This window comes from Trichosurus vulpecula, chromosome 2, assembly GCF_011100635.1.
Source record: "Trichosurus vulpecula isolate mTriVul1 chromosome 2, mTriVul1.pri, whole genome shotgun sequence".
NCBI classification, from domain to species: domain Eukaryota; kingdom Metazoa; phylum Chordata; class Mammalia; order Diprotodontia; family Phalangeridae; genus Trichosurus; species Trichosurus vulpecula.
The window spans coordinates 47,956,032-48,028,120 of NC_050574.1; the positions used below are offsets into that span (position 1 = coordinate 47,956,032).

Sequence of the window (72,089 nt, forward strand, 5' to 3'; positions counted from 1 at the left end):
AAAGCTAAATTTTCTATTCAGCTCTGGTCTTTTTGCTGAGAAAGCTTGAAAGTCCTCTATTTTATTGAAAATCCATATTTTGCCTTGGAGCATGATACTTAGCTTTGCTGGGTAGGTGATTCTTGTTTTTAATCCTAGCTCCACTGACCTCCGGAATATCATATTCCAAGCCCTTCAATCCCTTAATGTAGAAGCTGCTAGATCTTGGGTTATTCTGATTGAGTTTCCACAATACTCAAATTGTTTCTTTCTGTCTACTTGCAGTATTTTCTCCTTGATCTGGGAGCTCTGGGATTTGGTGACAATATTCCTAGGAGTTTACTTTTTGGATATATTTGAGGAGGTGATCGGTGGATTCTTTCAATTTCTATTTTACCCTCTGGCTCTAGAATATCAGGGCAGTTCTCCTTGATAATTTCTTGAAAGATTATATCTAGGCTCTTTTTTTGATCATGGCTTTCAGGTAGTCCAATAATTTTTAAATTATCTCTCCTGGACCTATTTTCCAGGTCAGTGGTTTTTCCAATGAGATATTGCACATTTTCTTCCACTTTTTCATTCCTTTGGTTCTGTTTTATAATATCTTGATTTCTCATCAAGTCACTAGCTTCCACTTGCTCCAGTCTAATTTTTAAGGTAGTATTTTCTTCAGTGGTCTTTTGGACCTCCTTTTCCATTTGGCTAATTCTGCCTTTCAAGGCATTCTTCTCACTGGTTTTTTGGAGCTCTTTTGCCATTTGAGTTAGTCTATTTTTTAAGGTGGTGTTTTCTTCAGTATTTTTTCCGTGTTTTTTTTTTGGGTCTCCTTTAGCAAGTCATTGACTTGTTTTTCATGGTTTTCTCGCATCACTCTCATTTCTCTTCCCAATTTTTCCTGTACTTCTCTAACTTTCTTTTCCAAATCCTTTTTGAGCTCTTCCATGGCCTGAGACCAGTTCATGTTTTCTTGGAGGCTTTTGATGTAGGCTCTTTGACTTTGTTGACCTCTTCTGGCTGTATGTTTTGGTCTTCTTTGTCACCAAAGAAAGATTCCAAAGTCTGAGACTGAATCTGAGCGGGTTTTTGCTGCCTGGCCATGTTCCCAGCCAACTTACTTGACCCTTGAGTTTTTCGTCAGGGTATGACCGCTTGTAGAGTAAAGAGTACTTTGTTCCAAGCTTGAGGGGATGCGCTGTTGTTTTCAGAGCTATTTCTATACAGCCAGCTCTGCCACACCAGCACTCCTCCTTCCCCAAGAACCTGCCAACCTAGACCTGACTCAGATCTTAAGCAGGCTCTGCACTCCTGCTGTGATCTGCCACTTAATTCCTCCAGGTGGGTCTGGAGCCAGAAGCAACTGCAGCTGTAGTTCTATAGCTGCACCACCTCCACTGCCCCTGGGGCGGTGGCTGAACAGTGAACTCCTTTCACTCCCCCCAGCTTTTCCCACTAACCTTCTCTGTTGTCTTTGGTGTTTGTGGGTTGAGAAGTCTGTTAACTGCCACAGTTCACTGATTCAGGGCGCTAGGGCCTGTTCCCCCTGGCTCCCGGTCTGGTAGGTCCTACTGCCACCCACGCTGGGCCCCGCTCCCCTCCGCTCCCAGCTCCATGTACGATAGACCTCACCAAGTGACCATCCAGGCTGTCCTGGGCTGGAGTCCTGCTTCCCTCTGCTATTTTGTGGGTTCTGCCATTCTAGAATTTGTTCAGAGCCATTTTTATAGGTTTTTGGAGGGACTTGTCAGGGAGTTCACACAAGTCCCTGCTTTCCAGCCGCCATCTTGGTTCCACTCTCCCTTCGTTCCACTTCTTAAGATTTACTCTGGAGTTTCATGTAATGAAGATTAATGGACAAAAGAGGAAGTGACAGCCAAGAAGGTGTGACAAATGACAAAACCCAAGAGAAGAGTTTCTGAGTAATTAATAATCAATTGATTAATTAGACTAGCTAATAATCAATAAATTGACAGCCAGTGGTTTCTCTTGGCAACCAAAGACCTCCCCATGATGAAGGCTTAAATACTTTTGTAAAGGAGAATGCCCCTGAAATGTGAAAATCAATCCTGATTGTAGACATTTAATGAGGAGGTGGAATAGAAGTCTTCAGCTCCTCCTTCTGATAATGCAGCTGCATCATGAGATTCAGCCACCTCCAGCATTCTGGACAGGGGGATACATCTCCATCCCGACCACTCTGGTTGGTTTGCCTATTCATGACCTGGGTCACCCTAAACTCTAGTAGAGAAGTAGCATAAAAGGGGCTCATTTCCTCAGGTAAGAACTAGTCCAGATTGGATTCTGTTTACACTCTAAACAGAATTTAGGTCTCCTGCTAGGCTGAGGTCCAGCCCAAGACGGAAAAGCTTGTTCCCTGAGGGTTAGGGTTCATCTCAATCAGCCAGGTCCTTCAGAGGCTGACCTTGCACCCAGGAGTTAGGCTTCAATGAAGAAACGGAGGAGAAAAAGCCTCAATCCTAATTTAATAACTAGGTATGAACATGATAGAAAAACAAATTCTCTCAAAGGTGAGGAGAGATCTAGGATATGGAAGATTAAGATCCAGTCCCAACTTCAACAAGGACTTTGGATAAATCACTTCCCATTCTGCACCTCAGTTTCCTCACCTATAAAATGAGAATGGTGGCCACACACATTTGTCCCCCAACTAGCCAGCCACAATGGAGGAGACATCAACACCCATGGTGACCTCCTTATCTCTCTTTTCCCACCAGTGGACCTGCTGCTCCTGGGATAAAGACCATACATCCAATATCTCCCTGAATGGCCCTGGACAGGGCACTTCAGAGCCCACTCCTAGGTTGGAAAGCAGAGGGACCTTGCCTATGCCTACTTGTAGACATGGAGAGGGGAGACTTTGGGGGGCAGGGAGAAGAAGCACTCGTTATCAATTCATCTTACCAAAATCCTTTCAAGAGGAAACTGAGATAGCCAGGAATTGGTTTGAATGTGTCCTTGGCAGACAAGGCATTAGATAAATCTGAAAACACAAAAACAGAAAGGTTAATGAATTAGGTAAACAGAGAGAAGCAACAAGTCCTTACAACGACTGGAACATTCTTCCAACTGACAGTCTTCAAAATCAGTAGGTCAAGATGCACACATGTGTTTATATATCTATATGTGTATGTGTATATATAATATAGATATTACTTTATATCTGAATATTATATATAAACATTAATTTATATATACATATGTGTATATATCTATATACACAGTGTCCCAAAAGTTTGGGGGTAGTTTTAAGCTTATAAATTATATAATTAATTATTAAATTATTTATAACATAGATTGACAGATAGATGGGAGCCAGATCACTGGGTCCAAGGCATTGCATGTTCCCCCTCTCCAGTGCTAGAGCCCTTTTCATGGGACTCATACAATAAATAGACTGGACTAGGTTCAGTCCTTGGAGGAGCTTGGCTTCCAATGAGAGAAGATGGGCTCCTTTTCTCATACTCTTTCTCATACTCTCACACTCCGCCGCTTCATCTGAGAGCCCTGAATAAAAATTTTGGCTTTCACTTTGTGTTAGGATCTTCCCAAAAGGGAAGGCTAGGATGGTATTTGGTGTACAATATGAATCAAGTACAAGACAGGTATTTATTCCCTCCACATGAAAGAAATGCTAAACACAAAAGACTGTCACAAGTACACATTAATAAAGACAAACCATAAATAGTAAGATAACATAACCACTATAGTACTCTCCTGGGAAGTTGAGACTTAAACATCAGAATATGAAATAGTTTGCAGGAATGCTTAATCAGCATTTTATCTTTCACCTCAGCTGTGCACTGTCCAACCAGCTGCTTCCAGGTCTTTTAGACCGGAAAACCAGGCTAGGCCAGGCCAGGCCAGGCCTGCTCCCCCTATTGGTGCTCAACATCTTCAATGCAGAAACTCTCCTTGCCTTCAGTGAGCTGCAAATCAGAGAACCTCTCAAACTACCAAGGTGGCCTTCAAGCCTAAACATAGCCATCTCAGGATTAATTTTCAGTCACCCATGTTAACTGAAGGAACACAAAACAAAAAGAACAACCAGAAGCCCAGGCTCAAACTCATCCAGACCATGTTCTTCAGTCATTATGTGCTCAACAAGCATACACAGTGGGGGTTAGGGTACCAGTCTGCTTATCCCTCACCCACACACAATGTTTGAAGATTCTTGCCACATTTCAATAATGAAGATGAGAGAGATTGATAGTAGGTTATCCCCATTGAAAGATCTAAGGCTTGATTCTGAGTATTCATTAAGGGTCTACTATGTAACAGCCACAGTGTTAGGCTCAGGGGATACAATGACAAAAAGTGAACAGCACCTACTCTTTAAAAGTTTACAATCTAGCCTAGAAAGAAAGTATGTACATATATTTTGTTAAGTTGTTTTTCAGTCCTGTCCAATTCTTTGTGACCCCATTAGGAATTTTCATGGCAAAGATACTATGTGATTTGCCATTTCCTTCTCCAGAACATTTTACAGATGGGGAAACTAAGGCAAACAAGGTAAAGTAAGTTACCCAAGGTCACATGGCTAGTAAGCATCTGAGGTCAAACTTGAACTTAGGTCTTTGTGATGCCAGACCTGGTCTTCTAACCACCACACCACCTACCTGCCCTTTGTATATACAATTATCTCTTCTACATCATGACTTTCCCCATCACAGTTTGGATATATCAGGAGTCGGCATAAGAAATTAAATGGGTATTTTGGGGGAGTTTTGCAGAAGCCGCAGATGACACAAAAAGGTCAGCAGGTGACCCAGAAAAAGTTTAGAAATGTATAAAATATAGGCATCATATTTTTTTAAAATTTAAATTTATTTATTTAACATATTTGGTTTTCAGCATTGATTTTCACAACAGTTTGAATTACAAATTTTCTCCCCATTTCTACCCTCCCCCCCACTCCAAGATGGCTTATATTCTGGTTGCCCTGTTCCCCAGTCAGCCCTCCCCTCTATCACCCCCCTCCCCTCTCATCCCCTTTTCCCTTCCTTTCTTGTAGGGCAAGATAAATTTCTATGCCCCGTTGCCTGTGTATCTTATTTTTTAGTTGCATGCAAAAACTTTTTTTGTTTTTGAACATCTGATTTTAAAACTTTGAGTTCCAAATTCTCTCCCCTCTTCCCTTCCCACCCACCCTCCCTAAGAAGTCGAGCAATTCAACCTAGGCCACACATGTATCATTATGTATAACCCTTCCACAATACTCATGTTGTGAAAGGCTAACTACATTTTGCTCCTTCCCAACCCATCCCGCTTTATTGAATTTTCTCCCTTGTCCCTGTCCCCTTTCCAAAGTGTTTGTTTTGATTACCTCCACCCCCATCTGCCCTCCCCTCCATCATCCCCGCCCCTTTTATTTTTTTTTATCTTCCCCTGTCTTCTTTCCTGTGGGGTAAGATGCCCAACTGAGTATGTATGGTATTCCCCCTCAGGCCAAATCTGATGAGAGCAAGGTTCACTCATTCCCCCCTCACCTGCCCTCTCCCCTCCTCCCACAGAACTGCTTCCTCTTGCCACCTTTATGTGAGATAATCCACCCCATTCTATCTCTCCCTATCTCCCTCTCTCAGTATGTTGCTCTCTCATCCCTTAATTTCATTTTATTTCTTTTAGATATCTTCCCTTCATCTTCAACTCACCCTGTGTCTGCTCTCTCTCTTTTACATATATATATAAACACATATATACACATACATACACATACATTCATATACACATAGATACATACATACATTCACTTATATATATACACATAAACATATATATATACATAAACATATATATATATATGCATATTCCCTTCAACTACCCTAATACTGAGGTCTCATGAATCATACACATCATATTTCCATGTAGGAATGTAAACAAAACAGTTCAACTTTAGTAAGTCCCTTGCAATTTCCGTTTCTTGATTACCTTTTCATGCTTCTCTTGATTCTTGTGTTTGAAAGTCAAATTTTCTATTCAGTTCTGGTCTTTTCACTGAGAAAGCTTGAAAGTCCTCTATTTTATTGAAACTCCATATTTTGCCTTGGAGCATGATACTCAGTTTTGCTGGGTAGGTGATTCTAGGTTTTAATCCTAGCTCCATTGACCTCCGGAATATCGCATTCCAAGCCCTTCGATCTCTTAATGTAGAAGCTGCCAGATCTTGGGTTATTCTGATTGGGTTTCCACAATACTCAAATTGTTTCTTTCTGGCTGCTTGCAGTATTTTCTCCTTGATCTGGGAGCTCTGGAATTTGGCGACAATATTCCTAGGAGATTTCTTTTTGGGATCTATTTGAGGAGGTGATCGGTGGATTCTTTCAATTTCTATTTTGCCCTGTGGCTCTATAATATCAGGGCAGTTCTCCTTGATAATTTCTTGAAAGATGGTATCTAGGCTCTTTTTTTGATTATGGCTTTCAGGTAGTCCAAGAATTTTTAAATTATCTCTCCTGGATCTATTTTCCAGGTCAGTGGTTTTTCCAAGGAGATATTTCACATTGTCTTCCATTTTTTCATTCCTTTGGTTCTGTTTTATAATATCCTGATTTCTCATAAAGTCACTAGCTTCCACTTGCTCCAATCTAATTTTTAAAGTAGTATTTTCTTCAGTGGTCTTTTGGACCTCCTTTTCCATTTGGCTAATTCTGCCTTTCAAGGCATTCTTCTCCTCATTGGCTTTTTGGAGCTCTTTTGCCATTTGAGTTAGTCAAGGTGCTGTTTTCTTCAGTGTATTTTTCAGTATTTTTTGGGTCTCCTTTAGCAAGTCATTGACTCGTTTTTCATGGTTTTCTCGCATCCTTCCCATTTCTCTTCCCAATTTTTCCTCTATTTCTCTAACCTGCTTTTCCAAATCCTTTTTGAGTTCTTCTATGGCCTGGGGCCAGTTCATGTTTTTCTTGGAGGCTTTTGTTGTAGGCTCTATGACTTTGTTGTCTTCTTTAGGCTGTATGTTTTGGTCTTCTTTGTCACCAAAGAAAGAATCCAAAGTCTGAGACTGAATCTGGGCGCGTTTTCACTGCCTGGCCATATTCCCAACCAACTAACTTGACCCTTGAGTTTTTCAGTGGGGTATGACTGCTTGTAGACTAACGAGTTCTATGTTCCACGTTTAGGGGGGAGGTGCCAGCTCTGTCAGACCTGCACTGCTCCTTCCCCAAGAACCCCCAGTCCAGACTGGGCTTAGATCTTCAGCAGGCTGTTGCACTCCTGCTCTGATCCACCACTTAATTCCTCCCACCAGGTGGGCCTGGAGCCGGAAGTAACAACAGCTGTAGCTGCCCCACCTCCGCTGCCCCCGGGGCTGGAAGCTGAACCGTGAACTCCTTCCACTCCCACAGCTTTTCCCACTAACCTTCTCCGAAGTCTTTGGTGTTTGTGGGTTGAGGGGTCTGGTAACTGCCGCAGCCCACATACCCAGGGCGCCAGGGCCCCCTCCACCCGGCTTCTGGTCTGGATGGTCCACGCCGATCAGGCTGGGCTCTGCTCCACTCCATTCCCAGCTCCCATCTCCCAGCTCCGCGTGGAGTAGACCTCACCCAGAGACCATCCAGGCTGTCCTGGGCTGGAGCCCTGCTTCCCTCCGCTGCTCCGCGGGTTCTGCCATTCTAGAATTGGTTCAGAGACATTTTTTATAGGTTTTTGGAGGTACTCGGGTATGGAGCTCACTCTAGTCCCTGCTTACCAGCCGCCACCTAGGCATCATATTTTATAATATCAGCATATTTTATCTCTTAATACCATAATAATTCAAACTTCTCTGGTACAAAGGGAGGGCCAAGAAGTTTTATGCTGATTTTCCAGATCATGGGAGCACCACGCCTATAACACCCAAGATGTGGAAGGGATAATTGTATATAGAGATATAAAACACACACACGAGGTAATGTGGCAGACCATTAAAAAAAAACCAACCTCCTTTTCATTTCACTAAAAAAAAATTAAGAAACAAACATTTCTCTAGTTTGAAGGACCTTCTATAATTCCCTGGATAAGGAAAGTTTTATCAATACTTAACCAAATTTCCCAGAAAACAATATCCTCCACTAAAATTATTTCCCTTAAGTCTAACCCTTTTCTTTTAGGAAAGTAGGTAAAAGGTCAAAAATAAAATCTAAAGCCCAGGAGGACAGATTAAAGGAGTAATTAGGTTTAGAATGAAAAATACCTCAGTTATGATTAAAACCCATGCCTTCCCCTGAAGATATTAGAGTTATGATCTACCAAGGATCAAGCAGTCTCTCTCCATTTCCTGAGCCTGTGATCAGAGGGAGGAAGTCCCTTTGATTGATTACTTCAGATCACCTGAGATCAACAGGAGACAAACACTGGAGGGGAAAGAATTGAGACATTTTAGAAGAATAGATCTATAATGGTATTCATGAAAGCTCAAGGTATTAGTGCTCTATCTGAAGGAGTTTGGGTTCATTCTACTCCGTGAAATATTAACCCCAACTGAGTTTTATCATATCACCATCTTTTCCTTGTTCAGGATTCTGATAAGTCGTGATTAAAAATATCTGTGTTGATTGATGTGATTGGAATCCTAATAAAGCTGACCCCAGCCCCAATATTCTAACTTCCTCATAGACCCCACTGAACAACAACCCCACTGCCTCTACCTAGCCACTCCCCCCCATATCCTAACTTCTTCATATATGCCTCACTCCTCACTAGAGCAACAGGTGTGTCCACAAACTCATATTTCTCACAGAACAGCAGGCATATCCATGTGATGGGATCCCAACCGTTGCCTCTAGCTAGCCACTGCCCCCAGACCCATTCCTCATATTTCCCAGCAAGTGTGTCCATGCACTCAACCACAACCACATCCATCTAGTCCTGGACAGGACCACAATACTCAGCCAATCAGAGAGCAGCACCACCAGGATGCCCAAGCAGGATGTGGACCCCAAAATAATAGAAGGGACTTTCCCTAAGTAGGCACCTGCAAAGTAATAGTAAAGAACTGACCTACAGTGAACTTACGATATAGAGAGGCTTATTATAATATCCTTATCATACATACATACCACCCACAATGGGTTTTTCTGTATGCATTGTGGGTAACTGCACATGCAGTTTCACTGAGGCTGGGACCCCTCCTCTATTACCTAATCCCTTAACAAACCCCTCCTACCTGCTTAATTTTCATAATTTCTGTTCTGTAATTGCAACGTTACCCTACAAAAATCCATCTTGCTTTCTCTGAAGTTGCTGGTTTCTCTTGGAACTTAGTCTGCTTCATGAGAGGCATCAATCTCAATAAATGCCTATATTGAATTAGAGGTGGTCTGACTCTGAATTCTTTGAGATGGTTCCACCACAACACATCATGAAACCACAACATATGGATAAGGGAAGAATCTAAGACCAAACAAGATACAGAGAGCATTATAAAATAGAAAATGGAAAATTTTGATTATATACAATTTCAAAGTTTTTGTATAAAAAAACCCAACTCAACCAAAATTAGACAGAAAGCAGAAAACGGGGGGAAATTTTTTTATAGGAAGTATCTCTGATAAAGGCCTGATTGCTCAAATATATAAAGAACTTAGTCAAATTTATAGAAATAAGAGCCATTCCCCAACTGATAAATGATCAAATATATGAACAGGCAGTTTTCAGACCAAGACATCAAAATTATCTATAGTCACTTGAAAAAAAATGCTCTAAATCACTATTGATGAGGAAAATGCAAATTAAAATGACTCCAAGGTACCACCTTACACCTATCAGATTGGCTAATATGACAAAAACAGAAAATAATAAATGTAGGAGGAGATGTGGGAAAACTGGAATGCTAATGAGATGTTGGTGGAGTTGTGAACTGATCTAATGAATCTGGAGAGCAATTTGGAACTACTCCCAAAGGTCAATCAACCTGTACATACCCTTTTATCCAACAATACCACTGCTGTTTATATATCAAAGAGAATTTTTTAAAAGGGGGAAATAACCTATTTGTACAAAAATATTTATAGAAGCTCTTTTTGTGGTGGCAAAGAATTGGAACTCAAGGGGATGCCCATGAATGGCTGAACAAGTTGTGGTATATCATTGTAATGGAATACTACTGTGCTCTAAGAAATGACAAGCAGAATGATTTCAGAAAAACCTGGAAAGACTTACACGAACTGATACAAAGTGAAGCAATCAAAACCAGGAGGACATTGCACACGCTAACAGCAATACTGTACAATGAAGAACTGTGAATGATTTAGCTTTTATCAACAATGCAATGAACCAAGACAATCCCAAAGACTCATGGCTCCAGAAAAAGAACTGATGTTTTCTGCACACAGGTAGATCAGTCATTTTTCAATTGTGTCTGACTCTTTGTGACCCCATTTGGGGTTTTCTTGGCAGAGACACTGGAGAGGTCTGCCATTTTCTTCTCCAACTCATTTTATAGATGAGAAAACTGAGGCAAAAAGAGTTAAGTGACTTGCCCAAGGTGACAGAGCTAGTAAGTGTTCGAGGCAGGATTTGAACTCTGAAAGAGGAGTCTTCCTGACTATAGACCTGACATTCTATCCACTGCACCATTTACCTACCCCAGGAGATACTTAATAAATGCTTTTTGACTGATGAGATCATCATAGCTGTATAGCTGGAAAGAACCTCAGGTCTTCTAGTCCAACCTCTTATTTTACCAAGAAGGAAGTTAAGATCTAAGGACATGACTTGACCAAGATCACACAAGTACTAACCAGTAGAACTAGAATTTGAATCCAGGACCTCTACCTCCAGAGCCAGCATTCTTTCCAATGTACTACATTACATCAGATCATGTTTCTTATCTTCTCAAAATCTTCAATGTTTCCCTATTTTCTGAAGTTAAGTTTGGACTCTTCTGTCTGACATTTAAGGCCCCGTTCAATCTAGCACAACTCCAACTTTTCAGTCATTTCTCATATGACTCCCTTCCTCATACTGTAGGATCTAGCCAAACCAGACCCTCAGAACGAGCCTTGCATTCTCCTGGCTCTACAGCCTTGTTCATATTGTTTCCCTGTGCCTGAAATGTTCTCCTTCCCCCTATTAAATATTTACCCATCCTTTCAAGACCAACCCAAATGTCACCTCCTCTGGGAAGCCTTCCCTGATTCCCCATCTCAGGAATGAACTTCACCCACTGCCTTCACCTAACACTGTATTTTACACCTCCCTGATGCTCTGATCAGATGTCAGAGTAATCTATCTGTATGTGTTTTATCCCCCTCTTGGACTATAACCTCCATAAAGGCAGGAATCAATCAACCAATGAGCAAACACATCAGAAACACCTGCTCTGTGACCAGCTCCCTGGGGGATACAAAGACCCATTAAGAAGTGATCCCTACTCTCAAGGAGTTTACATTCTATTAGGAGAGATGATGTGTGCATCTCTGAGCATCCACCAATTAAATCTAGGGGACAGGCACTGGACCTGTGATTTTCTTACCATACAGAGGCATTGCAGAGGAGGAGATTTCCCTTACCTAAGCCCCTTCTCTACAATTTTTATAGGCTTAGAGAGTTACCTAGAGCACCAAGAAATTAGGTAATTTTCCCAGGGTCACATATCTAACATGTATAAGAAATAGGGGCCTAGCCTCAGTCAAAGTGAGAACTCAGAAAGACCTTAGCTCAAAAAGGCCAAGGTCTCCCACAGCATCCTGGGCCATCTCCAGTCATCCTGATCTATATCTGGATGCTGGCCCCAGATGGCTCTGGAGCAGAAAGTGAGGCTGCTGACTTTGCACAGCCCTCCCTCACTTAAATCCAATTCACTTACAAGTCATGGCATCATCTTCGTGGTGTTATGGTCCTCTTCGAGAACAAAGGACAAACCACAACCTGTACATAGTCCAAGCTGCCCGACAGGGGACCCAACTGGCCAGTTCCAGTGGGGCAACACAACTCCTCCTCTCCTCTCCTTTCCTTTCCTCTCCTCTCCTCACTCCACATGGGGCATCATGCCCTTACTGAGAGTGGTCTGCCCAAAGGAAGGTAAATATTGATGACTGAAACCTACCTTGATATCTTGGGATTTACTGGCTACATTTCTTAATTTCTACATGCCTTAAACCCAATTCACTATGACTCTCACAGATTGGACAAAATAGGTCCCTGCCAAAGCACAACTTTATGGTTATTTTTAGGCCCTGGTGGCTCAGAGTGAATGTAAATAGTAATCATTTGTCTTTTGGCCAGAAACCCTAAGGGTCTTCCCCTCCCAGTTTGCTTTTTTTGGGGGGAGGAGGGGATTGTAACAACAATGTTGCTAGTAGCTGCTGTGGGGGTGTAAGACCAATAACACCAGCACACAGGAGGGCTGCTAGCACAGATTCTTTGATCTGCTTTTCTAAGGAAAGCAACTTTAAGGGGTTTACAACCTCATTTCAGTTCAGGAGAAAAAGTCAGCACCCTAAACTTCAGAGAAAATACAAACAGAAGTTACAAGCAAAAGTTATATAAACAGAGCAAATAACACAAATCAACAGATAGGCTTCTAGCTGTCTGACCAAGACATTACATACATACTTACCAGAGAGAGAACATCTGGGTTTTTCAAAGTGGGGGGTGGGAGGGCTCCTTAATGTCTACCCAGAGTCTCCTCTGGCCAAATCACATGAACACTCTTCCCATGAGTGAGCCCCCAAAGGAAAATGCTAACCTCAAGGCCCTGTGTTTTGGCACCTACTTAGCAAAAGGGTATAGGCCTGAGGCTTAGCAACTACTTGGCAAAAGGGCATGGGAAAGATCTCTAATCTTGACTAGCACCACATCATATATATTGTTTCCAATCAATGAATCTTGATTCAAACAAAGGCAAGACTCAAATGCACTTGATTGCCTCAGTGCTGAGAAGCACATCAAAACAAAAAACAACAAAGTCCCACTTTGCTTGCCATTACAGGGGGATTAAAGGAGACATCTCTTGGCTCACTTCTTAAACAGCCCTAATCACTGAATGGGCATTGGCTCTGTCAAAGTGGGAACTCAGAAAAACCTTAGCTTAAAAACGCCAAGGTCTCCCACTGCTTCCTGGACCTTCTTTAGTCATCCTGACCTATATCTGGACACTAGACCCAGATGGCTCTGGAGGAGAAAGTAAGGCTGGTGCCCTTGCACAGCCCTCCCTCACTTAAATCAAATTGATTTGCAAGTCATGGCATCATCTTCCTGATGGGATGGTCCTTTTTGAGAACAAAGAACAAACAAAGGACACACAAGACCACAATAAGAACTAAGACTTGCACCCAGTTCTTCTTGACCTTGAAGCCAGACCTGTAACCACTATAGAACACTGGCTTTCATACAAATTAAATAGAAAATAAATATCAGGCACTTATTGGGGAGGGAGAGTACCAACAGTTGTGGGCATCAGAAAAGGCTTCATGGAGAAGATGGTGCTTTAGAATTAAAGGAAGTGAGAAATTCCACGGGAAGGAGGTGAGGAGAGAATGGCCTTTTAGACATGGGGGATGGCCAGTGCAAAATGATGGGAGAGAGAGTGCCATGTGTGAGGAACAGAGACTTGGCTGTGGACAGAGGCCAAACAGACCCTGTGGCTGGACTGAAGCATCTGGGAAGGGGGTCTGATATAGAAATGAGGTTGGAAATATAAGCTAGGGGCAAGTAACAAAGGACTTTAAAAGACTGAGACATTTCTATTACATTGTAATGGCAATTGGTAATCCCTAAAGTTGGTTGAGTAGGTGAGACCCAGGCTTAAGAAAAATCCCTTTGGCAGCTTTATGTAGGATGATTGGGGTGGGGAGGCTTAAAGGAGAGGCTGATTAGAAGGCCATTGCAATAGTCCCAGGTAGGTAGTTCCCAGCCAGGAATCTTATCTAGACTTCAAAGCTGGATACTCTGTACAAAGTAGATGCTAAATATATTTGCTTCAGTGAATTCTAGGATACTTCCTAGTTTGAGGCTCCTAGTCCCTCTCAGAGGTTTGTAGAAAGTATTTGCTTGTCCCCAGCCAGTTCTTAGTCCATTAAACAGTAATCAGCCGAAGGTCAGAGCAAGACCCTTATCAGGAGCTCTGGCCCTCCCCAAAGTGTGATCTCAGCTTTGGCTCAGACCCCAGTCTGAGACACCCATCTATAAGAACCCTCTCAAGCGGCCTCAGTGGTCACTGACTTCCTACACCGGCACCATGTAAGGCTCTGTCCTCCTCATTGCCTTCCTGGGCTATGGTAAGTAGGAGCCAGAGAGCCTCTACCTCCTCTACAGACACATCCCAGACAGTTCATCTGTGACTATCTTTCAGTCAAGTACTTTCTTTTCTGCTGAAAAAGGTCCAGTGGGATAAAGAGTCAGGGCACCTCCATACCAGCTATCCCGGGCCCCCTATGACTGACATGGCTCATGTAGGCTTCTGTGATCTCTCTTCCAGTCTCCAGCTGTGGTGTCCCCAGTTACCTGCCCAGTCTGGCCACCTGGGTTGTGGGAGGAGAGGATGCCAGGCCCCACAGCTGGCCCTGGCAGGTAAGGAAGCCATGTGTGGTAGAGTGGGCAGAATGGCAGTCTTGGCATCAGAGGGTCTGCCTTGCCTGTGCTCAGCCCCCCTTCCTTCCCACCCTCTGCCTTGCTGAGACTCACATCCTATTTTTCCAGAAACATAAAAATTCAGTTCAATCCATCTCAGTTTTTAATTCATCTGAATCTGTAAAATATGGACTAATAATCATTGAATTATGTACTACACAGAGTCTTAATATAGTGCTTTAGGGTGACCTTGAAAGGGGATAGGAAGTGGGCCTGTAATTTCATTAACATAACAAACTCCCAGATGAGGCAGCTCCCTCCACCAATACAAGTTGGCACCTTCTCGGCAATTTATAGTCTTTGAGAGCTGTCTGGTGCCCTTAGAGGTTGTGGCTTGCCCAGAGCCACACATACAGCAGGGGTCAGAGGCTGTACTTGAACCCAGGGCTTCCTGGTTTGGAGTCCAGCTCTCAATCTGCTATTCTATACTGCCAATCATCTGGAGGCATTATGTAAGTGTGAGTTACTAAGGATGTCTCTAGGCCTATCCCAACAGAGGAAGACTAGCAATGGGGTTCAGTAGAAAGACTGGGGTGCAATCCAAGAGTGCTAAGGTCAGAAACAAACAGTGTTGAGTTAAATCCTGGGCCTGCCGATACATCAGCAGTAGCTAATTTTTTTCAAGTTGCTTTACTCCTCTGGTCATCAATTTTTCTTATTTGTAAAATGAGAACAGTAGACTAGATCCTTTTGGGGTCCATTCCCCAAAATCTATGATCCAGAATTGTTGAGGCTTTTAAAGTTAGAACAACAGCCAGGAATCATGGATGGGCCAAATGCCCTGTTTGAGTTTTGCCCCTCTCTCACCATCCTTCCATGCTGGCAGATCTCCCTCCAGTACCTTAAGGATGACACCTATAAACATACCTGCGGAGCAACCCTGATCTCCAGCCAGCATGTCCTGACTGCTGCCCATTGCATCAGGTGAGTCCCGCCACCCCAAGCTATGGATCCTACTGCACAGAGGAAGGATACGGGGGTCTGTCTTCCCTCCACCCACAATGGGATCTGAAAGTTGCCTAGATATCATTTACAGGGGAAACACCAACACAGACCCCCAGAGCAGGACAAAAACATCAGGTCCTCCTGGTCCAGCCTGCTTCCCGATCTCCACTGCAGTATCCCCAGCAGGTGCTCAGTCCAGGCTTATCACAGATCCTAAGATGGGATAGTGACTTCTCCAAAGTTTCCCAGCATCTCCACCCACAGCAACAAATTCTTTGCTGTTACAAAGTAACTAACATTCTTCCATTAGAATATTAGACAGGGACTGTCATGCTTGATTGGACTTGGATACCCAGCATTTAATTCAGTGCCTATAATTTTGTCAATTCTTAATCACTGCTTTATCTATTTATATCTACCTATTAACAGTATCTATCTAACTTTTATCTGCATACCTCTCTACTTATCAACATCTATCTATCCATCCATCTATCGGTCATCTGCTGGTGAGAATCGGGATTCTGAATAGATTAATGGGTGGATGTATGTAGGAGGAAAGATAGATAGAGGAAGGTAGATATGCTAGAGATAGGAAGGTGATTATATTTACAAATATGTATATATACATACGAGAGAGAGAGAGAGAGAGAGAGAGAGAGACAGAAAGAGAGAAAGACAGAGAGAGAGAGACAGAGAAAGGTAGGTAGATAAAACATTTATTAAGAGTTGACAAGAGTCCAGGCCAGAAACCATGCTAAGTAGCAGGGAACAAATATAAGCAAACAAAAAGGGTATTTCCCCTTTGGAAATGAATTCATTTGAAGGATGAAATTATCATTCAGTCAAGTAAAAAATTGACCAGCTACTATACTTTTGGAAAAATCAGAGGTCCACAAATCTGGCTAATGGCAGTGCCCCATGAGGACTCACAATCTCCAACCTCTGTGACACGGTGATTGGAGATAATGCTTCCCAAACTCCTCATCCAGATCTGCTTTCTGCTTAGGTGGTCTGTAGCATAGTCCAAAGACTGAACCCATAGTCTCACAGCAATCAGGATTTAAACCTGGCTTCAAGTATTGTACATTTTTCGGTAGAGCGTGATGCTATTGAGCCAAAATCTACCTTCCATAGACTCCATATGTTGGTCTTAGTTTTCTCAGTTAGGACATAAATCTAATCCTTTCCTTATAGCACTTCAGACATTTGAACACAATGATCATGCCTTTTCTTCTCTAAGAGGTCAGTGAGGGTGATAGGGAGAAGCTTGCAGAATAAACATTTGTTCAATTGAATTAAAGGCTTATGGTCCATGAATGAGCCAGGTCCAAATGGAATCAGATTCCCTCCCCATTCCTTTTATCCAGCAAAAGCAGAACCTACCGAGTGTTGCTGGGCAAGAATAACCTGGTGGAGGAAGAGGCTGGCTCCGTGGCAGTGGCTGTGGATACCATTTTTGTCCATGAGAAGTGGAATATCCTCCTGCTGCGGTGAGTGGTCTCCATGGTGGCACCACTGCCCTGTTGGACATAGAGCCAGCCTCAAGGCTAGAGACAGAAAGCTGGCCTCCATTATATCATCCATCTCCAATGCTACCAGCTCTAACCAGGTGCTGGAGATTGTAACAACTCCAATCCTCTCCCACCTATTGAAATGTCCTCCCCACTGCTACATCTCTCTCCTATAATAGTAACAGTGCAGTTTTTGGTGGTTTTTTTTTGACACGGTAAGGTTTACACGGAGCTTTCCCTTCAGGACCCTTCAGAGATAAGTCAAGCAGGGGATGAAGAAGCTGAAGCCAAAGATCTATGGTCATATAGTAAGTCAGTGGCCAAGCTAGGTAAGCCTTGTGAGTCCTAACCCACGGCTCTTTCATCCTGGAGAGGAAGAAGCAGGGGAGATTCTAGCCATCTTTCCCCCTCCATTCTCATCATCCAACAGGACAGGTTTCTGCCTGCCAATTTCCTTACCATCCCAGTAGAAGGTAAGCAGCTTGAGGGAAGGGACTGGGACATTTTTCAGCTCTCCATCTCCCAATTCAAGGGACATCTTGGTGGTACAGTAGCTAGAGCATAAGACCTGGAGTCAGGAAGATCTGAGTTCAAATATGGCCTCTGACACTTACTACCTGTGTGACCCTGGGCAAGTCACTTAACCCCCATTTGCCTCAGTTACTTGTCTGTAAACTGAAGACACACTAGAGATGAAAATGGCAAACCACTCTAGACTTCTTACCAAGAAAACCCCATGGAAAAGTCCATGAGGTCATGAAGAATCAGGTAGGACTGAATGACTGAACAATAACAACAAATCCCCTATGTGAAGCTCAGGGTCCCTGCACACAGCAGTAGTTGCTTCATCCATATGTCTAGAATTGGATTCTTGAATTCTGTTCCTAGCAATGACATCGCCCTCATCAAGCTGGCTGAGCCTGTGGAGCTGAGTGACACCATCCAGGTGGCCCGCCCCCACACAACTCTGCTGCCTCAGGACTATCCTTGCTATGTGACTGGCTGGGGCCTCCTCTGGAGTGAGTGCAAGGCTTTCTAGGTTCCTTTTAGCCATCTTTTCTTGGAGGGGAGGGGCACTGCACAGTCAAACTCTAATGGCAAACTGTTGGAGCCCCAGGCAATAATCTGGCCTAGCTAATCAGGGCAGGCTTCCTGGAGGAAGAAGACTTGTATGCATATTGTGCCTGTATTAGCTTCAATGCTCCTTTGCTTGTATCATCTCAATTTATTTGTCTGACTTCCCTGTGGAATACAAGTATTACTGTTGGAGTTGTCTGGGTAAGGAAACTGAGACCCAGAGCAGTTAAGACATTGACCCAGGATCTCATACAATCAATCAGGGAAAGGGCTCAGTGAGCTCAGCAACAGCACCAACTTCCACCAAAGCAATGGATTTAGTAGAAAGCCAAATATATAAGAACAACAGGACCATGACTTTCTCCACAGCTGTTCCTGCCTGACCTCTGCCAGGTGGCAAGGGTTCCCAACTCCCTTCTCACCACTGATCATTCTTTATCTTGGTTCTGTCCATTCTACAACAGAGCCCCTAGAACTGAACACAAACACTACAGATATAGTCCAGCCATGTCAGGGAATAGTGGGACACCTAACAATGTAATGTAGGAGAAATCATTTTGGGCCTCACTTTTTTTGTCTGTAAAATGAAGGGTTTTGTCAAAATGATCACTAAGGACCCTTCCCACTCTGATTTTCTCTGTTCTACAGTCTCTTATGGCTTCAAAATTCTTTGTTCTAAGGTCCCTCCCACCTCTGACATTTGGTGTTCTAAGGAACCTCCCACCTCTGATATTTTGTGTTCTGAGGGCCCTCCCAACTCTGACATTCTTTCTTCTAAGGGACTTCCCGGCTCTGAAATTCCTTGTTCTAAGGAGCCTCCTGGTTGATTTTCTGTGCCCTAAGCTCTGACATTCTGTGTTCTAAGGATCCGCCAGCTCTGAAATCCTGTGTTCTAAGGGCCCTCCCAACTCTGAAAACCTGTGTTCTAAGGGCCCTCCTGGTTCGTATTCTCTGCCCTAAGGGCCCTCTCAGCTTTGGCATTTTTTTCTATCATTCCCTACATTGGGCTTCTGTTAACAAAGAAAGAGTAAGATCACCTAAGTCCTGAAATCCCCATCCCAAGTGATATAGATCCTCTCACCATATAGAATTCCTCTGAGTTCCTTCAAGCCCTCTATGCTTGAGCACCAGCTATCTCTATGACAACTCCATAAGAGTCTGGGGCAGATGGGTTCTGGGGCCATGGGAAGAGAATCCAGTTGTGACTTGCTCTCTCTTTCCCTAGCCAATGGCCCCAATGCTGATGTTCTCCAGCAAGGCCTACTGCCCACAGTGGACCATGATACATGCAGTCAGAGAGACTGGTGGGGCAGCATGGTGACCCCAAACATGGTGTGTGCTGGAGGAGATGGCATCATCTCAGCATGCAGTGTGAGTTATAGTGCTCAACAGCAAGCCAGGGATGGAAGAGGCTGGGCCCTGTGGGAGAGATTGGTGTTAATTCAGAGAGCTTTAGACTTCCTGACATCCTCCTGGGCAGACCACCTAGGAAGCCCTTTCCCAGAAGTAGGGAAACCAACCAGAGTGGCCCGAGGCCACAGAAACTGCTTCATCTGCCATAATCCAGCTTGCCAAACACTGGTCCATCCTCCTCCTCTCTGCTTCCCAACATTACCATTGACTGCCCTTTTGACAAAATCAATCATTCGTATGTATTCCCTTGCTATCCCTACAAATAGACACATGCTATCACCATCATCATGGTAATGTAGAAAAAGTGTTTTACAAATCATATAGCAGAACAGCAATGTAAGATATTTCTCTTATTACCCATCAGTAACAACTCCATCATTTTTATCCTCATGACCTTCTTCATTAGCAATACCAACCACTGTCTTCATCACTACCAACATCACCAGCTTCATCACCATACCTCTACTCCCACCACCAATCCTACATCTCCATCCCTGGGGGAGCAGGGGAAAGGATAATTGTTTATATACTGCCTAGGTAGTATCCTGTAGACCCTGTGCTAAATGCATTACAAATCTTGTCTCCATCATCACCTTCTCCACCACCATCATCATCTTTATCACCACCAATACCACTACCATCTCCAGCCTCATCATCAACCCCACTGCCAGCACCAATACCTGAAAACTAAGTGGTTAACAAGCCAATACCTGATATCCTCCTGTCTCAGAGTAGTGTGCTCTATTTCAAAGATGCTGGCAGAGATGGGAGCTAGGAGGAGTTGGAGAAACCAAGGCACATACAAAGGCAGTGATTACCTAAGGTCACATAGAAATGCAAGGCCATATCAAGATAGCCACAGCTGCCACATGATGGAAGGAGCAGAAATCTTCTCTTGTTGGCTCTAAGTTGCCTAGTGACCAATGCTCATATTTCTTGAGGACAGGAAGACTCAGGTGGACCCCTGAACTGTAAGGCTGCAGATGGAGCCTGGGAAGTGAGAGGTATTGTGAGTTTTGGTCCTGGCTTTGCCTGCAACACAGCCAAGAAGCCCACAGTCTTCACCCGGGTCTCTGCTTACATTGACTGGATTAATGAGGTGGGTTCATTCATAAGTCTAACCATTCATTTATCCATACATCAGCATGAATAAAAAGCCAAACTGAATGAGGTGGATGGAGGTTCTGGTAGGGCATGGGAGGAGGTTGGGGAATGGCCAGATTGAGGTCCAGGGAAGGAGTATGGAACTCAGTGAGGAGGATGAGGACATAGCTGTGGGGATACAAAACTCATTGAGGACAGAGGTTTGGTGAGGTAGAATGGAGAAGCCAGGGACTTGGGGGAAGAGGCCAGTGATATTCAGTCAATAAGATGACCCAGAATAGGGCAGGAGAAGCCAAGGTTCAGGCCTTCTGAGTCCTGGGCTGAGGTCTTCTGGGCCCCTTGAAGAGGCCCCAAGGCAGTCAAAGTCTTCACATTACTTTCTGTTCCTCCAGAAAATGCTGCTCTGAATGATCACCAGCCTCTCTACTGGGAATCCCCTGGAAGATGCTCCCTAATAAACACTCCCATTCATCCCCTTCTTGGATTTTCAATAAAGTCTCCTCTCCTGCCTATACAATTGGTTACTTGGTTGTCTGGATGCCTTCCTTGAGTTTCTCCTCCCCTAGGGCAGGGCTCTCTGATGGGGCCTGCTCACTACCTAGAATACAGCCCCCTTCCTACAAGAATAGTTCTGGAGGATTAATAAACTTGATAGGATTTAGGCCTTGGAGGGGACCTTCATTATCACCTAGCCCAAGCTACAGAGGAAACTTAGATCCACAGAGGGGAAAGGACCTGTTACTCTACGATCCTATATAAGATGCTGTCTCCAGCAGCTGTGGTGTCAAAATGGCTGGAGATGGCCAAATGCCACGGAGAGTGAAAAGAAGAACACAGAACACAGGCCAGGTGGGAGAGTAAAGAACAGCTCCATTTACTAATCTGAGGGACAGGGCTTATATACCCTTTTAGGCAAGTAGAATCAACAAATCCACGTGTGAGGCATTTGCATAACACATGACTTCCTCCTGCTTTTCTTCCCATTTTGCAGTACACAATATCGTGTTAATAGCCCACAGGTGGTATTTAGCACATGGGGGTTTTGGAGAGAGTTCTTGTGTACCAGAGCCTTCATCCTGAGCAGCACATACATGCTGAGGTGGGGGATGGAGAGCCCATGTACCAAGTTATCAGCCCAAGGGCAAGAACAGGCCTCTGCCCTGTATCTTATCCCACAATGGACTTTCTCAGAGCTGGCCCTCTACAAGATGCTCTTCATAACTTGGCCCCTTCCTAAATTTTCAGACTTCTAATACTTTATTCCCTTCCTGGTACTCTATGCTTCAGTGCACTGACCTTCAAGCCACCATCTCTCATCTCTGTGCCTTTGAGCCAGCTGACCCCCACACCAGGAATACACTTTTCTTCCTCCCCTCTGCCTCCTCATCCTTAATTCCCAGCTCAAATCCCACCTTCTACCCCAGCTGCTGGTGCCTTTTTCTGGTAGTACTTAACATTTCTCTATTTCTCTTTTATAGGTCTAGTTACTTGTATGTTGTTTCTCCATTAGAACAAGAGCTTACTGAGGGCAGGGATTGTTTTTGCTGTTCTCTTTATCCTCAGCACTTAGGATAGTTTCTGGCATAAATGTCTGTTGATTTGTTGACTGGCCAACTAACAAATTGTTCACAGACACGAGCATCAGAATTGAGATTCATACCCAAGGCCTCTGTCTCCAAATCACTTGCTTCTTCTATAAAAACTGTGCTGTCAAATCCCTGGTAGGCTCGGGATGGCCCAGGCAGCCCCAGGAGGTTGGGAGGGTCAGGAGAGGGGGTTAAACCGTTCCTGGGCAAAGTCAAGTAAGAAAGGGTGGTGGTGGTGTATACCACAGTGGTATATACCAAGGAGAAGCTGTCTCCAGGCTTAAAGAGAGATACCAAATGACTACATCCTCCCCAGGCCTCACTGTTGTTCACTCATTTCATCTGTGTCCAACTCTTCGTGATTCCATTTGGAGTTTTCTTGGCAAAGAGACCATGATAGTTTGCTGCTTCCTTCTCCAGCTCCTTTTACAGGTGAGGAAACTGAGGCAAACAGGGTAAAGTGGCTTGCCCAGGGTCACACATCCAGTAAGTATCTGAGACCAACTCTGAATGCAGAAAGATGAATCTTCCTGCCAGACCTGGTACTCTATACACTGTGCCACCTAGCTGATAAGAAGGCAACAGCACTGATAGCCATTACCCCCAATTCTCTGTGCTTCAAGGTAGACAAATAACTTTCCTCATTAGAACCCCCTGAGGTAGAGATTACATGTGCTGTCATCCCCAATTTATAGATGAAGAAACTGAGGCTCCGTTTCTGGGTGCTCAAGGTCATCCAGTTTAGACGTGTCAGAGTCAATCAAGTGGCTCCAAGTTCAGTGTTCTTTGCTACCTCTAAACACACTCAAAATGATTAGCAACACAATAACTTATTTTATAAATCATTTTAATTTAAGGAATTGATAGATAAGTTATTTTGGCCATGTTTATTCCAACTCAAACCAGTGTTACAGAGGATTTAGTGGTACAGTCAAAACCTTTACCATAAGTGTGTAAAGAAAGAAGAGACCACTCTGGGCTACAGTAGTCAGGGAAGGCTTCCTGGAGGATGGAGGACTAAACCCAGGCCATGCCCACCTCCACAGCCCAGCATAACTCTACTGTATATTGGGTGCAGCCTGCCAGAGTCACAACTAAGGTAGGGCACCCAGGACTTTGTCTCAGGTGCCAAAATTTGATTGGATACTGTTTTATTAAATAATTTGTTCTAGAGGCCACATTCTTTGTCATCTCTGGAGCTGGGATGGTGGGAGGAAGGAAGGGAGGAGGAGGGTTGTGGAAAATGGGAAGATGGGACAGGGAAGAAAAAGGAGGAGGCTCACTAGCAGTGGAGAAGAGGGAAAGGGAAAGGGGAAGCAAATGGGCTGCCCTAGTCTTCTGCTGCTCCACCAAAGGAACTTGGGAGGGGAAGATTGGATCAGAAGATAGATTAGAAGTGGGCCTTCTCTACCAAGATTTGGGGATACAACAGAGAGGCATGATGGTGTAAGGAGAAGAGAGCTTTTAATGGGGCCTACATATGATGAGGACTGGAGCATGTGCAGAGTACGTGTACAGTGTGCTGGTGTCTTCATGTGAAGGAAGCTTGGGAGCCTGCTTCCAGTAAGGGAGTTACGCACTGATATATGTACCAGTCCCCTCTTACACATACATGTTACTCACCTCCTAGCAGAGAGATGATACACTCCAGGTCAGGAAGAAGACATACATTTTTGGACATGGCCACCATATAGAGTTATTCTGAGGGGTAGCAATGGTAATGTCAAAAAAGAAAGCAAGAAGGAAAGAAAAGAAGGAAAGAGAGAAAAAGAAAGAAAGAGAAAGAAAGAAAAAGAAAGAAAGAGAAAGGAAAAAAAGAAAGAAAGAAAGAAAGAAATAAAGAAAGAAATAAAGAAAGAAAGAAAAAAGAAATGAAGGAATGAAGAAAGAAAGAAAGAAAGAAAGAAAGAAAGAAAGAAAGAAAGAAAGAAAGAAAGAAAAAAGAAAGGAAGGAAGGAAGAAAGAAAGGAAGGAAGGAAGGAAGGAAGGAAGGAAGGAAGAAGAAAGAAAGAAAGAAAGAAAGAAAGAAAAGAAGAAAGAAAGGAAGAAATGAAGAAGGAAGGAAGGAAGGAAGAAAGGAAGAAAGGAAGAAAGGAAGAAAGGAAGATAGGAAGAAAGAAAGAAAGAAAGAAAGGAAGAAAGAAAGAAAGAAAGAAAGAAAGAAAGAAAGAAAGAAAGAAAGAAAGGAGGGAGGGAGGAAGGAAAGAAGGGAGAGAGAGAGAGAGAGTGAGAGAGAAAGAGAGAGAGAGAGAGAGAGAGAAGCAGAGGCAGAACAACAAAACATTTTAAAAAGAATACACAAGGCCTGCAAAAGAACATTCAAAAAACAAGCAGGGACATCTTGAAAGTCATGAGTGAATTTTGCTACATACTTTTTTTTTTAAAAGAAGTACAAAATAGAGATTCATAACTCCTGATTTGCTTCCTCATAAGGAAGACACTAGAAAAGCTTTCCCAGGTTCGGTGGTCTGGCAGTGACTCAAAACCGTGGCTCACAATGTATTTATTTTACCAGAGAGCAGATACATTAAGCAAAACTTTGGCAGGATATTCTCAGTAAAAATATTATTTTTAATGTCTACAACTTAATAATGGCATTTATTAGTAACGATTAATAATCATGAATTTATTACAAAATAAAAAGACATCCAATCAAGCAGAATGGCAAGTAAAGTGAGAGAATAAAGATGTTCCTTTGTACGCAGGGGATGTATTTTCCTATATAGGTCACCACACACACCAGAGGGAAAAGGGAATGGGATAAGTGTTTGTTAAGCTCTTACTATGTGCCAGGTACCGTGCTAAGCACTTTACAAAGATCATCTTATTTACTCTTCACAATAACCCTGGGAGGCAGGTACTATTGTTATCCCATTTTACCTATGAGGAAACTGAGGCAGACAGAAATTAAGTGACTTGCCCAGACTCTAAGCGTCTAAGGCTGGATTTGAAATCACATCTTTCTGAATCCAAGTCTAGCACTCCATCCATTGCATTGAACTCAATGACCTCTAAGGTCTTCTCAAGCTCCAGACCTGTGATCCATAAGCCTATGAACCTCACTTATGACCAGGTCCCATCCCCTCACTAAGCCCTCATCCAGCCCCCGAGCCCCCCACACTCTCATAGAGCCCCCAGTCCCTTATTGAATTCCTATCTCAGGGATGGGGAACCTGTGACCTCAAGGTCATATGTAGCCCTCTAGATCCTCAAGTGTGGCCCTTTGACTGAATCCAAACTTTTGTTCTGTGAGGTTTGGATTCAGTCAAAGGGCTGCACTTGAGGTTCTAGAGGGCCAAATGTGACTTCCAGTCTGAAGGTTCCCCACCCTGGCCCTATCTTTTCACCAAGATCCCCCTCCACTCTCTGAGCCCCTGGATGCCTTTACCGAACCCTCATTGGCAGAATCAGCATGGTATGGTAGGTTTGGAGTCAAAGGCCATTAAGCCTTCTAGCTTGCTCACTTGATACTTATGTGACATTGGACAAGTGACTTCATTCTCTGAGCTTCAATCTCTTTATCTAGAGAGTGAGGGGGTTGGACCAGATGGCCTCTGAGGCCCCTGCAACTCTTCACCCTTGATCTTGTCCAGCTCCCAAGGACAGATTCTGCATTGTCTCCTTCTCTTCTTTCCCCACACACCTTCCAGACCTGTGCAGAAGACCCAGTAATCCTTCCCTCAAGGAATGCTAATTAACTGATACAGGGACTGACTGACAGGCCACTGACTACCTGATGCAGAGAAACAAAGATGTCTACGTGTGTCAATGCTCCCAGAGCCCAGAACTGGCCCCTGCGTCACCAATGCCAAGGGCCTTGGCCAGTGGCACCATGTTGACCCAAGGCCTCTCCCAGGAAGTGAGGGGTAGAAGCAAAGCCAGGTCCCTAATCAGTTTTCACCTGATCCTTTTCTCAGGTTGCCCGGACAACTGAAGACCTTGATAAGGTGTTGACAAGGGCAGTGAAAATTACGTTCCCCTTTCCCCTTGTTTTTTTGGCAGCAGGCCTCCAGGATCAAAATCAAAATCCTCTGCTTGGCATTCAAAGGCTTTCCTAACCTAACAACCTCCTACCTTTCCAGTCTTCTCATACCTTACTCCTACCAGGTGTTCTTTGATCGAGTGACACTGGTCTCCTTTCTATTCCATGAACAAAACCCCTCTCTGGGCTCCAGGCATTTTCTCTGCCTGTCCCCCATGCCTAGAATACTCTGCCTTCTCATCACCACCAGGCTTCCCTGGCTTCCTTCTAGTTCCAACTAAAATCTCATCTTCTACAGGGAGGCTTTCTCGACTCCCCTGAATTCTAATGACAGTCCCTCTCTTAATTACTTCCTATTTATTCTGTATATAGCTTGTTTGTAAATATTTGTTTGTTTGTTGTCTTCTCCATTAGACTATGAGCTCCCTGAGAGCAAGGGACTGTCATATTTGCTTCTTTTTGTATCCGTAGCGTTTAGCACAGAATTGACCAACTGACATGTGACCAAACAGACTTCCTTTGTCCTTCCAAGCAAAGCAGCCTCTGAAGCTTATTAGCTGCATGGCTCCGGAGGCAGTCATTTAAAGTGCTTAAGTCCTTTAACCCTTCTCAGCCTCAGTTCCTTCATCTATAAAATGGGAATAATAGGTGCTCCCACCTCACAGGGTAGGGGCGATTATTCACAGGGGTTTTTGGGAAGCTCAAATTCGAGGATGCATCTAAGGTCCTTTGTGAACCTTGAAGCCATATAAGAATGTCAGTGAGCATTATCACCATCGTCCTTAAGTAGGAGTAGGAGTAATTGTAGTAGTACCAATAGTAGTTGTGGCTGTAGTAGTAGTTGTCGTTCTTGTTGTAGTTGTAATAGTAGTACTAGTTGCAGTAGTAGGAATAGTTGTTGTAGTTGTTCTTGTAGTTGCAGTGGTAGTAGTTGTTACTGTAGTGGTAGTAGTAGTCATTGTAATAGTACCAATAGTAGTTGTAGTAGTAGTAGTAGTGTCCAACCACAGTCTGAAGCACTGTAGCAAATGTTCACTACCTGTGTGACCTTGGGTAAGTCACTTAAATTTCTGGTGCCTCCGTTTCCTCCCCTGTAAAATAAGGTAATTGAATTAGATGGCCTCTTATATTCCTTTCAATTCTAAGTCCTATGATTAATCTCAGAGGCAAAGAAACTACAGGTCCCCCATCCACCCTTGGCTTGAACCCTGACCTCCAGGATCCTTATCTATCCCTGAGACTTCCCAGTCCATTAAGCTGCTCAGTTCTCTTTGTCCTGCCTTATGGTACAACCAAGTAAACCATAACAGCCACAATTAATTCCACAATGGCTAGTGATCTGGAGCACCCTCTGTGGACAATATTATTTCTGTTTCTGCCTTCATTGATTTTCACATAACTGCTCTCCACCAAGATTTCCCCCTCTAGTTCCTTGAATGTATTTTCTTAATATATGTAGCATGTGGGGCATCTTGAACTTAGGACCCCCAGAAAAGCTGGCCCAGGTTCAAGATACTCTGTGGGTCTTCACCCACTCCAAACCATAGTTCAGAGACCTCCACCAATGGGTTTCCTTCTATAACTCAGCCAGAGGAAATAGCCCCACCCCCCAAAACCAAGCCATTTAATGAAATAGAATTTTGCTTAAAAAATAGCAGCAGAACATTTACTCCCAGAATACTGCAGTCAAGAAGACCAAAGTTCAATTCTAGTCTCAGATACTTATTCGCTCTGTGTCTCTGGGTAAATCATTTAACCTCTGTTTGCCTCAGTTTCCCCATCTATTAAATAGAGATAACTATAGCACTTACCTCCTGGGGTTGTCATGAGAATCAAGTGAGATAATGATTACAACGCACTTAGCACAGTGCCTGGCACACAGTAAGTACTATGTAAGTGTTAGCTCTCAGTATTATATATTGTCACTATTATCATACACTCTCCATAATACATAGGGTGTCACTGAGAAGGCTAGACTGGTTCTGAACACATATCCTGTGGAGTTTTTGTCATGAGCAAAAGCTCTGGACTTTTAGAGCAATTGGATAATTAAAAATAAGCAGTACGGTATGGCAGCAGGAAAGCTAATACAATGTTGGGCTGAATTAAAAGACACAGCTTCCAGGAACGAGGAAGTAACAGTCCCACTCTATCTGCCCTTGTCAGACCTTAGCTGTAGTGATGTGTTCAGCTCTCGGTCATGGTTGAAAAAGGACACTCATAGAGCTTGACCATGTCCAGAGGAGGGTAGCTAAGGTGGTGAAGGGTCCTGACTCCATGATACACAAGGACTGGTTGAAGCAACTGAGTATGATGAGCTTAGAGAAGAAGTGAACTGAAGGACCACCATGGCCTGCAGCTCTAACCATCCAGCAGCTTTCAGAATGGTCCTCCTCCACAGCCAGTGTCCTTAAAACCTGTGTTTCTTCACATTCATTTTTTTATCAGTTTTTCATAAAGAAAATCTGTCTCACTGCCCCATCAAGCTATTCATGCACAAAAAAGTCATCAATTTACATCCTGTAAAAGGTGATTTAAGCCTTCGTACTTATTCCACAGTCTGTTTTCCATTACAAACCACTCACATCTCACCTGAAAGCTGTTTCTTTATACTTGGATTTTAGCAGTCTTTACTAGGCCAGAATCCTTTTTCTATTCTTTACTTCCTTCAAACACCAAACTGCTCATTTGGAACAGCTAAGTGGCCCAGTAGATAAAATACTGGGCCTGGAGTCAGGAAGTCCTGAGTTCAAATCCAGCCTCAGACACTTACTACCTGTGTGATCCTGAGCAAGTCATCTCCCCTATGTTTGCCTCAGTTTTCTCATCTGTAAAATGGGGATAATAACGGCACCTATCTCCCAGGGTTGTTGCAAAGATCAACTGAGATAATAATTATAAACCACTTAGCAGTCTAAGCACTATCTAGATGTTACCTTTAATTGTTTTTATTGTCATCATGATCCATGAAAAAGACAATCCTTTGCCTCCTTTACCAATTGATTTCTTTCTTTTTCTTTATGTAAAAGTAAATTTTCTTTATTTTCAGGACCAAACTGCTCCATATAAAAGGGCATAATACCTTACGTAAAGAATGAAACAATCCCAACCCTCAAGGTGGCTCCACCATCACTCCTGATTCCACCATCGCTCTCCATTCTACTCTATGGGACCAAACAAACAAGTTTGATGGCTCCGGAGGAGAAAGTGAGGCTGGTGATTTTGCACAACCCTCCCTCACTTAAATCCAATTCACTTGCATGTCATGGCATCACCTCCCTGATGCCTTCTTCGAGAATGAAGGACAAACAACAAGAAGTATGGTAAAATTTATGGTATATGGCGTATAGTATTTGTGGTATTCAGCTTGGTAATATGTTGGGGGAGGGGATTCCTCCTCTTCCTCTTTTCAATTTAAACCCTCTTTGGTCATATTCACCAAACACAAGTATCACAGGAGGACTGGCCAATGGGAGCCCTGTCCTCAGAACATACTCCACCTTTTGCCAAAAGAGGGAACGGGTGAACTCGTTTTTGGACAATGTACGATGGAAGGCTCTGCTCTCCACTTCAGAACATGAGCATGTAGGATTCAAGAATGTGATGAGATAGACTTTGGATTGGCCGCTGGGCCTGATGGGAGAGTATATACAAAAGGCTCCCTTGGGAACAACTTGGTCCCTTTTCTTTACTTGGTGTCCGTTGAGAAGGAAAAACTGCTGTGGGCCTTCCTGGTGGGGACCGTGAACTTTCTTTTAAAATATTTTTATAATTATTTCAATATAATTGATTTCCTTTGTAATCCTGTGAATTTTGCTTTGTGCATTTGAAAACTTTATTCTGAGAAGAGATCCACAGACTTCATCAAACAGTACAGGGGGTGCTTCACACACACATACACACACACACACAAATTTAAGAAACTCTGGTCTAATGGTGGTTAGGAAGATAATACCACCTGTGGTTGTCAGTTTCTCATCCAAGATTTTATGAACAGTGGTGATGCTTTCTAGGTTCATTCTACAAATACAGTTTCTGTCCAAAGGAATCGCTGGAATTGGACAGTCTTCTGTTTTGACAGATATTAAAAGATTCTCTGTCTCATCTTGGATACATGCCCAGGAAACAAGCAGATTCCTTTATTGTTGTTTTCAACAACAGGTAGATAAACAGCTGCCTCAATGCTCATCAGCAGGGAGTCACCACTATTCTTCTCTTGCTTGGACCCCTACTGGCTGATCTTTCCCTCAATAGCCCCTATGGAATTCCTGTATCACCCTTCAGAGGACACACAGATGCTTTCTCCTCAGTGAGTCCAGCTCCTTCCTCTAAGGAGAGCCCAGCTCCCCATGCTTATAGAAGAGATTCACATTTATTTCTTACCTATAGGCATTCAACAATCCTTCCCCTCTTCCCCTCTTCCTCTAAGTCGTGTTTTTCCATCATCTGGCACAGGATTCACCTCTGCTTCCTCAGATCCTTTTTTTCCTTCATTTTCACACTAAACTCCTTCTATGTTTTTTTTTTACAGGTGAGTTACAAGTTTATTTATTTATTTTTGCAGGGGGGAAGGCATGGCGATTGGGGTTAAGCAACTTGCCCAAGGTCACACAGCTAGTAAGTGTGTCAAGTGTCTGAGGCCAGATTTGAACTCAGGTCCTCCTGACTCCAGGGCCAGTGCTCTACTCACTGCGTCCTTCTGTGTTTTTAAAGAACAATGCACTTCCCCTGTTGTTGTTTGTCCTTTTCAAAAGAGGGTGATGTCTTAACATGTGCATAAATTGATATAAGTGAGACAGAGTTTCATAATCGTCACCCTCACTCTCTCTTCCAGAGATATTGAAGTTCAACAGCAAGAAAAAAGTCAGGACAACTGGCTATGGCCTGGAATGCAGTGGATGACCTTGAAGTCTTCAATGTCTGACCAAGCTCTAAGAGCTCCAGAGCACCTGCTCCAGCCGCCTTTATGGCCATTGGAACAAATTGTTCTCATCTGCCAATTCGGCTCTAATTTTCAAATTTCCTTTGTGATTCTCATAAGCTAGTTAATCTGTTAATTTACAGGGCTTTTTAAAATGCATGCCCAATTCTTTAATCATCTTTTTCTGTTTAGTTAATATGTATTTTCAAAGATATAAAGTCATCCTATTTTCACCCCAAACATATACCATCATGTCTCACAAAGCAGGTGGCATCTGAGCTTGACGGTCCAATCCTAATATTTTGCTTAAATATTTCCAAGGAAGTGGGTAGCAGATAATGAGAAGAAAAAAAAATGGACAAACACTTTTTTTTCATCAAATCCTTAGAAAAACCCCACTTGTGTTCTGTGCATATCTTGGGCTGGTAGTAAGAGCTCCAGTATAAGTAAGACCTTCTTTTCGGCCTCTCCTCAGTCTTAAAAGAAATCTAAGGAGGCACCATGATCAAGCTCCTGTTGGTCTCAGCGCTGGTGGCTGGAGGTAAAACTTGTGCCTGGAGAGGACTGGGAGAAGCAGGGAGTGAAATATTTAGTGTGGTGTAGCAGAGAGAAAAATCATCAGATTTAGAGCAGGGAAAAAACCATTGGATCCAATCTCCTCATTTTACAGATGAGGAAACTGAGGTACAAAAAAGTTAAGTGACTTGCCCAGGATCACACAGAAAGTCTCTAAGATGGGATTTGAATCAAGGTCATCCAGATTCAAGGGTGGCTCTTTATCTACCAATCCAGCAGTTGCAGGAAGCCTTTATACTATTAAAATTATTTTTAAAAATTTTTGGAGGACTTCCCTACCCCATAGAGCTTATGTGAGTGCTGTTTATTAATTTTCACCAGGTTGGAAAATAAAACGTCAATATTATTACAAAAATAATTCTGAACTCATTGACCTCCTGAAAGAGTCTCAGAGACCACCCTTTGAGAACATATGTACCAGACTGCCTCATTCATGCCATGCCCTCCCTTATAGACAAGGGACCTGAGTTCCAGAGAGGGAGTGACTTAACCCCAGGTCAAACTGGTCAGAACCAACAGAGCCAGAATTCAAACCTAATTCTCTGACTCCAAATCTAGTATCTTTCCATTATGTGGAAAATCTCACCTTCCCATTAGGTGAGATTTATAATCAGGAGTAACCCAGCTCAAATCCCAGGTAAGTATTTGCTAGCTGTGTGAACCTGAACACATCACTTCCCTCCCTCTCTGTGCCTTAGTGTCACCTTCTGTAAAATGGGGGTCATAATAGTACACTACCTATGTCAAAGGGCAAGATGAGCAAAGTACTTTTTAGTATGTTATAGAAATTTTTAGTGTGTTATAGAAATGTGAATTATTGTCATTCAGTCACTTTCTTCTGGGTTCTAGTCTCCCACATTCCTTATCACATGGGTCACCGCTTCTTGGTCATTTTCCCCTCCATGGTTATCAGTCTTGTGGGGCATAAAGAACTAGAGAGGAGTTCCAAGGAATCACTGGGTATCAAGTCAGAGAGATGGTCAAGACCACCTCCCATTATCCCTCCTTGGCTGTGTATTCTATCATCACAGGTGTGGGGTCAGGGCCACGGCTAGATGATGTGGCTATGTGGGCCAATGGGGTGGCTTGGTTTGATGATATCTCATCTGGTCTTTTTAACTCTTCCTCTGTGTTTTAGCTCTAGGCTGTGGGGTCCCCACCTACCAGCCCAATGTAATGAGGGTTGTTGGAGGTGAAGATGTGCAGCCCAACAGTTGGCCCTGGCAGGTCAGTAATTCCCCCCCTCCCCAGCCCTACCTGGAATTAGGATTAGGCAGGATGGGTTGTCATCTAGGGTACTCCACATCTTGGCAGAAGGTGACTTCTAAGTACCTTTTTATAAGTGCACATATTACTAATGTTATAAAAGCACTCTTATAGGCAATTATTATGTGATAACTTAAACCACATTTAAGTAAGGCTTTGCTATACAGTAATTGCTTTATTGATTTAATTGGTTGGGGCAGGAAGCAGGATGCACAGGGAGAAGGAAATGGCTGCTGTCTTAAACATTAGGTACAATAATGTTTTATCATTGCTTATTCTTCAGGTGTTCTCCCATTTTCCCAAAGCTCCCAAAGAGCTCACGGCCATTACCTAGACACGCCTTTGTTTAAGCAAAGACACAAGAGTAGGATGGGAAGCTTCTGAGTCCTACTTCACCCTCGATCACTTGGGTGGGGGGCACAAAGAGGTGACTGGGGAACCCATTAGCCTTTCCCCTTTCCCTTGTTACACTATGGAGCAGCCCTTCCTGTCTCCACGTTTGGACCACTGTCAGGCGCATGCCCTCTGCCACCCCTACCACCTTTAAAAAGGTAGGAAGAATATTTGGATCTGAACAAATGTCTGAAATCTGTCATCCCCAGCTTTGTCCCCATCTCCACCAAACGATGTTGCCCCTTCCCTCCCAACCTTTCCCAAAGCTTTCAGTCATAGTGCCAGGCTATAAACCCCATGATGATTATAGACATCTCTGGATGACAGGACTCCAAAGCCCCATCAGACAGATCACTGATTTCAAGGAGTCTTTCATATAGAATCCTGGAAGGCCCAGTCTTCCAGGTGTTTCACGTCAACAGTCAAAGTCTTCCTCCAGGCCAATCAAATCTAGAAAGTTAGCCACCAGATACTGTTAAAGCAGGAAGTCTATCAAAGGATCTCTGTGCTTGGCTTTGACCAACCTCTTTAGCTTGATTATAGAATTCCATATATTCTTTGCTCCTGAATCCTGGTTATAAGCTATAACCTATGGTTTTCACATGTTCTCTATATTTTCCTTCCTTGGAACCTAACTTGAATCTTCTAGACCTGGTTTTTAGCCTTGCCTACAATCTATAAACAATCTGTAATCACCACCCAGGTTGGCTTCAATGGTGGATGGACACTCTACATGTGTGTGTGTGTGTGTGTGTGTGTGTGTGTGTGTGTGTAATGTAAGGTGGGATCAGTTGAATAAATCAATCAAATCACCCCATTTAAAGTAATTGTCAGGATACTAAATCCTGATACATTTATCAAGTGAGAAAATTTCTCTTCTAAAAGTTCAGATTCCTTCAGCTGATTCCCAAGCTGTAGGCTCTTCCCTATCCTGGATGATCATCCACTTCATTAATATCCTTCCTAAGCTGGACAGTCTCTAGTTGTCCTGATCTATAGCTTGCCACTAGACCCAGATGGCTCTGGGGGAGAAACTGAGACTGGTGAGTGTGCACAGCCCTCCCTCATTTAAATCCAACTCACTTGAATGTCATGGCATCACCTGCTGATCCAATGCTCTTCTTTGAGAATGAAGGAGAAACAACAACTACAATCTTAACGCCTAACTAGATATGACCAAGGACTAGACATCTTCTGGAACCAATCAAAGACATTCCAATTAGGTGCCCTAAGAAGTTTGCTCTGCCTGAATGAGGTCATGCCCTGAGGAGCTCTTATGAAAGGCAGAGCAAGTATGGAACAAAGGATAGATTTCCAATGAAGAAGAAGGAGTAGGGACATCACCAGCAGAACTGGCAGCAAAGGAGGAAGGGAAAGTAGGACTGAGCTGTTGCACAGAAGGAAGATATTAAGGATCTTGGCATTGGATTAGTGCTTATTAAATTGAGTGACTGATTAATGACAAAACCAAGTCACTCAAATGGCTGAGGGATGAGGCAGCCCCAACTCTCAGAGGGAAGGGAATTCTATTCAGGAGAAGAGAAGGGGGAAAGCAGATGCCACTGCTCTGGGGCAGGGCCCTCACCTCCTCACACCTGGACTAGTTAAATCACCTCCTGAGGGGCTGCAGTCCATCCTCCGTTCAGAAGCCAAACCGATCTTCCTAATGTGCAGGTCTGATCATGTCACACTCCCCTCCACTGTCCCATACTCGGTAAAACCCAGTCATTCCCTATCACCTCCTGGACCAAATAGAAAAGCCTCTCTTTGGCATTCAAAGCCCTTCCTGACCTAGCACCCTCCTGCCTTTCCTGTCTTCTAACACCTTACTCCCCAATATATGCTCTGATCCACTGGCACTGGCCTCCTGATTGTTCTAACAAGACCCTCCATCTCTTGGCTCCAGACTATTGCTCTGGCTGTCTCTCATGCCTGGAATGGTCTCCCTCCTCATCTCTGCCTACAGGCTTCTGTGAACTCCTTCAAGTCCCAACCGAAATCTTCTACTAGAAACCTTTCCCAACCCCTGCTAGTACTATTAGCTTCCCTCTGTCAATTATGTCCTATTTATCCTGTGTAGAGCTAGTTTATACATTATTTGCATGCTGTCTCCCCTATTAGATGGCAAGCTCCCTGAAGGCAAGGACTGTCTTTTGCCCTTTTTGGTACCCCAGCACTTAACACAATGCCTGGCACATAGTAGGTGCTTAAAAATGTTTTATTGGCTGACTGACTGGCATACACCTAGATTTCCCAGCACTTTTATAGTCTGTGTTTTCTACTCAGGCCTCTCTTCAATACAGTTCCAATGGTAAATGGAGTCACACCTGTGGGGGAGTTCTGATAGACCAGAACTGGGTAATGACAGCTGCTCACTGCATCAGGTAACTCTTCCAGGATTCCTATCCAATCTATATCTCCCACCATTGGGAAACACTTATTTCTGGCACTTAGGGCCTGAATGATCAAACTGATCACCAGTATGTCTGTTTAACTTAAACTCTTTAAAGGAAACTTGCAAATAAATAAGTGACTTGCCTAGAGTGAATTAAATTCTTTTGTGAGGGGACAGGGAACAACTTACTGTTTGCAACTTAGGGTACAAGTCAGTAAAAAGGCTGTGTTTCATTCATAGTTCCAAGCCAAGACAGAAGGAAATACCAGTTGGCACATTGAGAAGGGCATCTCTGTAGGGCAAGTAGGCTTCTGAATACAAGCCATTCCATCACCAATATTTATAGCATGCAAAAAATACATTTTCATGCTGGATTCCCCAACAATTAGCCACTGGGCTTGGGGGACAGTTTGTGTTTCAGAAGAAGAGATACAGACATCTTAATGTTAATCTTTCATTGGCCTCGGTGGTCTGAGACAAGGTTGACTCTGTCTTTGAGTTGGGCTTCTTCCATAACCAGGAGTAAAGAAAGGCAGAAAACAGTTAGATTGGACTGCCCATTTACACTGAAATGGAGGCATGTTATTAAATAGTATTACTCATGTCAAGAAAGGGAAAATATTGTGTTCTCCTCTCTCTTTCTCTCTCTCTTTTCCTCTCTCTCTCTCTCATTCTCTCTTCTTCCCTCCCTTTCTCTCTCTTTGTCTCTCCTCTTTCCAACCCTCCTTCTCCTCTCTCTCTCCTTCTTTCACTCTCTCACATTTTGTCTCTCTCTTCTTCCCTCCATCTCTCTCTTTCTCTTTTCTCTTTCTTTCCCTCCTCCTTCTCTCTCTCTTCTCTGTCTCTGTCTCTCTCTTTTTCTCCCTCTTTCTCTCTCTCTGATTCCTCCACTTAAGTTCCCTTCCAATGTTTCCTTTTGGTATAGACATGGCTTTGTGTTCTCAAAGGCCATGACAGCAGACCTGCTTGGGCCAGTCCTCTCAAATTCTAGAAACTTCAAGTTCAGGGCCAAGAATGGACAGGTTGTCCATAATCTGAAGGCCAGCCAAAGCTCAGCACCAGAGCATAGGTTCATTGACCATACAATAGGAGGGACTTTAGAGATCATCTACCATGAAGCTCATGAACTCCTCAGAATCATGTTTTAAAGGGACCAAATAAAGTACATAAGATTTCAAATATACTGAAATACAGTTATCAAAATCTTTTTCAAAACAAATTCATGGTCCCCAGGTCAAGGACCCCCAGTTCTAGTCCAACTGCCTTGTTTTACACATATGGAAACAGAGGCTACAAGGAGAGAAGTGGTTTGGTGAAGGTCCCACAGCTAGTAAGTGTCAAAGCCAGAATTCAAACCCAGATCCCAAACTCAAAATCAGTCACTCCACTACACCATGACCTCAGTCTGAGCAAGGCTTTTTAGGCTGGGGACACTCACTCACCAAAACATCTCCCAGGACAATGTTTCTCAAACCATGTGACAAGGAGCCATGAAACACCCAAAGCTTGGTTTGTTTGTTTAATGAACTTCATGTTGTTTCTTGTTGTTGTTCAGTCATTTCAGTCATGTCTGACTCTTCATAACCCTATTTGGGGTTTTCTTGGTGAAGATATGAGAGTAGTTTACTATTTCCTTTTCCAGCTTACTTTAAATATGAGGAAACTGAGGCAAACAGGATTAAATGACTTGCCCAGAGTCACACAGCTTCTGTCTGAGGCCAGATTTGAATTCAGGTCTTCCCAACTCCAGGCCCAGCTCTGTCCACTGCACCACCCATTTAAATAGGTTTTTTCTTAGTAAACATTAAAAAATAATAATTTTAGAGGATTTGGCTTGGCCAGAGTTTTTTTTTAATCTGAAGGATTCTATCATGTAACAAGGTTTAAGAACCACTGTTCCAGGATATGGAAGCATTGGGAATTCTTGGATCAGCAGAGGATGCACCATACCCATGAAATCACAAGTCTTTTAAATTTTCCCCAGAATCATTGAAGAAAACACAGGGCAAGAGTCCACCAAATAGTCCTCATTCAAATTGTTCAGGGCTCTTGGGAACCTGTGAGGGTCAAAGATTGGTCTCAGACATAAAACCGCAATGCTTGTCTATGATCCCGATGACCATCACTCCCTGAAGAGCTGACTTTTTGCCCTCCCCCTTCTCTTTTCTGCAGCTCCTCTAGGACCTACCGAGTGCAACTTGGGAAACACAGCCTGTCTTCTAGTGAGGAAGGAAGTCTTACTGTCAGCGTTTCGAAGTTGGTGGTCCATGAGCGTTGGAACGAACAGCTTGCCAATGGGTACCTTATGGGCATTTTGTTCTTTGGGTTGAATTGGGAAGAGGTAAGGGGTTCTTATGGGAAGCAGTAAGGCTAAGGAAGAAACAGCTAATCTCTTGGGAAGAAGATGCCCTCTGCCCAGTGCCTTAACCTCCTAGGGATGGAACAGATGAATTCTGATGACAATATACTTAGTTAATGGGATTATGGAAAAGAATGCATGAAAATGTCTACAATAAGAGCAGTGATAGTCCCACTAGACAGACCACAGATCACAGGTCACATCTACAGCCACATTTTAGGAAGGACATTGACAAATTACAGCATATCCGGACAAGAGTAACCAGATAGGAAGGAGACTGTTTAGGAAGGAAAATCACAGAATCTCAGGGCTGAGAGAAACCTCAGCAGCCAACCAATTCAAACATCATGTGGGCAAACACCCCTGTAGGACAGATCTAATAAGTAATATCCTATTCGCTTAACATGTTGCAAGGATCACTTATCAGACTGGTAATATCAGCTTAGAGAAAACTTTGGGGAGATGTGACCACTGTCTCCAGTATCTGAAGCATTTGATAAATGCTTTATCTATCTGAAGTTCTGTCTCATGGAAGTCAGTCAACAAACATTTATTAAACTCCTACTATGTGCCAAGAATTTTGCCAAGTTCTACAGATACAAAGAAAGGCAAAGACAGTCCCTGCTCTCACAGAGCTCACATTCTAATAGGGAAGACAAACATGCAAATACCTAGATGTATATAAGATCTATACAGATGCAATGGAAAATAATCTCAGCAGTGAAGGCACTAGCAGCTGAGGGGACTGGGAAAGGCTGCCTGCAGAAAGTAAGATGTGCTGAGTCTGAAAAGAAGCCAGAGAGTCTTAAAGCAGGGGTCAGAAGGAGAGAGTGTGGATGGAGTTGTAGACAATCCCATTTAGACTCAATGTTAGAAAATGCTTCCTCACCCTGACAACTGTCCCCAAATGGAATAAAACCCTGTCCCTTAAAATCATAGTATTCTAACCAGGAGAAAGCCAGAGAGACCATGGAGGCCATCTACTACAACTCTCTCATTATACATATGAGGAAACTGAGGCATAGAGACATTTTAGTGATTTGTACACACAAGTAGTAAATGACAGAGCCAGGATTAGAATTCAGGTCCTTTGACCCTTAGGTCAGAGTATTCTATGTCCAGGCAGGCTTTTCTCTGTGACACACTGCCTCCTGTTGTGTTGAACTTCTTGTCGTTTAGAAATTTTCAGTGGTGTCAAATTTAAGTAGAAATGGATGCCTGCCAGTGTCATATTGACTTAGAAAATCACAAATTAATAGGTTACACCATACTTTTATTTTTTTCCCAATTCCCAGTTATTTTTCAATGTGTTTCTTGATTGCATTTTAATTTGATTTAAGATGCACCAGGGAATTTTGCTTCTCCATGAGGCATGAGAATTTGACACCTCTGAATGACTTCCAAAGTCCTTTTTGGCTCTGATGGTTTCTGATTCTCTGATAAGGAGTCTGCCACCAAAGGTCTCTAAGTAAGGAGGCACCCAAGGAAATCAGTGCTTTAGCCATGTTCATTTGGCCATGGCCTAACAATAGAATTGAGAAGGAAGGGACAAGAGTCAGGGAGACCTACTGATCTCATAGTCTCCAATTACATTACAAACATTCCCTCTAAGTGCTTAGAGATCACCATTACTCCAAGCCCCACTTTCCAGTGGATCTGTGAGTTCATGGATACAAGTACTTCCTGCAACAATGCAGGTTGCACTGCACCCCTGCTTTGACCATCTTCTGTGTGGATGTGATGTGTGTGGATGGTTGTGTGTATACAAGAGTTTCAATGAGGTATGGCTTCATCAATCCATCCAGGATTAATGGAGCGGAGAGCACAATACTCTGGGCTGGCTCCATTTTGTTGGAGTGAACTCAGGTTAAATTGGGGAATGAAGCTGGACAGAAGTCAGCTCTTCAGACTTTCCCTTCTCTCTCTCACACTCAGGTATGACATCGCCATGGTCAAACTGGCCAGCTCTGTCTCTCTGAGTGACAAGATTCAGCTGGCCTGCCTGCCTGCTGCTGGTACTATCCTGCCCAACAACTATGCCTGCTATGTCACAGGCTGGGGACGGCTGCAAAGTAAGTGGGAGACCAGATGTGGGAAGCGACAGCAGGATCGTGCTCCTAAAAGGAAAGGAGTCAGTCCTCGCTCAATCATTTGAAGGAGGCCAAAGACCTGGGAGGCTCTCTTCCCCACTTCTATCTCCAAGGCCAATTGGAGAAAGGTGACAGAGAGCAGAGAATGCTAAAATAAGGTGGAGAAAGTCACCCCAAGATTTAGAGCTGAAAGGGGTTTGGAGAGTGTAATGGTGATTCCCCTCATTATAAAGGGCCAGAGAGGAGGAAATGACTAAGATACTGTGTAGAAGAGGTGGGGTTTAAGCCCAGATTTTCTGAGAACAAACCTAGGGTCCATCCTGCTAAACCACATGGACCTAGATTGGAATCCAGAGCAGTCACTGATCTCCTAACTTTGGTCTCAGGGCCCCAGGAACCCTGCAAAGCTTCTCAGGGTCCATCAACCTTTTTCACTTTTCCACCTGACTCTGGGCATCCCTGGTCTTCTTCTGATATGCAATTCTGGGGTCAGGAATGCAGGTCAGTGTCACTAAGGAAGGAACAATTGTAGAAGGAAGATTCTATAGGATCTGAAGCAGGAAGCACAGATGGGCTGGTAAATGCTTAAAAGCTGGCTCTCTGGGGGTGGGAGGAAGAACACACTTTTAAATTTAAGCTGTAGTATTTACATTTTCTCCAGCACTTTCTTAAGTCTAGACAATTGACGAAACTACAAATCTAACCCTAATTTATAGATAACATGTGCTTCTTTCCATGATATAAATGCTCATACTGGAAATTTAACAATTGGCACTCTGAAGCCAGCAAGAGCTAACTCCAACACACTCTTGGCTGAAGTCACCTCAGAGGCCAACAATTCTAACTCCGCCATTTTCCAGATGAGGAAACAAGCCAGGGGAAGTGGAGTCACTGATCCAAGGTCATCAAATTGTAGATAACAGTCAGAATTTGAACCCAGGTCCTCTGGATTCAGTCCCAATTCAGGTCTCTTCCATTACATGTCAATAACTCCCCAGTTGAAATCATATCTCCTGGGTTCGCCTTGAATAAGTGTCTCTGGGGTCTTGGAAAGAGATACAAATCCCATACTAATTATATGAATGGTGCCATTAAAAGGTGAAATTGAAACCTAATGTTAAGATACTTAGCTGTTAACTAAGATGACAATGCAACAAATACACACCAATTTCGTGGTAAAAGGAGAAAGAGCATACGCTAGTAGTCAGAATATAGGGGTTCACATCCCAACTGTGCTATTTAATAGCTATGCGTCCTAGACAAGTCATACTCTCAATCTGTGCCTCAGTTTCCTCACCTGTAATATGAGGGGATTGGACTCCACGACCAACTATCTCTTCCAACTCTAAATCCTATGGCCCTATGGTCTTTGAACCTCTATTTCCTCATTTATCACAGAGCCAAACAGGGCAACAACACTGGTAAAGCTTCCCTCATGGGACTAAAAACTGGAAGGGATCTCCAAGATTGACAAGGCAGAGCAGGACAGTGGAAAGAACACGGTCTTTGAAGTCAGAGGTTTTCTTTTTGGGGTTTTTGTTTTCCTTGTTTATTTGTTTTTTACCAGACTTCCTAATTTCATCAGTCCTCTGGGAGTTTCTGGAGAGGACTCTTCCTCTATCCAGGCAGATGGGCACCTTCCCCATAACTTAGAGTCAGAAGCCCATACTTCTGTATGTTTCTGTGTCGTAACCTCTTGATGCTCACTACCTATGTGACTTTAACCAACACACACAGGCCTCAGTTTTCTCATCTGTAAAATGAGAAGAATTGATTCTAAGTTAATTTCTAGCCATAAGTATAAGATCCTATGAATTTGAGAAAGATAATTTGGATTTATATCCCTGCTTTGCCATACACTAGCTGTAACTCTAAAGGAGGCACTTCTCTCTGAGGTTCAATTTCCCCATCTGTAAAACAGAGTTAAGAATATTTGCACACTCTCCCTCGTGGGGCCAAGAGGAAAGAACTTCTCAACCTTATGGTGCCACAGAAATGCAAACTACTAGTATTACAGTTGGCATTTTGTAACCTTTGAGGAAACTATGCTGGAGACATTTGAAGGATGCTTTCCTGATCCTGGGAATCCAAAGAGCCTTGGTCTTTCAGAAGATCTGGGTTTGAGTCCCAGCTCCTCCCACTCACTGGAAGAGTGGCTTTGGGCAGGTCCCTCTCCTTCCTACAATTCCTTTCTCCTCCTCACACTGTCATTTGCTGCTTCTGTAATTTCCAGAGGCCCATGTTTGTCATGAGACCTCCTCCCCATGAACTCTTTCTTTCTCTGTTCTCCTTCCAGCCAATGGAGTTGCCCCAGATATCTTGCAGCAGGCTCTCTTGCCAGTGGTAGATTATGCCACCTGCTCCCGCTCCAACTGGTGGGGCAGTTCTGTGAAAAACACCATGGTGTGCGCCGGTGGTGATGGGGTGGTCTCCAGTTGCAACGTAAGTGTGGAAAATGGGCAGATCTCCCTTCCCCATACACACCCCATTCCCTGACTAGAAATGAGTCACACAGGGCCACACTTGTTTCATTCCAGATAGATGAGAAGCTGGTTGGCCAGGAAATTAGAACCTGGCCCCAAAGCCTCCCTGTATCTTCTTGTCTCTATGACCTTAAACAACCTCCCTGGGTTTGTTACCTATTGGAAAAAGGAGGAAACTTGACCGTACAATCTCTGAGGTCTTTCCCAACATTACAATTTTAACCCTACAAGCAAGAGAGACAGTGACACAAAGATTGCTGGAAAGATTTGAATCCATGCAACTTACAGCACAACAATTTAATCTTGCAGCTAGATGGCACAGGGGGTAGACCACTGGGTCTGGACTCAGGGAGACTCATCTTCATGAGTTCAAATCTGGCCTCAACCACCTACCAGCTGCATGACCCTGAGCAGTTCACTTAACCCTGTTTATCTCATGAGCTGGAGAAGGAAATGGTAAATTCCTCCAATATCTTTGCCAAGAAAACCCCAAATGGGGTCCCAAAGAGTCCGACAAGACTCAATAACAGCAGCAAAAATTTCATCTCATTGAGATTCCTCATCTCTAAAATGAGGACAAAGAATGCCTGTAGGGTCCACCTCACAAAGGTTGGCTTCAATGACTTCAATTGGTAGGCTCCAATGAGATAATGTGAGTAAAGCATTTCACAAGTACTGGCAAATACAATCATCATTGCCATTATCATAGTTTTTACCCTGTGATGTTAAGTCATTTATCTACTCCAAGTCTCCAGTTCTTTAACTATAAAATAAAGGGATTGGAGGAGAAGCCCTTTAAGGTCCACCTCTCAGACTATGGTCCTAAGCCCTACATTTTTTGGTGTTAATAGCTGAGAATGGGTTGAGAAGGAATTTCCCAGAAATTCTGACATTTCAACCACATTTCCAAAGGAATGGTCAAACTTAGACAAAGTGTCAGGCCTGCTGCTGAGGGAGATATTAGAGGGCCAGGGACTCTTTCACATCCCTCAAAGCCCAGTCCTAGTCATTCTGCCCATGGCGATGAACAGGAACCCTTTCATAATGCTGTCTGAAGGACAGAACACCCACTCCAGCCTCACATTAGAGCCTTACCATGCTGGAGTCACCTCTTCCATTGGCTTCTCCCTTTCCAGAGCCAAAATGGTATGTATTACAACCAAATACATTAAATAAAGATTTGTGTTGTATAGACAAGCTATGAACTTATTGGAAAAGTCAATTTATATCTATTTAAGACATCCCCCCAAAGACCCTTAATCCAATCTCATTGAACCCTGGGTTCCCCTCAGGGAGACTCTGGTGGCCCACTGAACTGCCAAGCAGATGATGGTCACTGGGAAGTACACGGTGTCGTGAGCTTTGGCTCAACACTTGGCTGCAACTACTATCAGAAACCCTCTGTCTTCACCCGGGTCTCCAACTACAATGACTGGATTGAAAAGGTAAGAAGTTTCCACCTGTTTCCCAAGGCCAGAGCCCTGCTCTGCTTCCTTGACCACAGTATGAACACATGCATGGAAAGATGGGCATGTGAGGTCTTCAGAGCAGCCATTCTGCCTTCTGGTAAAGTAGTTTAGTCCTGAGGGAAGGGAAGGAAATGAGTCATACAAAAGAACCAAAGAACATTAGAGCTAGAAGAGATCTTAGAACACAGATTGCGAGAACTCAGAGGGACCTAGAAGTGGAACATTCAGTGATTAAGAAGAACCATTGAACATGGAATGTGAAGAGTGAAAGGCACCGCTAGAGAAGAGAATGTCGGAGATGGGAGGGCCTTAGAGCACAGAAGATCAGAGCTAGAAAAGGCCTTAGAAAATGTAAGGTTAGAGGTGGAGATGTCAGAATTGGGGTGGCCATTAGAACATAGACTGTCAGAGGACAGAGGGCCTTAGAATACAGAATGTCAGTGCTGGGAGGGCCCTTAGAACACAGAATGTCAGAGCTAGGAGGGGCCTTAGAATACAGAATGTCAGAGCTGGAAGGGCCCTTAGAACATAGACTGTCAGAGCACAAAGGGCCTTAGAACACAGAATGTCAGGGCTGGGAAGGCCCTTAGAACACAGAATTTCAGGGCTGGGAGGGTCCTTAGAATACAGAATATCAAAGCTGGGAGGGCCTTGGAATGCAGAAGGTCAAGACTAGGAGGGTCCTGTCCTTAAAACACAGAATGTTAGAGCTGGGAGGGCTCTTAGGACAGAGAATGTCAGCCCTAAGTGGGACTTCATAATATAAAATGTGAGAACATAAACTATTAGAATCAGAAGTAACCTGACATCATAAAATGTTACGACAAAGATTATCGCTTGATAGAGGAGGAGAAAAGAATGGAATTCATGATACAGATTGTTACCTTGGGCTCAGGACTCTCCATTCAGTGGCACAAAAGCCCTGATTGTCATCATCTGCAATACCCTCTGAACACATGAATACATATAACCTTTTGAACATCAAGAGAATTTTTGATGGAGAAAATCAAATCATTGAAGAATTAAAATAATGGAGGCAGACCTAAACATTTAGGAAGCTTTCAGTGAAGGAAATGACATTACAAAGGCCAAGCTTTTCCCAGAGAAGAGTTGAGAAAATGCCCATCCCTCTATTCTTTGCAGAGGTGGGAGACTAGGTATGGACAACTGCATATTCTGGCAAACATAGTTAATGTGTTGATTACTACTGCAGAACTGCTTTTTAAATCTTTGTTACAACAATGTCTCACAAGAAAGGGATCTAAAAGAGAAGTGTTTGAAAATGACTGTGACATAGTTTTTTAAAATGAAATTAGATAAAATTTTTTAAAAAGAAAAAGAATGATCTTGACTAGAGATTGCAGGGGACCATTGGACCAAGAGAATTTCCATGACTTACAAGATAAGAAGAGTAAATGGAAGCTGGAAACATTTCTTGTCTACTTCCCCACCCTATGAAAATACTAGAAATCCTCCAAGTGCAGCTGGCTGCCCGCTTGGGCCTTCTGATATCGATAGACAAGTTTGTAGGGCAGAGAGCCAGAAAAGCTCCTTCCTTCCTGAACTCCTCTCTTGTATCTTCCACAGGTGATTGCAAAATACTAACCAGAGCATCCTGGGAAATGGGCCCATTGTAAAGGGAAAAGGAAATAAAATAGATATAAACAGAAACTAACTGATGTAGTTGGAGTGGGTTCTTGGCCAAACATCACGTCCTTCCCCTCCAGGGATCCTAGAGGAAAGTGAGTCCTTTGGTCACAGGCAGCACTGAGATGGCACCCATGGTTTCTGACGCATTCCCCTTGCAGGCTGATTCCAACATTCCAGAGGACAAACCAATACCTTTGTCACATGAAGCTTTTTAAGAAACAATACATTAGGCAGCCAATAGCACAGGGGATGGAGCACATGACGTAGAGTCAGGAAGACCTGAGCTAAATCTGACCTCAGATACTTACTAAAGTTGTGATCCTGGGCAGTTATGTAACCTCTTTCTTCCTCAGTTTCTTTAACTGTAAAGTGGGAATAATAATATAACCTACCTCCCAGGATCATTGCGGGTATCAAATGAGATGACATTTGTGAAGCACTTGGAACAGTGCCTGGCACATGGTAGGCACTATAGAAATGTTAGTGATGATGATGACGATGACAGTGATAGCGATGGCGATGGTGGTAGTGATGATGATGATGGTGACAATGATGGTGATGATGGTGACGATTACTACAAAGGAACAATGTGATGAAGTGGAAAGAGTGTTGGGTCTAGAAACAAAGGACTTTGGTTTGAATCCTTGCCCTGCTCCTCAGTTCCTGGGTTACCTTGGACAAATCACTCATGCCCACTGGGTTTTAGTTTCCCCCTCCATAAAAATAGAGGGTTAGCCTAGATGATACTTAAGGTCTTGTTGCTCCGAATTCTCTGACCTAAGAGAAGGCCTGGGCTCCAGAGCACTGGGTTCTAGTCCCAACTCCCCTCTTTACAAGCCACAGAACACACCACTAGCAAGTGTCAGAGGCTGGAATAAAGGGGTCAAGGGAGTGATGAATGAAGTGCTCCTGATAAAGGTGGGGAGGGAGAGAGTACTGGGGTGGGGGAGAGCCTCATAGAAGATGTGGGACGTGAACTAGAGCTTGAAGGATAAAAATTCTAAAAGGAAGAGCTGAGCAGAGATGCACTACTTCATTCCACTTCTTAAGATTGACTCTGGGGTTTCATGTAATGAAGATTAATGGACAAAAGAGGAAGTGACAGCCAAGAAGGTGTGACAAATGACAAAACCCAAGAGAAGAGTTTCTGAGTAATTAATAAATTTGTTAATTACGCTAGCTAATAATCAATAAATTGATAGCCGGTAGTTACTCCTGGCAACCAAAGACCTCCCCATGATGACAATGAAGACTTAAATACTTTTGTAAAGGGTAATGCCCCTGAAATGTGAAAATCAATCCTGATTGGTAGACATTTAATGAGGAGGTGGAATAGAAGTCTTCAGCTCCTCCTTCTGATAATGCAGCTGCATCTTGAGACTCAGCCACCTCCAGCCTTCTGGACAGGGGGATACATCTCCATCCAGACCACTCTGGTTGGTTTGCCTCTTCATGACCTGGGTCACCCTAAACTCTAATGGAGGGGTAGCAGGACAAGGGCCCATTTCCCTAGGTAAGAACTAGTCCAGATTGGATTCTGTTTACACTCTAAACAGAAGTTAGGTCTGCTGCTTGAATGAAGTCCTGCCTAAGGCTGAAAAGCATGTTCCCTGAGGGTTAGGGTTCATCTCAATCAGCCAGGTCCTTCAGAGGCTAACCTTGCTGTAGCCAGAATGGCCTTTGTTTTCTTTGAATGACTCAGCTTACCTCATTGAGCCTCTGGACACTGTGGCTTGCTCTTCCGGGGCAGGAAGCCCAAAGAGCATTCCAGGAAGCAGACAACTTCCTGTGTGATGAGTCATGGGGCTGGCTGAGGGGAGGTGTTAACGGCTATGCTAGGGGGAGGGGCCAAGTCAAGAACCAATCGGCCCTGGTCGTTCAGGCGGTGCTTGATGATGTCAAAAAAACTCTATAAGAGGGGAGAGGACAGCTTGAAGATCCTCTCTTTTCCTTTTCCGGTTGGAGCCAGCGACAGTTACGACAGTTACGTCAGTTACAGCCACAGCCACAGACACAGCTGAAGCAGGAGCTGCCAGTAGCAGAGCTAACCTACGGGAGAAAGCTGAACAAAGACTTCAGGCCATTACAGCGACAGTTACAGCGACAGTTGGAGCCAGAGGCAGTTACAGAGGCAGTTACGACAGTTACGTCAGTTACAGCCACAGCCACAGACACAGCTGAAGCAGGAGCTGCCAGTAGCAGAGCTGACCTACGGGAGAAAGCTGAACAAAGACTTCAGGCCAGTGGGTAATCTTATTACCATAGAGGGGGAAACATGATTTTGCTTTACGCAATCATGCTTCTCTGTAGCCTCCTGGTTACTCTTTCAAGGCGTACTTATTGGGCCTGGAAGCTTTTGATCAATATATCAAAATGGGGTTGCTGGTTCATGGGTTGGTTACTGTGGAGCCTAAATAAATGTTTTGATTCTTCTGCCTTCTACTTTGAGAGTTTCTTATATCCGGCGGTTCCGAACCTTTCAGACATGTTTATGATCCTCTTTGAGATTATAAACTCTGCCCTCCTAATACATTTGGCGACCAGGATGGGATCGCTAGGTATAAGATCTCTATTTAGAAGCAGAACAATTCCAGAGGAAGAGATGAATATCCCAGGATGGGAGGATCCATTTTATTCCTCCCTAGCAAAAGAATTGGCTAAAAAAGCTGGACCCTGTGAAAACTGGGAACCAAGGCTACGGAGAGGAGATCCTAGGGATTTGGAAAAGTGTTTACGAGAAGTTGGGATTCAGTCAGGGGCATCACTATCTAGGCAAAGCTGGATAGTGTTATCAGCCTACCGGCTAGTATACGAAAGATTGAGATTAAGTGAAAGACATGGGGGCACTCCTACCCCACAGGAAGAAGGGGAATCTCAGATAGCAGGAGACCAAACTGACTCAAATGAGAACTTTTCTATTAATGTGGCTAAGAGCAACAGGAGACCAAAAAAGCCCAGAGTGCATTTCAACCCAGCCCAGAAAGAGCCTGACTGCCTGCTTCGTCCTAGCCATGGTGGCAGAGGAAGTGAGTGGGGAGAGAATGAGACAATGTTAGAGGCTGAGGCACAAAACACTACTGGGGTTCAGGATGTGCCTCACACAGAGCATAGGAGATGGTTAAATGATCAGACAAGGGCTCGACCCATACAAAGGAGGAAGACAGAAACCCGAGGTGAAGATTCAGTTACAAGGGAAATTCAGGAAGATTTCTCACCGCAAGAGGTCACAGATATTTTGAGTAGATTCAGCCAAAGAATAGGAGAACCATTGATATCTTGGATGGTAAGACTCAGTGATCAAGGGGCCAGTGGAATATCAGTAGATGGGACAGACTGCATGAGATTCATAGGTATCAGCCATGATCCTCTAGTTCAACAAGCTTTTAGGGAACATCATCAGCAAGGAGATGGTGATAGCAGGACTACTCTGTTGGCATTAGCCGCTGTGGGATGCAATAAGAGATATGCTACTGATTCTATGTGGCCCACTGAGCACAGACCCTGGTATTCACTTAGAGATTGTATCATGAGACTAAAGGAGGAGGTAATGAAGACTGCCATTATGATAGGAACCTCAGACAAATATTACAATGATCCAATGGGACTGCCTCATAGGAATTTAATAATTAGGACAGCTCCCCCTGCTTATAAACAACTAATTTTGAATTTATTACTTGGAGAAGTAGGGAGCCGTCTTACAACAGTGATAAATAAGATTTTACAGTTATATGACTTAGGTGACTGGGGAAGGGATAGATCTCCTCGAGAGAGAAGGGTGAATAACCAGCAAACTTGGCGCCAAAGGAGAGTAACAAGGAAAGAAATGTTTACTGCTTTATTGAGAGCAGGGGTAGGTTTTGAAATGATAGATGGAATTCCAACCAATGAATTATATAGAATGTACAGAGATAAAGGCCTTGATAACAGGAGAGATAGGGAAATAAGAACTGCTCCTGCAAATACTACAGATGTTGGACCTTCAAACCCAAGTGAATCACATGAAAGGGAATACTAGGGAACAGGCCGAGCCCCAGTCCAAATTAAGGAAATACACAGGCTGGATTGTAGACCTCACATTAACTTGACCATATATTGGAAAAATGGGTCAAGTACGGTAACTGAGGCATTAATAGATACTGGGGCCGAGGCCACCCTTATTTATGGAAATCCAGACAAGTTCAGCCATGGAACTCCTATTACCATTACAGGACTAGGAGGGACTGAAATATCAGCCAGACAAGTTAAATTAATGATGAAAATTGGACAGTTGCCCAAGAAAGAATATAGTGTGGTTATTGTGCCTATTCCTGAATACATCATTGGAATAGACATTTTGAAGGGTATGACCTTAAATTTACCTGAAGGGAAATACCAATTTGCTGTGAGGAAAATAGGCATTAATGCAGTCTTAGTGGGGAAAATCAAGATGGATCCAATCACTTTGCCCGAACCTTCTGAAGTAATTACTTTGAGGCAATATCGTGTGCCAGGTGGGCAAGATGAAATTGCCAACACTATAAGAGAATGTGTTGAGGCAGGAGTGTTAGTCCCTACAACTACTCAATGGAACAACCCTGTCTGGCCAGTCCGAAAATCAGATGGAACATGGAGGATGACAGTAGATTATAGACAGCTGAACAAAGTGACTCCTCCCTTGTATGCTGCTGTCCCAGACACGGTTACTTTAATAGAGAGAATACAAAAACGTGAAGGGACTTGGTATGCAGTTATTGATTTGGCCAATGCCTTCTTTACAATCCCAATAGACCCCAAGCAATGGAATCAGTTTGCTTTTACTTGGCAAGGCCGACAGTATACATTTACACGCCTGCCGCAAGGATATATTCATAGCCCAACTATTTGCCACAGGATTGTAGCTGAACATTTGGATGAATTAAAGTTACCTGGTGTACAGCTTACACATTACATAGATGACATCATGATACAGGGAAAGAATATAAAGGAGGTGGAGGAGAGTTTAGTATTATTAATTGACCATATGAAAAGCAAAGGATGGGAAATCAACCCCGCAAAGGTTCAAGGGCCAGCTCAAACTGTAAAATTCTTGGGGATACAGTGGAATAGAGGACTGCGAGAAATTCTCCCACAAGCTCGACAAAAAATCCAGGATTTTCCCACCCCTACCAATAAGAAAGAGGCCCAAAAGTTCATAGGGCTGTTTGGTTATTGGAGACACCACATCCCACATTTGGGACAGATTTTAAAACCCTTGTATAAAGTCACCAGAAAGAAATATGAATTTGACTGGGGACTTGAACAAAGTAGAGCTTTTGAGGAAGCAAAGGCTGCTATTCAATTAGCTCTAGACTTATGGCCTATGCAAAATGGGCCAGTGGAGTTACAAGTGACTGTACAAGATGACTATGCAAATTGGAGTCTGTGGCAAAAACAACAAAGCCGAAGTGTACCTTTAGGCTTTTGGTCAAGGAAACTGCCCTCATCTGGAGTGCAATATACACCTTTTGAGAAGCAGCTGTTAGCTGCATATTGGGCTTTAGTAGAAACTGAGCAACTAACTCTGGGTCATGAAGTGGTATTAAGGCCTGGAATTCCAATTATGACTTGGGTAATGAGTACCCCAGCTTCTCACAGAATTGGACATGCACCAGAGGCAAGCATAATCAAATGGAAGTGGTATATTCAGAATAGGTCCAGAGCAGGCAAAAATGGAGTTTCTGTTCTACATGAATCTGTGGCGAACATTGATACTGAGAGCAATGAAAAGCCCCTTGAATCTAGGCAACAGATGGTACCATCCTTAGTGAAATGGAATAATGGATATGACGGACTAAATGAAGAACAGAAGAAACATGCTTGGTTTACTGATGGGACAGCAAAATATTTAGGACAGAAGAGACATTGGAAAGCAGTAGCCTATAACCCCTGTACAAGGAGAACTCTGGAAAGTTCTGGGATAGGTGGAAGTAGCCAATATGCTGAACTGATGGCAGTGCATCAGGCCATCAGAGCAGAGAAAGGAGGACAGTGTCATATATTTACTGACTCGTGGGCGGTAGCTAATGGATTAGCTACGTGGATGCCTATATGGAGGAATCAGAATTGGGAGATTCATGGCAAACAAGTTTGGGGTAAAGAGTTATGGGAAAATATATGGGACATGTCTTTGGTTACAGATCTGTCAGTTTTTCATGTTGATGCTCATGCAACCCTGACCACACCAGAACGTGAGTACAATGCACATGCGGATCGACTAGCAAAGATTGCTACTGAATGTATTGTCCCTACTCCGACTCCAACTGATGACCCAGCCTTAGCAAGATGGGTCCACCAGACTGCTGGCCATTTAGGGGTCCAGGCCACCCATCGATGGGCACAGGATCGAGGTATCAGTATTTCTCATGCGTTGTTAAAACAAATAACAGAGGAGTGTTGTATATGCCAATTAGAAAAAGAACGAACTCTTCCTAGGATAGTTACTGGAGAAATAGCAAGGGGAAAAGTTCCAGCCCAAATTTGGCAGATAGATTATATTGGCCCACTACCCCAGGATAAAGGATGTAAATATGTATGTACGTGTGTTGACACCTATTCAGGTGTACTAGTGGCTTGTCCTTATAAAGACGCAACTCAGAAAAACACCTGTAAAACTCTAGATATTGTAAGTTTATATTATGGAACCCCAATGCAGATTCAAAGTGACAATGGATCACATTTCAAGGGCAAAGAAGTGAAAAGATATTGTGTGTTGAATAATATAGAATGGATATATCATATTCCATATTACCCACAAGCATCTGGGCTAATTGAAAGAATGAATGGATTGTTGAAAGAACAGCTGAGAAAATTAAGCTCAAATAATTCATATCGACATTGGAAGGATAATTTGTCTATTGCCTTACGTAATTTGAATAATAGGCCCTTAGGGGGGAGTACACCTCTAGCCAGAATGATGACCCCAAATCTGCAGATCAGAGAACAGCAAACATGTGAGATCCAAAACATTGAATTTTGGACTGTGAGGGAAGATGTCCCACTACCAAGTCCAGGAACACCTGGTTCAGCAGGATATGATTTACATTGTATAGAGAATTTTAGGTTAAATAGGAAAGAGATAAGAAAAACCCCTACTGGAGTATGTATGAGAATCCCCAAGAATCATCTTGGATGGATATTACCTAAACCAGGATTAGCGGCTCAAGGAATACATGTATTGGCTGGAGTGATAGATTCTAATTATCAAAAAGAAATTGTTGTGACACTCCAGAATATGGGTAAAAAACCTGTACAATTTTATAGAAATGATAGGATGGTTCAAGTCATTATTATCCCCTGTGAAAAAATACCCTTTGTGAAAACTGACCCTCCTCCCAAAATAACTACTAGAGGGGCAAAAGGGTCTTGCTCCATTGATAGAATAAAGTCAGGAGCTAAGGTATGGGTAAAACGGAAGCCAGATGATATTCCAAAGGCTGCAGAAGTTATAGCCCATGGGAAGGACAACACTGTAACAGTTGTCTATTCAGGGGAAAATAATTACCAAATCGTACCCCTGAACCATATATTTTACCGTGAATAGGTTATAATAATAGATTCACAGACTATTCTTTTTGTCCTTTGTTTTGGCTAACCTTGTTGCTAGTTTTGTTTCCTTCAGGCTTAAGCACCCTGCACTTTCCGGTGACTGCCTAAGCATGTAGCATTCTTGGAATTCCTGCCAGCTTGTTAAAGAAATGACCTCTGGAATGGGACTTTTTGGGGGCAGGGCCATCTCTACATCCAATTTCAGCATGAAGAAGCTATGGAAAATGAGACCTTCACCCCTCACCCCAAGATTTTGAGCCCCAATCGTTCAAGGGGGGGGGAAATGATGATAGTGTTCTGTTTACTTATTTTGTGTTATCCTTGCTGTGTTGTTTTATTGTTATGATATTATTGATCCTATGTAATGGATACAAGGATTTAGGGGTGGACATTTGAATTATTAATAATTATTTTGGGGATGATTGATTAAAAAGATTATCTTGCTGGGACCTAGGGGTGGATCACATTTGAATCGTAAACCAATATTTAGGAATGTCACCAAATGATATGTTTTGCTTTATAATGAATGATATGTTTTAGTTTCCTTTGTAATTGGATCACAATGTATGTTCTAGGATACATGGCTGATTAGATTATGTATCCTATAACAAGGGGTGGAGTGTAGCCAGAATGGCCTTTGTTTTCTTTGAATGACTCAGCTTACCTCATTGAGCCTCTGGACACTGTGGCTTGCTCTTCCGGGGCAGGAAGCCCAAAGAGCATTCCAGGAAGCAGACAACTTCCTGTGTGATGAGTCATGGGGCTGGCTGAGGGGAGGTGTTAACGGCTATGCTAGGGGGAGGGGCCAAGTCAAGAACCAATCGGCCCTGGTCGTTCAGGCAGTGCTTGATGATGTCAAAAAAACTCTATAAGAGGGGAGAGGACAGCTTGAAGATCCTCTCTTTTCCTTTTCCGGTTGGAGCCAGCGACAGTTACGACAGTTACGTCAGTTACAGCCACAGCCACAGACACAGCTGAAGCAGGAGCTGCCAGTAGCAGAGCTAACCTACGGGAGAAAGCTGAACAAAGACTTCAGGCCATTACAGCGACAGTTACAGCGACAGTTGGAGCCAGAGGCAGTTACAGAGGCAGTTACGACAGTTACGTCAGTTACAGCCACAGCCACAGACACAGCTGAAGCAGGAGCTGCCAGTAGCAGAGCTGACCTACGGGAGAAAGCTGAACAAAGACTTCAGGCCAGTGGGTAATCTTATTACCATAGAGGGGGAAACATGATTTTGCTTTATGCAATCATGCTTCTCTGTAGCCTCCTGGTTACTCTTTCAAGGCGTACTTATTGGGCCTGGAAGCTTTTGATCAATATATCAAAATGGGGTTGCTGGTTCATGGGTTGGTTACTGTGGAGCCTAAATAAATGTTTTGATTCTTCTGCCTTCTACTTTGAGAGTTTCTTATATCCGGCGGTTCCGAACCTTTCAGACATGTTTATGATCCTCTTTGAGATTATAAACTCTGCCCTCCTAATACACTTGCACACAGGAGCTAGGTTTCAATGAAGAAACGGAGGAGAAAAAGCTTCAACCCTAATTTAATAATTAGGTATGAACATTATAGGAAAACAAATTCTCTCAAAGGTGAGGAGAGATCTAGGATATGGAAGATTAAGATCCAGTCCCAACTTCAACAAGGACTTTGGATAAATCACTTCCCATTCTGCACCTCAGTTTTCTCACCTATAAAATGGGCATGGCAGCCACACACCCCCAACTAGCAAGTCACAATGGAGGAGACATCAACACCTATGGTGATCTCCTTACCTCTCTTTTCCCATCATTGGACCTCAGTGATGCACTGTCCAACCAGTTCCTTCCAGGTCTTCTGGACCTGAAAACAAGGCTAGGCCAGGCCAGTCCTCCTCCCCATACTGGTGGTCATCTTCTTCAATGCAGAAACTCCCTTTGCCTTCAGCGAGCTCCAAACCAGAGAACCTCTCAAACTACCAAGGTGGCCTTCAAGCCTAGACATAGCCATCTCAGGATTAATTTGCAGTCACCCATGTTAACTGAAGGAACACAAAACAAAAAGAACAACCAGAAGCCCAGGCTCAAACTCATCCAGACCGTGTTCTTCAGCCATTACGCTCAACAAGCATACACAGTGGGGGTTAGGGTACCAGCCTGCTTACCTTTCACCCACATACAAGGCTTGAAGATTCTCCCTACATTTTATAATGAAGATGAGAGAGACTGATAGTAGGTTATCTCCATTGGAAGATCTAAGGCTTGATTCTAAGCATTCATTAAGGGTCTACTATGTAACAGCCACAGTGTTAGGCTCGTGGATACAAGGACAATTACTCTTTAAAAGTTTACAATCTAGCCAAGGGAGATAGCACATACATACATTTTATTAAGTTATTTTTCAGTCCAAATCTTTGTGATACCATTTTGGGGTTTTCTTGACAAGGATACTGGAATGGTTTGCCATTTCCTTTTCCACCTTATTTTACAGAGGAGGAAACTGAGGCAAACAGGGTGAAGTGATTTGCCCAGGGTCACACGGCTAGTAAATGTCTGAGGCTGGATTTGAACTCAGGTTTCTTGACTCCAGGCCTGGCGTTCTATCCACTGCACCACATAGCTGCCCTGTGTACATACAGTTTATCCCTTCTACACCATGACTTTCCCCATCAGTTTTGATATATTGTGGGTCAGCATAAAGAATTAAATGGGAATTTGGGGGAAGTTTTGCAGAAGCCATAGATGACACATGAAGGCCAATAGACGACAGGAAAAGTTTAGAAACTCAGAAACATATAAAATGTATACATACTATTACATAATATCAACACATTTTATCTTTTAATACCATAATAATTCAGACTTCTCTGGTACAAAGGGAGAGCCAAAAAGTTTTATGCAGATTTTTAGATTATGGTGGCACTGTGCCCCTGACACCCAAGACGTGGAAGATTTAACTGTATATAGAGATATAGAACATAGATACAAGGTAATGTGGCAGCCTGTTTAAAAACTTCCTTTGCATTTAATCTAGAAAAATTAAGAAACAGACATTTCTCTCGTTTGAAGCACCCTCCACCATTCCCTGGATAAAGAAAACTTTATCAATACTCACCAAAACTTTTCAATCAACAAATTTCCCGGAAAACAATACCCTCCACTAAAATTATTTCCCTTAAGTCTAACCCCTTTTTTTTTAGGAAAGTAGGTAAAAGGTCAAAAAGAAAATCTAAAGCCCAGGAGGTCAGATTAAGGGAATAATTCAGTTTAGAATGAAAAATACCTCAGTTATGATTAAGACCCATGCCTTGCCCTGAAGAGATTAGAGTTATGACCCACCAAAGATCATTTGGTCTCTCCCCATTTCCTGAACCTGTGATCAGAGGGAGGAAGTCCCTTTGATTGATTACTTCAGATCACCTGAGATCAACTGGGTAAGAACACTTAAGGGAAAAGAAGAATTGAGTCATTTTGGAAGAATAGTCCTATAAGGGTATTCACAAAATTTTTAGTGACTATTGTCCTATCTGAAGGAGTTAGGGCTCATTCTACTCAGTAGAATGCTAACCCCAACTATATTTTATCATATCACAATCTTCCCTTGCTCATGATTCCAGTAAGTATTGATTAAAAATGTCTGTATTGATCTATGGACCAAAGGAGATATAGAGAGCATTACAAAACAGAAAATGGAAAATTTTGGTTATATAACATTAAAAAGTTTTTGTATAAACAAAACAAATGCAACCAAAATTAGAAGGAAAGCAGAAAACTGGGGTGGGGGATTTTCACAGGAAGTATCACTGATAAAGGCTTCATTTCTCAAATATGTAGAGAACTGCATCAAATTTATAAGGATACAAGCCATCTCCCAACTGATAAATGGTCAAAGTATATGAAGAGGCAGTTTTCAGACAAAGAAATCAAAGCTATCTATAGTCATATGAAAAAATGCTCTAAATCACTATTGATTGATTAAATTAAAACAAATTAAAACAACCTTGAGATACCACCTCAAATCTATCAGATTAGCTACTATGACAAAAAAAAAAAAAGAAAATGATAATGTTGGAGGGGATGTGGGAAACCTGGGATACCAATGCACTGTTGGTGGAGCTATGAACTGATCTAATCATTCTGGAGAGCAATTTGTAACTATGCCCAAATGGCTGTAAAACTCTGCATACCCTTTTATCTAGCAACACCACTGCTAGGTCTATATCCCAAAGACATCCAAAAAAAAAGGAAAAGGACCTATTTGCACAAAATTATTTACAGCAGTTCTTTTTGTAGTGGCTAATAATTGGAAATCAAAGGAATATACATCAGTTGGGGAATGACTAAACAAGCTGTGGTATATGAATGTAATGAAATATTATTGTGCTATAAGAAATGATGAGCAGGGTGATTTCAGAAAAACCTGGAAAGACTTATATGAACTGATGCTGAGTGAAGTGAGCAGAACCAGGAGAACACTGTACACAGTGACAGCAATATTATTTTATGAAGAACTGAGAATGACTTAGCTGTTCTCAGCAATATAATCCAAGACAATCCCAAAGGCCATAGAAAGCATTCATACTGACTGAATGCAGACTGAAGCCATGATGTTTTTTACTTTCTTTCCTTCTTTTTTTCTTTTATCCAAATCTTCTTGTACAAAATGACTAATATGAAAATGTTTTACATAATTGCACATGTATAATCTGTATCTGATTGCTTACCACCTCAGGGAGAAGGGAGGGATAGAATTTGGAACCCAAAACCTTAAATAAAAATGTTTAAAAATTGGGGGAAAAAAAGAAATTCTGTGATTATATTATTTGAACACAGAATGTTTAAGCCAGAAGGGTCTTTGGAATGTGGGAATTGGAAGGGACCTTAAGGATCATCTAGTCTTGGGGTTTGAGAGAAATGATTCATTAAGGACCTTTACTCAAATTCTAATCAGTATTAGTTCATTAAGATTTTATAAAGGGCAATGATTGTTAGTAATTGTTTTAATATATTCATCTAGCAATACATATCTAGTCAATCACCTAATAATAGGCATAAAAATAAGCAATATATTAATCCATACTTTGTGTAAGTTACATAGGAATATAGATTCAAATAGGCAGGCCCTCTAATAGGCCTCAAACTTCAATATAATGTTGATTACTTGTTTACCAGCTATGGAGCTCACTTGTATAACTATGAGAAGGCTGACAAAGATATCTCCATCCTGTTTTGCTCAAATCCGATGACCAAACCAAGCATGAGTGATGGCATGGTATGGAAAGTCCTCCCAATATGTTCTTGGAGCATATGTAAAGTTCATACCATCTCCTCCTGCCTAACCTAAGGAGGAGTCCATCTTCCTTATGACCACCTAGTCAGTGGAGGTATCCCTTGTTTTACCCAACTTGTGACCCCGCTGACAGATCATTTTTGCCTATGTTAGTTTAGGCATCATATGTCAACCAATGGGATTCTGTACTTTACCATGACTCTTTTGAATATTTGGGTATCAAACTCTATAAAAAGAAGGTACTGGAAGAAGGGAGCATTTCAGTTTATGGGGGAGACCTGAGGTCCACTTCAGATGGGACCATGGACCCTTTAATAAAGTGCCATTGGCTCAGAGTTCTGCCTCAATCTCTTTTATTGTAAGTTAGACAATTTTAATCCCCACAGGTTCTCAAACTTTTTGTTCTCAAACTTTTTACACTCTTAAAAAATATTGAGGAGCCCCCAAAGAGCTTTTGTTTATGTGGATTATATCTATCAATATCATATTAGAAACTAAAACATGGTAATATTGTTATGAAAATAGTTTGACCTATATAACCTATATCAACTTGCTTACTGTGTTAGGGAGGAGGGAGGGGAGAGAGGGGAAAAAAATCTGGAGCTCAAAATTTTATTTAAAAATGAATGTTTTTTAAAAATTGTCTTTACATGTAATTGGAAATGATAAATTGGATGAATTTGACCTCGTACACCCCCTGAAGGGTCTTGGGGACCCCTAGACTTTAAGAACCACTGACCTAGTCTAACTCTCCCCATTTACACAGGGGGAAACAGAGGCTTAGAGAGAGGAAAAGGTCTTTCTGAGGGAACATGGCTCCCCAGTCCGTGTGTCACACTGCCTCGCTCCAGCCCTGTCCCATCCAGATCCCCCAGCAGCTAGAATAGACACCTCACATTTATTTTGATCCTTTACAGCCTCATCCCACTTCCTGTCTCCTACTAGAATCAACATCTCTTGTGTCCCAAATGCCTAGCCAGGCTTCATGTTTTACAAGGCACTCTCCACAAAGCAGTGTGGAGTACATAGTATAAATGTTCATCTTCCTCCTATATGGATGAAGAAACGGACAAAGAGGTGAAGAAAGACACTTAGGATCTTAAGAGCTGGACTTAGAGACCAACTTCATCATTTTATAGACAAGGAAACTGAGGCACATTGGTTAATTGACTTGTTTTCTACCAGGCTCAAAAAAAAATCCATTGCTCTTTCCATTAGGTATCCTGCCTTTACTTATCATATGGGTGTGGATATGAAAAACTCCTCAAATCAACCAAAGGCAGTCCTTAGCATTCAACAACTTTTTCCCCCCAAAACATTTAGCAAATTTCTTTTCTTTGTATTAACACTTCGAAACAAACAGAGATACCATCATGAAAAGAAGGAATTGGGAGACTTGAGAAAATAGTTGTCCATGTTAATGTGCTGATTTTGGCAAAGTCGACCTGTTTCCAGTAATACAAAGGGAACATACAATTTCCATTCCCTCCGCCTACCCTCCCACTCCCTTTTAAGTGCACATTGAAAATTCAGTCATATTTAATTTATTCATAGATTACAAAAATGTTTCTTTCTGGGAGTCTCTTTTTTTTTTTAGACACTGAGTTCTTTCATTACTAGTAACAAAGCAAAGAGAAAAATGGCCTGGAGAGGTCCTGCTTAAGTGGTACTTCAGAAGAAAACCAAGGGGACTGAGGGAGGGCAGAGCAGAAAGGACAGTGGGGTGGGGGTGGAGGGGGAGCATTCCCCTATTTCAGCAGGGCACTGGGAAGAAGTCCAGTTTCAAAAGCAGAGGGGGGGGTTGGGAGCCCTGCCCTTGGCACTGTGACTGAGCTGCCCCTTTTGGGGGGCCAGGGCCCCTTGTAGAGTGAGAATTTACAGCATCTGATACCAACTGAATTCCATTTTCACCAATAAGTCAACTCTTCCTGTGTGTTTTCCTAAAATGATTCATATCCCTATGCTCTTAGAGTGCGTCAGTCTTTGTCATGAAGAGACACCAGATGGTTGGAAATCCCAGGACTGAGGCGAGAAGGGACCTTAGAAATCATCCAGTTTAATCCCCTCATTTTATAGAAGAAGAAATAGACTCAGAGAAGGAACTTGCTCAGGTTTACACAGCTAGGAAGGAAACAAGTATTTATTAAATACCTACTATGTGCCAGACACCATGCCTAGAACATTATCTCATTTGGGATAATAAAAAAAATATCTTAGATTGTCCTCACAACAATGCTGGGAGGTAATTGCTTCTATTATTCTCATTTTATAGGTGAGGAAATGAAGGCAGACAGAGGTTAAGTGACTTGCTCAGGGTCATACAGCTAGTAAGTATCTGAGTACAGATTTGAACTCAGGTCTATTCTGATTTCAGGTCTAGTGCTTACCATACCACCTAGCTGCCTCTAAGTTAGTAAGGAACATCTGGAATTCAAACTCCAAAGACGATAAGTATCTTTTCTACTTGCCCGTGTTACAGCAAGGTTCATATTGGAATCAACAGTGACCTGAGTTCTAAACCCTTAAGTGCAGCCTTTTAACTGAATCCAAATTTTACAGAACAAATCTATAAGGGCTTGTGGGAAGTTATTGCAAAAATCTGGTCACCCAGAGAAGTTCATCATTACTGTATATCAGTTTCATTACAGCATGCTTGCTGGGTTCTGGATAATGGACAATGCTCTTGAGCTTTCCCAGCCACCAAAGGAGTGAAGCAGGGCTCTGTGCTCCCATTTATCTTTTCAGCAATGTTGTCAGAAGTCTTCAATGAGGATGAAAAGGGTGTGAAGGTCAGTTACTGAACTTATGGTAAATTATTTAACTTGAAAAGGCTACAAGCCAAGACTAAAGTGAAGGGAGAGTTAGTGTGTGATTTTTTTGTTTGCAGATAATTATGAACTCAATGCACTGTATCTCTGAAGCTGAAATGCAAGCATATGGATCTATTTTCTGCTGCTTGTGCTAATTTTGGCCTAAAAATTGACACCAAGAAAACAGGTTCTCCACCAACCAGCACCACATCATCCATACATGGAACCATCAGTTACAGCAAATGAAGAAATTTTGAATGCTGTGGCTAAGTTCACTTACCTTGGCAGTATTCTTTCCAGGGATGTACCCATAGATGACGAGGTTGACATACACATTGACAGAGCTAACTCAGTGTTTGGGAAGCTCCAAAGGAAAGTTTGGGAGAGAAGAGGTATTAAGCTGCCTACCAGACTGAAGCAGAGCCATTGCGCTGACCCCATTGTTGTATGCCTGTGAAACCTGGACAGCCTACCAGCTGCATGCTAAGAAACTGAATCGCTTCCATTTGAGTTGTCTTAGGAAAATTCAGAAGATCACCTGTCAAGATAAGGTACCAGACACTGAGGTCCTTTCTCAACAAAACTGCCAAGCATTCAAATTCTACTGCAGAGAGTGCAACTCCGATGGGCTGGCCATGTTGTTCAAATGCCAAACGCATGTTTGCCTAAAAGACTATTTTATGGAGAGCTCACACAGGGCAATTGCTCAGCTGGTGGTCAGAAGAAGCGATACAAGGACACTCTCAAGGTCTCTCTCAAGAACTTTGGAATCCATTGTGTGATATGAGATTCACTAAACAGGACCACCCTCATCCAAGAAGGCACGGTGCTCTATGAGCAAAACAGAATTGCAATAGCTCAAAATTAAAGTGAGATGCACAAATTTAGAGACATCTCCACTCCAAATGTTTACATGGACTATTGTGCCTGACCTGTGGAAGAGCCTTCTGAGGTCATATTGGTCTGATCAGCCACAATCACCATACCTTGACCCCTTCCTATTTACTAGTGTCTTTCTTTCCTTCCTTCCTTCTTTCTTTCCTCCCTCTCTCTGTCTCTCTATCTCTGTCTCTGTCTCTGTCTCTCTCTCTCTCTCTCTCTCTCTCTCTCTCTCTCTCTCTCTCTCTCTCCCTTCCTTTCTTTCCTTCCTTCCTTCCACCCTCATGGAGAATCTAACAAATCATTGATTCCAGTACAGAGTGCACTAACTCTTGTGTCTGAGGACCAGGGTTCACCCTTCTCATCTGACTCTCACAAGATTGGGGTCTTTAGATAAATCACTTTAACTCACTGTCCTCAATTGTATTTTGTTTTCTTTTTTGAGGTAATCTAGGTTAAGTGACTTGCCCAGGGTCACACAGCTACTAAGTGTCTGAGGTCGAATTTGAACTCACATACTCATGATTCTAGGGCTGATGCTCTATCCACTGTACCACCTAGCTGCCCCCTCAGTTTTATCAATTTGTAAAATGAGGTGATGGATGGCCCCTGGGGGTCCCTTCTAGCCCTGTTCTTAAGATCCTTTATCCTTTGATGGACCAGAGTAGTTGTTGTGGTCCAGTGGTGCTTTGGGGTGAGTGGGGAATAGGTCTACATGTATTTTTAAATTAAATTTCCCTTTTTTATTATGAAATTAACAAACATCAACAAAAATGAACACTTCAATATGCAAACTGGGGGAAATAGACTGTCTATGGAACCTAGAATCTCAGAAATAGGCCTTTCTTCAGAAATGAATGAACTGCTTCTCTTCCAGATGTGAAGCTTCCCATGAGACCACTGGCCCCAGGCTCACACACCAGCAGGAAAGAAGAACCAGGGGCATCATACTTGGATCTAGCACAGGATATATATGGTTCAGTTCTTACCTGTGCTCAGTGTAACTTCCCTGTGTCATTAGAATTCATGTTCTTTTATCTTTAAGTATCAAAAGTTTGTATTGGTGGACAAAAATCTTTTCCAACAGATGACATAGTTCCTGGCCTCCTCCTCTGCCTTCTTCTAAAGTTGGCCTTTGTTTTTACATCAGTTTCTGGATGTATTCCTGCTATCCTTCCTCACTGAGCCTTCTTTGTAATCGAGGTAAAAAACCACAATGAATAGCCTTCTTCACTTTTCCTGCATTTCCTGAGGGAACCTGCGAGTTGGCCTCTCATGCTGACTTAGTCACCTCTGTAGAAGAAAAACTCCACACCCATCATTTTAGCCAAAGTTGGTTAGAGATAATTTCTTAATGAATCAGCATTCCTGCTTGGAGAGTGATGCCTATAGACAGTGGCCCTGCTCATTGGAATTCCTGATCACTCAAGCAATTTCCCCTTACATTTTATAATAATCCTGAAACAGAAGACATATTCCATGATAGAGCAAAACAAAGTGTATAGTTTAAGCTCAGCTTTTTGGGATGACTTTAAATAGAATAATAAGAATGTTAATGTTGGCATATCCTTTGGAGAAATATCTTCCTGAAACCCTTTTTGACTACTGGCCTTTCAATCTTGTCAAAGGTGAACAGAGATTCTTCTCTAGATTGGAATAAATCAGAGGTTATCAAACTTTTTGTTCTCAGGACCCCTTTACCCTCTTAAAAATTATTGAAGACCACCACCCAAAGAGCTTTTGTTGATGTGGGTTTGATCTATCAATACTTACAATATTTGAAATTAAAACTTAAATATTTGCTTATTAATTCAGTTAAAAATAAATATGTATACACATTATATGTTAACATAAATACATTTTGATGAAAAAATAACTATATATTTCCCCCAAAAATGAGTACAATTGTTTTCCATAGTTCTGCAAACTCTTTAATGTCTGGCTTAACAGAAGACAGCTGGATTCTCAGATTTGTTTCTGCATTTAGTCTCTTGTGATATGTTGTTTTCACTAAAATATTTCAGGAAAATATAGCCTCACACAGAAACACAGTTAGAAAAGGGAGGAAAATTTTAAGAGGCAAATAACTTCTTAGTATCATTATGAAAATAATTTGGACCTTGCAGACCTCCTGAGAGGACATTGGGCACCTCCATGGTCAATGGACCACTCTTTGAGAACATATATTAAACAAAGACACCTCCACACTTAATTTGGGCACCATAAATAAGCCTGAGTCTCTTAGTTTTTAGAGAATCCAGTTCCCTTTCTGGAACTGAATAAATCATTTTAAAGAAGACTGATTAGGTCTTTGATCCAAGTGAGACCAAGGTCTTCTGGGATTCTGGCATAATATTATTTCTTAATGTTTCAGAACACAGCTGAGGTCTTAGCTCATAAGCTCCTTAGGAACAGGGATTGTTTCATTCTTTGCATTTGTACCCCCAGGGCCTGGCACTGTGCCCAGCTTAATAAATTCTTTTTGATTCATATATTTCTTTACCTCCCACCAGGAGAAAGCTAGACTCTGTTCCCTTCTCAGTTATGCCAGGGTCATTTTGTTGCTGGAACCATCCAAGGCTAAAAGAAGGCTAGACTTATTGTAGAGATGCATCCTGGTGTCCTGGAAAGAGTTCTGTGCATACCCTTTGACCCAATGTTTCAACAATCTGGCTAGCAGCTGTTGTGGGGGTGAAAGACCAACACAAACCCAACAACAAGAACGCTACCAGCACACTGCAAAAGCTCAGGTTCTTTTGATCTGCTTTAGTAAGGAAAGCAACGTTAAGGGGTTGACAAGTTTACTTTAATGCAGCATACAGACATCACTCACTTAGTTCAGGGGAAAAAGCCAGCACCCTGAACTTCAGAGCAAAATACAAACAAATTACAAACATCAACAGACAGACCTTGTCTGATTCAAATCCCAATACATAGTTACCAGAGTTTAACAAAGTCCCAACATCCGGGTTTATGCGCTGGAGGGCTCTTAGCTACAGCTGCCAGGAGTCTCCGCATCAAGGGCACACCACCAAGAGTGAGAGCCCTGCGCAAATAGCTCTGTCTTCTCTTCTTATACCATTTCAGACATCATCAAACATCATCTGAGTGACCAGAACTTAGGCTGCTATGATTGGCTCTGGAGTTAGCACCTCCCCTTAGGACCCTGGAAGCTTCACACCCACATAGGTTTACCAACTAATTGGGGTTTGGGCCTGGGGCTTAGCACGTAATAAGACTCAATGAAATACACTGAATTAATCAAAGGGAACAAAAGCCAAACTCTTCAAGGGCACTTGGTTGAACTGAGTGCTAAGAGTCCATTTTGCTTACTAACATACTCAATGACACTGATACTAGCCCTGTGTTTACCTTCCTTTTACACTGTATTTATTTTGCACATATGTGGCTGTTTGCATGTTGTCTCCTCCTTAGAATGTGAGCTCCCTGAAGGCAGGGACCACGATTCTCGCCTTTCTTTGTCTCCCCAATGCTTAACACAGTGCCTTACCTGGTTGCCTGCGTTACACTGCGATGATCCTCCAGGTTTGATCCATTCAAAAATGTACATGCTGTAGAGCACCATGAGATAATGGTGAGAGAGCCAGCCTCTGAGACTCCAAGAACTAGATTCAAATCCTGACTCAGACACTTCCTAGCTGTGTGATCCTGGGCAAGTGACTTTACCTGTCTCAGCTTCCATTTCCTCATCTGTGAAATGGGGATGATGATAATGCCTGGCTCCCAGGGTTGCTAAGAGGACCAAGTGAGATCCCTTAGGTAAGGGGCTTTGCAAGCCTTTCCACACTCTGTAGATGCTGGCTAGTGTAGTTGCTGGCTGAGGCATGGAGTCCAACCAAAGCTGAACATGGATCCCTATATGACATCCTTACAAGGGGTCTCTCAGCCTTTTCCCAAAGGCCCCCAGTGAGGGGGAGCCCAAGTAGCCCAGCCCATCCCGGCCCAGCTCCATTTGATAGGAAGTTCTCCCTGACATCCAACCAGAATCAACCTTTGCCCACTCTTCCTGTCCACACTCCCCTCATGCTCTCAGAGGAGGACTGAAGTCCTTGGTGAAGTCACTTCCACTCTGGGGCCCCAGGTGTCTCATTTGTGAAGCAGAGGCCTAGACTTGATGGTATCTGAGGCTCCTTCCAGCTCCAGGTCTGTGCTCCTGGAGTTTTTCCCCTTGAGAGGGGGCTTCACGTCTTACAGGGAGAGAATATGTGGAAGGCAGGGCAAATGCCTTCCCCATGGTCACAGCACAAGTCCATATCCCTGCCCCTGACAGACAGCCCTGTTCTTGAGCTAAAGAGGAGAAAAATTCCATTTCTGGGATCACCTGGCAGGGCTTGTGAGTCCTGGTCCCTTTTAGGTCCCTTATGTGAGGCAGCTTGGCCTGGGGGGAGAGAGTACCATACTTGGAGTCAGGAGCTGTAATGTTAATGAGATATGAAGATCTTCCCCACTCATTAATAGACCTCATGTGGAGCCCATTAAGGGAAGCTTGCTTAGGGGAGGCTTTTTTGTAGGAAGGCTTTCACACCTTTTGGTACTAAGTTGATTAGGCACTGAGTCATGAGGGTTGTGATGCCTTCTGGCTCTGAGAAGTGTATATGTACTCTGGTTTGGTATTTTGCTTTGGGGATTCTCTTATGAAGGATCTTTTGATTCCCTGGTCAAGATTCTGAGTAGCTGAATGTTCAGAATTCCCCAACTGCTCAGATGTAAAGGCTCTCTCGATCCAGCGGTATATGTAAAGCGTATAGCAATATTGCTTTGGTCAGGCAGCTAGAGCCCTGTCTGTTGGTCTAATTTCTCTGCTTGTATTTTCTCTGCTTGTACTTTCTCTGACATTCAGGGTGCTGACCCTTCCCCTGAACTAGTGAATGTAATTAAAAGTAGGATTGTTAACCCTTTTTCAGCAGTCTTTCTTAGAAAAGCAGATCAGAGAACCTGTGCTAGCAGACCATCCTGGGTATGCTATGGTGTTTGCTGCTACAGGAACTCTGTCTCAGGATGTTGTGACCCTGGACAAGACATTTAAGCTCTCGGAGCCTCTGTTTCCTTCCCTGTAAAGTAGGGATAGTAGTGATTCCTAGGGGTATTGTGTGGAAAAGGGCTTTGGAGACCATAAAGCACTATAAAAAGAAGTGTGAGCTGTTATTTTTGTTATTATTTTCTCAGGCCAGTCATATCCAGCTTCCCAGAGCCATCTATGGCACAGATAGAGCTTCTATTTGGGCTCAGAGAACTGTGAACATCTTCAACGTTCCTGGGGCAGCTAGGTGGCACAGTGAGTAGAGCATCAGCCGTGGAGTCAGGAGGACCTGAGTTCAAATCTGACTTCAGACACTTGACACACTTACTAGCTGTATGACCTTGGGCAAGTCACTTAACCCCAATTGCCCTGCCCTCCCCCTCCCAAAAAACAAACAAAAATAAAAACATTTTTCCATGTTCCCCTAAATTTCCTTATGATTTTACCCTTTGTGTCTAAATTATTTATCTGTTTTGACCTAATCTTGGTATATGGTAGTAGATGTTGGTCTATGTCTAGTTTCTGCCAAATTTCTTTACAATTTTCCCAGTAATTTTTATCAAATGGTGAGATCTTGCCCCAAAAGGTTGGATCTTTGGGTTTATTAAATACTAGATTACTATGGTCACTTACTACTGTGTGTTGTGTACCTAATCTATTCCACTGATCCACCACATAGCCAGTACCAGATTGTTTTGATGATTACCACTTTGTAATGTAGTTTGAAATCTGGTACTGCTAGATTGACATCCTTCACATTTTTTTTTATTAATTCCCTTGATATTCTTTTGTTCTTTCAGATGTATTTTTTTAGGCCTATGAAATAATTCTTTAGTAGTTTGATTGATATGGTACTGAATAAGTAAACTAACTTACGTAGAATTGTCATTTTTATTATAATAGCTCAGCCTACCCATGAGCAATGAATATTTCTCCAATTGTTTAGATCTGTCTTTATTTGCATACAGAATATTTTGTAATTGCATTCATATAGTCCATCAATTTGTCTTAACTGGTAGACTTCCAAGTATTTTATATTATTTGCAGTTATTTTAAATGGAATTTCTCTTTTTATCTCTTTCTGCCAGGTTTTGTTGGTAGTATATAACATGCTGACCATTTATGTGGGCTTATTTTCTATCCTGCAACTTCACTAAAATTGTTCATTGTTTTGACTAGTTTATTAGTTGATTCTCTAAGGTTCTCTAGGTATACTATCATGTCATCTGCAAAGAGTGATAGTTTGTTTCATCATCTATTCTTATTGCTTCAATTTCGTTTTCTTGTCTTATTGCCATATTGAATACATTATTACCTAATACATTATTAAACAACACATTATGACTATCAAACACATCATTGAATAATGGTGGTAATGCCATCTGTTCTTAAGTATCGATTTTCTTTGTCCTTCCTTCCCTACCTATCCCACTTTGCACCACGTGTTTCAATTCTTCTAGGTAGTCCTATAGTCCTTGTGGCAAGTACATTGTTTGATTGGGTCCCCCCGCCAAGTCTTTAATTGGAAAAATTGTCAGGTCAGTCTCTTCCTAGGGGTTTACTCTCCAGGCATCTCTCAATACAAGGTATTTACTCACGGTATTTGGAGTTTTCCATGGTTTTCTCACTTCAGCAGCCTCAGTGTCTAGGTTCAGAACCTGCAATTGGGTCAGATTGCATTCCTGTACTCTTGAAGGCAGAGAGGGAAGGATACAAGCATTTATTAAATGCCTACTATGCACCAGACACTGTGCCAAGTGCTTTACAAATATTATCTCATGTGATTTCATTTATCAGACCCTGCTTGATCCTGAATATGGTGATCAAGACTAGAACCTCCTCCAAGGGAATCTGAGACTGCTCCTACTCTAGCGCCTTTCTTGCCACAGGCACCTGGGCCGCCCCTTGTGGTAGATTTTGCCTGAAGCCTTTCTCCACTACTGCTGGGCTCAGGCACTGCTCCTGTTACTCCAATGATAGGCTCCCACCACAGGGCTCCCTCTTACTATAGGCTCCTCCTCCCACCCCTACTTTAGCTCTACTTGAGCCTCCTTCCCTCTGTTGCTCCACTCCAGACCTGCTATAACCTTTACTGGGCTCACACCAGGCTTTAGGGTTATCAAGAGCTCATCTTTACCTCTTGGGTCTCCTGCCACTGGGCTTAGGGTCTCCTTTTCATCATTGGTTTCCAGGCCATACTGGACCTCTCTAGTTGCCCTGGGACTGCTTTGAGCCATACATTTTGATCTACCAAGGCCTATCCACTTCAAGTCAAGATTCTGGAAGTCCTGCACATTACTGTGTGCAGTGAAGGAGTATATAGATGATTCTCCTTATTTCACCAATTAATTATGCATTTTTGCATTTTCCTGGGGCATTTTCAGGGGATCCGGGTTCCTCTAGTTCCTAGCACCTGGTCATTCCCCCACAAACCCCTTCTTAGATAATTTCTGACCTGCTCTCATCTCAGTCTTACTGCAAAATTACATATAGGACAAACCAGCCCTCATATAACAGTAGGTGTTCCAGGAAGCAATAAATCCTAGGGGTGGATAGTCTACTAGAATTAGCACAGGTCACGTGGGCTCTGGTCCTGATACCATCACGAGCTAGCTATATGGGCTTAGACATATGTACTTCTTCTCTTTGTGTACAGAAGAGAAGCATGGTATAGTGTTAAGGGCACTGAATTTGGTGTAAGAGGACCTGAATTTGATTTCCTTCTCTGCTAGTTGTTACTTGTATGATCTTGGACAAATTAAATCTCTCTGGACACATCTAAAATGACCAGATTTTCTCTAAAGTGTCTGCTTGCTCTAAATTCTATGAACTAAAAGAAACACAGGAGTTGAGAGACCTAGGTTCTAGTCCCATCTACAACACTTGTGATCTACAGAACACATAGCTAATAAATGTCATACACAAAAATGAAGAATGAGGGAGAAAGCACACATAAGTGTTTCCTCTAGGAAAATGTAAAGAGGGAGACAGTACCAACAACTGGAGGCATCAGAGAAAACCTCACAGAAGGGTAGTACAAGAACTGAGTCTTGAAGTAGGACAAGGATTCTGAAAGGCAAAGGTAAGCAGGTACCACATCCAAGGGATAGCTTTTACCTTTTGGTGTATTATATTCCAAGATTTCCTTTCCTTTATGGTAAATGCTGCATAATCTTGTTGGAACCTGACTGGTTCTTTGGTATTTGATCTCTTTTTAACTTGTAGTTTTTTTTTTTTCTCTCTGACCTGAAAACTCTGGAACTTGGCTATCGCATTTCTGGATGTGTTAAGTTTGGAATTTCTTTTAGGTAATGACCTGTGGATAATTAGAATTTTCACTTTGCCCTCAGGATCTAATAATTAAGGGTTGTTTTCTTTTATTGCTTATCGAAATATGGCATCTAGTGTGGGGAGCCAGCTATAACCTGTTTAGGCCTCTTAGACCTCTGCAAGGCAGGGTCAATTGAGAATGGGTCCATGCACAGCAAAGGCCATGTTTAGGATAAGAAGATGTGGCAAAGAAAACCCGCTTTCGTAGCTGATTATCTACATGGGAAAGAACAGAAATGTTTCAATTCGGTTAGCCCATAGGAGACTGGCACCTCATTCCCAGGAACAAGAAGATAAAAATATTAACCAATGCTTCATTGTACTCTTAAGTCAGGATGACTCAGCAATTAACCTGTATAAAATACTGTCAGTGACTCCATTAAAATTAGTCTATAGCCCGACTATACTACTCGCCTAGCCCCATGTTTGTGTCTTTTTGTGTCAATTATTTCATCATATATTTGCACCACGGCTGGCACAGTTGGTGCTCAAACAGAGACCACAAGTCTGGAACTTGATGGGGATGAAGTCTTACCAACACAGGCTCCAGATATGCAAGTAAGAGGTAAGAGGATTAGTAATAACTAGGCTTACTAGGGGATTGTAGAGATTTAGAAATTTAGAGATTTAGAGATTTAAATATGAGGAAGATACAACTTAAGGATAGGGATCTGTATCTGCAAGTATTAAGAAAAATTGTAACAGAAACAGATTTTTGTATAACAGAAGAGCAAAAACAAGAAGGTACAATTGATTTAGAAAGATGGCACCTTATCGGAAAACAAATGAGTAAAAGATTAAGGGAAGACGGACCAGAACACTTCCCAATGTCAGCCTTTTCCATATGGAACATTTTAAAAATATGTCTTACTCCAGAGGGAGAAGTTCCTATGGTACAAAGAACAATTAAGTATGATATTGGGGTTGGGGAGAGATCTTGTGAGCCTCAGCCCAGGAATGGGTGACAATAACCCACTAAGGGGTAGACTAGCTAATTGGGAGTTACCAAAGTAGAAAGGGAAAAGAAAAATGCCGGATTTCTAGAAATCCTTTTTGTGTGTCCCATCATTTTTTGTATCTGTTTGGTGTTATGTGTCTCTGTGTGAAGAGAGTGTGTTATCTGATTCTTTTTTGTTGTTGTTGGTAAAGTTGTTGAAATAAGAAAATGCTCTTTCTTTCTCCCTTCATTCCAATTCTGGCCAAATTTGGAATGTGAAGATAGATAAGAAAGAAAACGGGAATCTTTCCCACTAAATTTAAGTGAAATGTGTCACTCCTAATTTGATATTTAAGATGTCAGAATTTATTATGCTATTTGGCACTAAGGCAAATTTGGAAAATGCATAGATCTGAAAAAGAGACACTTTGAGTTTCCCAGTGTGGGGGAGTAGGGACAAGGCGCCACTGGATCTTTTCCAGAGTCCCATTCAC

General features: G+C 42.7%; 2 protein-coding genes across 2 annotated transcripts; both read left to right on the top strand.

The window, feature by feature from the left end:
• Positions 1 to 13,465: 13,465 nt before the first annotated feature.
• LOC118836421 (chymotrypsin-C-like) lies at positions 13,466 to 26,651 on the top strand. The gene is made up of 9 exons (XM_036743725.1): positions 13,466 to 13,510; positions 14,371 to 14,484; positions 15,371 to 15,468; positions 16,857 to 16,979; positions 17,889 to 18,019; positions 19,303 to 19,448; positions 20,437 to 20,589; positions 25,923 to 26,039; positions 26,634 to 26,651. Exons 1-9 carry the CDS (start codon positions 13,466 to 13,468, stop codon positions 26,649 to 26,651), a joined length of 945 nt encoding a protein of 314 aa, XP_036599620.1.
• A 4,933-nt stretch (positions 26,652 to 31,584) lies between these two features.
• On the top strand, positions 31,585 to 45,719 carry LOC118838879 (chymotrypsin-like elastase family member 2A). Its single transcript, XM_036746252.1, has 8 exons — positions 31,585 to 31,624; positions 32,798 to 32,886; positions 35,605 to 35,702; positions 37,886 to 38,011; positions 40,008 to 40,144; positions 42,459 to 42,604; positions 43,938 to 44,090; positions 45,702 to 45,719. Exons 1-8 carry the CDS (start codon positions 31,585 to 31,587, stop codon positions 45,717 to 45,719), a joined length of 807 nt encoding a protein of 268 aa, XP_036602147.1.
• The last annotated feature ends 26,370 nt before the right edge of the window (positions 45,720 to 72,089 follow it).

What these genes read in the sequence shown, in the direction of transcription:
- LOC118838879 (XM_036746252.1), top strand. Translation starts at nt 31,585, where the DNA reads ATGATCAAGCTCCTGTTGGTCTCAGCGCTGGTGGCTGGAG. An exon ending in CCAACAGTTGGCCCTGGCAG is followed by an intron (nt 32,887 to 35,604) that starts GTCAGTAATTCC and finishes TTTTCTACTCAG; the next exon opens with GCCTCTCTTCAATACAGTTC. An exon ending in AACGAACAGCTTGCCAATGG is followed by an intron (nt 38,012 to 40,007) that starts GTACCTTATGGG and finishes TCTCACACTCAG; the next exon opens with GTATGACATCGCCATGGTCA.
- LOC118836421 (XM_036743725.1), top strand. Translation starts at nt 13,466, where the DNA reads ATGGGGGATGGCCAGTGCAAAATGATGGGAGAGAGAGTGCCATGT. An exon ending in TGGGAGAGAGAGTGCCATGT is followed by an intron (nt 13,511 to 14,370) that starts GTGAGGAACAGA and finishes TGGCTCATGTAG; the next exon opens with GCTTCTGTGATCTCTCTTCC. An exon ending in TGGAATATCCTCCTGCTGCG is followed by an intron (nt 16,980 to 17,888) that starts GTGAGTGGTCTC and finishes TTCTGTTCCTAG; the next exon opens with CAATGACATCGCCCTCATCA.